A 72,089-nucleotide genomic window follows, 5' to 3' on the forward strand; every position below is an offset into this window, starting at 1 on the left:
TTTATGATTTTACATGTTTATGAAAACGTTTATGTTTAAAGTTTATACTTTATGATGAAAATGATATTTTAAGTACAAGTAATTTTCACCGTTGTATGTGACATGTATTACGTATTACTCGTTATCAAGGATATGATGTGTTCAGTCTTTAGACTCACCAGGTGTGATTGATGCAGGTGAGTATGATAATAATGTTGAGGGAGGCTTGGATGCCTAATCTGATTGGACTGGAGGTGCACATAACCCGAGGACCAGCGCTTCTATTTTCCGCATTTAAGTTTATGATTTTACGTCAAAAGATATTACGACTATTTATTTATGTTTTGAGAGATTTGTGAGAGGTTTAGTATGGGCTACACTTTTCATATTTATTGCTTTTTAGGTTTGGTAAAATGTTTTACGATCTCATGTTTCGACTATTTCCTTTGGATTTTCAAATAATAGTTGGATGTTTATTTTAAAATGGTGCAAATGTTTTTAATGTATATGTATATGTAATAGCCGAAATTATGAAGAGCTTTTGAAAAAAAAATTTCTAGTACTTTTTAAGAAAATGATTAAGCAGACGTTTTAGTTGGTATGAGAGCAATGGTTCTGTAAAAGGTTGTGCCACCGTCAGCGCCAGGAAGATCTGTCGTCAAGCCTCAAGTTGTAAGTTTTACATGCTTTATATGATTTAATATGATGTTGCCCGCATGATCACATGAATAATATGTTTACGTTACAAGTTCACTAGTTTTTTGAGTATATATATGATTTGCATGCTTAAATTGCTAAATGAGTTAGGATATGTCACATGATTCGAAAATTTAGATTTAAATGCATGTTGGTTACGTTAGAATTTGTAAAACATTCAGATAAAATGCCTCCTATACGCGCCCTTGTTATTGAGAATCAAGCCGAGAACAGTGTGAAACATCAAGGGAATGCACCACCCCCACCACCACCACCTCCTCCGGGGGATGCCGCTACTCGTGCGTTAGAGGGGATGACTCGTCTCTTTGAGCAACAGTAACAGCAACAACAATTACAGCAGCAGCAGTTACAGTAGATGCAGCAGGCACCTAGGCCATAGCATGATATATATGATCAGTTCCGGATGCTAGGGCCGAAGGAATTTTCTGGCACTACCGATCCTTTTGCTGCTGAGAGTTGGATTCGTTAACTCGAGATACACTTTCGCTATCTGGATATGGGAAATGCTGACCATGTGAGGTATACTACTTATCTGTTTAGGGATGACGCTTCTTTATGGTGGGAAGGAGCCGAGCATGGCGTTAACCTTACTACACTTACTTGGGCTCAATTCAAGACGATGTTCTATGAAAATTATTTTACTGTTGATGTTAGAAGCCGATTAAAGAGGGAATTTATGACTCTCCGTCAAGGAGACGCTACTGTTGTTGAATTTGTGAAGAAGTTCGATAGGGGTTTTTACTTTGTACCCCTTATTGCAAGGGATGCCGAAAAAAATCTTAGACATTTCATGGACGGTCTACGACCTACCATACGGAATAATGTTATGATGATGCGTCCTTTGGATTATGCTACTGCAGTTACTTATGCATTCCAGTCTGAGCAATCCATGAAAGACATCGAGTTTGAGTTACATCGCAAGAGGCATCAACATCAGAATAATTTCAGCCAAATAAGAAGCCATACACGGGTCCTTCTAGACCTCAAGGGCCTCCAAAGCCCCAGGGTCAAGTCAAGAAGTAAGGACAACAAAAGCCACCACCTACAGCACCAAAACCTGCTGATAAACAACCTTGCAAGGAGTGCAATCGCTTTCATTTTGGCAAGTGCATGTGGGGATCATATAAATGCTTCATCTGTAAGGAAGAATGGCATAAGGCTGCTGATTGCCCGAAGAAGAAAGCACCTACTGTTGGAAGGGCATATATGATGAATGTCGAGGAAGCTGAAGAGGAGGCAAACACTACACTCATCACGGGTAACCTAGTCATTTAACATTTTTATATTGCTCATTATTGCATGAAATGTTAAATTGGTTAATAGAATGGAATTGGGAACAAGATTTAACCTAGTGGAAATTAGGTTGCATGTTCTACCTTAGTTGGATTTGAGTTATGATTTTAGAAAACCATAGAATTTGGTATTGAATTTTTGTGCCTAATTTATGTGATGGATGTGATATTTAAAAAAAAAAAAAAAAAGTTTTAGGGCCAAAAATCTAAAGGAAATCATAATCAAGGGTTGTTAGGGGTTTAGAATTTTAGTAAGGGGTCATTATGCAATTTTCAAAATCTTGAGGACTAAAATGTAATTTTCGATAATCTAAGGACCTAAGTGCAATTTTCGAATTCTTAAGGGTCAAAAACAAAATTCTCAAAATTTAAGGGATTAAAATCAGACATTTCGAAATAATATAAGGATTAAATTGCAAATATCCAAAAATTTGGGAATAAAATGAAAATTTCAAAAAATATTGAAGGGCAAAAATGCAATTTTTCAAGAAATGCTTAAGTTCAACGAGTAATCTTCATCTAAATTTTGGAGAATTGACTATTGAAATTCTTTAAGCTTAACACGAAAATATTTAAAAGACGTTTTCGTCGCATGGAGGATTATCATTCAAGGTGTAGCTACCTATGCACTACTAGATTCGGGAGCTACAAATTCATTCATATCTGAAACTTTCATCAAAAGACTGAATATTACTCCTGAAGATATTGGTTTGGGTTTCAAAGTTTCTATTCCTTCCGGTGATCAAATGCTCACGTCTAAAATTGTCAAGGATCTGGAGCTTCTTTTATTGAAATATGTGGTTCGGGCAGATCTTATTGTGCTCCCAATGCCTGAATTTGATATTATACTTGGGATGGATTGGTTATAAACGAATGGAACTTCGATTAATTTTCATCAAAGATCAGTGTATATTCGACATCCTAGTGGTAAATCTTTTGTCTTTGAGGCGGCGAGAAACAAGCAAATGCCGCACATTATCTCTTGTCGACATGCGAGGAAGCTTATTAAACACGGATGCCAAGCTTTTCTAGCGTGTGTCACTACCACACATGCTCCTATCAGTCAGAAATTAGAAGATGTTGATATTGTCAGAGATTTTCCCAGCATCTTTCCCGAAGACGTTTCTAGCATTCCACTCGATCGTGAAGTTGAATTCTCTATTGATCTAATGTCGGGTACTGTTCCTATATCTTAAGCACCTTATCGTCTAGCACCCGCTGAAATGAAAGAATTAAAAGTTCAAATCCAGGAATTTCTAGACAAGGGTTTCATTCGTCCTAGTTATTCTCCATGGGGCGCACCGGTATTATTTGTAAAGAATAAATATGGTAGTATGCGTCTAGTCATTGATTATTGAGAGCTCAACAAAGTCACTATAAAAAATAAGTATCCACTGCCAAGAATTGAAGATTTATTTGATCAGTTGCAAGGAGCATCGATATTTTCTAAAATTTATCTCCAATCTGGGAACCATCAGTTGAAAGCGAAAGAGTCGGATGTTCACAAGACGACATTTCGTACTAGATATGGGCATTACGAGTTTATGGCCATGCCATTTGGTCTGACTAATGCGCCAGCGATCTTCATGGATCTCATGAATTGCGTATTTCAGCCGTATTTGGATCAGTTTATTATATTCTTCATTGATGATATATCGATCTATTCAAAAAATAAAGAGGAGCATAGTCGTCATTGGAGGACAGCAGTGCAAGTACTACATGACAGAAAACTTTATGCAAAATTCAGCAAGTGCGAGTTTTGGCTTGATAGAGTGGCTTTCTTAGGTCACATCATTTCTAGTGATGGCGTCGAAGTGGATCCAAGCAAAGTCGAGGCAGTGAAAAAGTGGCCAGTACCGAAGAGTGTTACCGAGATTCGCAGTTTCTTGGGACTACCTGGCTATTATCGCAAATTCATCAAGGGATTCTCATCCATTGCAGTACCATTGACATCCTTGACTAAGAAAAATGCGAAGTTTAATTGGGGATCTGGGTGTCAAGACAGTTTTGACAAGTTGAAACAAGCCTTGATTTCAACGCCAATGTTGTCTATGCCATCAAGGCAAGGGGAGTATGTTCTATATACTGACGCTTCTAAACTTGGTCTAGGCGCAGTTCTGATTCAAAATGAACGAGTTATAGCTTATGCGTCGATACAGTTGAAAATTCTCGAGAAAAAATTCTCGAGTAGAAAAGCAGCAGTTATCACTCAATTATCACTTCAAAGACCGTTGCAGTCTGAGATACAGCGGTTTGAGCTTACAGTCTATGCTAGGGGCGAGGCCCCTAATATTGCCACATAATCTGTACATTCGACTTTGAGATACAGAATTCGTGATGCACAGTCTACCAATGAGCAATTGCAAAAGTGGAGAGCCAGAGATAAAGCCAAGGGTCGGAAATTATATTAAGAGGTGGATGGTATAGTTTGTTATCAAGATCGGTTATGGGTTCCTAGTGACGATTCTTTGAGATATCTTATTATGAAAGAAGCTCATGACACACCTTATTCCATTCACTCGGGTAGCACGAAAATGTACAAAGATTCGCAGTTGTTATATTTGTGGTCAGGCATGAAGAGAGACATTCTGAAATTTGTATCCAAGTGTTTGACGTGTCAACAAGTTAAAGCAGAGTATCAAAGACCAGCGGGAAAACTTAAGCCACTTCCTATTCCCGAGTGGAAATTGGAAAATATTACGATGGACTTTGTTGTGGGATTGTCGAAAAATATTAAGGGTTTCAATGCTATATAGGTGATAGTGGACCGTCTTACGAATTCAGCGCATTTTCTACCTATCAAGACGACCTTCACCATGATTTAGTATGCAGAGTTATACATTCGAGAGATAGTTCGTCTGTATGGGATTCCGGTATCTATTGTTTCGGACAGAGATCTGAGATTTACGTCATATTTTTGGAAGAGTCTTCATGCCGCGATGGGGACCAAGTTATTATTCAGTGCAACATTTCATCCTCAAACCGATGGTCAGTCTGAGAGAGTTATACAGATTCTAGAAGATCTACTGTGAGCTTGTGTTATTGACTTCCAAGGCAGTTGGGAACCGAAATTACCTCTAGTGGAGTTTGCCTACAATAATAGCTTCCAATCATCTATTGGGATGGCTCCTTTTGAGGAATTTATGGAAAAAAATGTAGATCTCCTATTCATTGGGACGAGGTTGGTGAAAGAAGAGAGATTGGTCCAGATGCGATTGAAGAGACTACCGAGATTGTAGTCAAAATTCGTGATAGAATGAAGACGGTTTGACGGCGCAAAGCTGATAAAAGACGAAGGGAGTTAGAGTTTGCAGTGGGCGACCATGTTTTTGTGAAGATAGCACCTATGAAAGGTCCATTCGAGATTTTAGAGAGGATTGGGACACTATCTTATAAAGTGGCATTGCCACCAATGCTATCAGGAGTTCACAATGTGTTCCATATTTTGATGCTACGGAAGTACATGTCGAACCCGTCACATGTGCTAAATTATGAACCTCTACAATTGACTCCAAACATGACATGTATAGAAAGACCTGTCCCAATCTTGGCAAGGCAGGAAATTAGACTCCGAAACAAAGTCATTCCAATGGTCAAGGTCAAGTGGCTGAATCACTCGGAAGAAGAAGCTACTTGGGAAACCGAGAGAGACTTGAAGAGTCGCCATCCAGAATTATTCGGTAAGTTCTAATTGCGAGGACGAAATTTTATTTAAGGGGGGGAAGAATTGTAAGGTCCAAAAAATTAAGACGACGTAAACCAACTGCATGCAAATCTAAGAAATATGAAAAATAATAATTAATTGATTTAATTGCTTAATTGATAATGTGACATGCATGATTATATGTTAAATAGGATTTAATTGTCATTATGCATAAAATTGTATTTTTAAGGGATATTCAAGTTGTGATCGAGGAACAGAGACCGAAGGCTGAAAAAAGTAAAATGTTTTAATTATTTAAAATATGAGTGATGCTTTTTCTTATTTTTGAAAATATGTGGTTTTGAGGTGATTTTATACGTCGGGGCGTAATTTTTATCGGTGTAGGTTTTTCACAAAAATACAAACTTTTTGGCAACCCGGCTATTAAATTCACAAACTTATTTTAACAAAACTATTTTAATATTTTAATTAAAATCCTTATTAAGCACTAATGGGCCTAATTTTATGCTTAGTAGGCCTAAGTCTTGATTAGTGAATTAACTAGTATAAAATATGTTAAACCACCCCAAAACCTACACACAAAAACACACGCCACTTTCAGATTTTTGAACACACCAAATTCTCTCAAACTTTAAACGGCACACACGAGGGAGATTTCAGAGGAAAAAATTGAGAGTTGCAAGGAAAAATCAAGCCTAGGGTCTTGTCTCTGTTCTTCGCAAATCGTCAACGAATAATCGTGCGTTGAATACGTAAAGGAACGCATAATCTTTCCTTTCAAACATCATCACACCATATTATGATTTATTGCATGTGTTTGAATGAAAAATCAAGGGCCATGATAATTATTTTCGAAATTGCATGCACATGGGTTCTAAACTTGAGTTTTGTGCACCAAAAGCATGTATTTGTACTTTGTAAGGGGCTGCCATGATATAGGTATTGATCAAGCATTTTTATACATGAATTTAGATTCCTAGAACATCACCTAAACTCCACACACGATCATGAAAATAATCTGAACGCAAGTTCCTGTCATGCGAGAACAAAGGCTTCGGGTTTTGTCAAGAGGGCCTGGCTCGGTATTGGCTTGAGTCAGGGCTTAGCTAGAGTCTGTAAAGGGTCTAGGGTAGAGTCCTAGCCATACTAGGACTCGAGTTAGTGGGCTGGGAGGAGTCCTTGCCAACAAGGACTCCTACCCGAGAGACACAGGAGTTGCGCATCTTGTGTACGGGATGGGGCTCGGCCTAAGGTTCAAGGGCTGGGCTAGGGTGCGTCCTAAGGGTCCTAGGCGAGTACTGGAGAGGCTGGTTTTAGAGCCGAGTCGATGTTAGAGTCCTAGGCACCTAAACATGAGTCCTTGTCCACATGGGATTTCTCGGCCACTTCATGTGGAAGCTAATGTGGTTCGATTGTGGGGTTAGGGATGGTTTCCATGGGTTCCTAAGGTCCAGTAGGCTGTCTAAGCGTGTTGGCCATGGTTTGGTTCATTATGGCTTGAGGGTGGCTCGGGGGATTCGAGACATGGCTCGGTGCTAACTAATAAGGGTCAAGTTATGGTTTTTAATTGCTAATTTTATTGAAACACGGCTCACGGGGGTCGAGTCATGGTTCACGAGGGCTAAAATAATAAAAAAAAGGCTAAATTTTGAATTTAAGAATTTTATATTAAAGTTTGTGATTTTTCGGGATTAAAACGTCTTCGAAACGATTAATTACGAAATAATTAAAATGCCTAGTTTTTAAGCTACGTAAAATTATAAAAATTTTAATTTAGGCTTAAATAATTATTTGAGACTTGTTAGAGTAAAAGAAATTAAGAAAACGTCAAAAACATAAAATTATACGTCCAGGGGTAAAACGGTCTTTTTACACCTGAAATTTAATAAACGTCGTGGCAGTGTCCTAAATGTTATTTTATACGCTAATATTATTATTTTCATTGATTATGGATGTTTAAGAATTTTATATGTTAAATTATGATTTTTAAATGTTCATGGATTTATATGGTTTAATTATTGGACATTTAAAAGATATGTTGCATGCTTGGTTTCAAAAATAAAAACGATACGTATATGCATGATTTTTATTAAGTGGTGAAAACATGTTGAAGGATGTGAAAGTATTGTGACTAATACGATGATATGTTGGAGATATCATGAGGGTTATGGTCCCAGTGAGAGACCGACGATCATATTTCCTTGGATACAGATATGTATATGAACACGATGATATGTTAATACGTAAGGGTAAGGCCCAGTTGACCGGTGAGAGTGTCGCTGGTGTCCCCGTAGCTTAGTACTGTGGTTACATGCAGATGGATCCGTCGTTCAACACGTATATGAACAAGAAAGTCACAATCAACGATCTGAATTCAACAAAACACATATATGAACATGAATATGAATATGTACATGTTGAGGATGATATGTATATGCTTATGATGATACGAAAATGTTTATGAATTTACATGTTTAGGAAAATGTTTATGTTTAAAGTTTAAGCTTTATGATGAAAATGATATTTTAAATACAAGTAATTTTCACCGTTGTATGTGACATGTATTACGTATTACTCGTTATCAAGGATATGATGTGTTGAGTCTTTACACTCACTAGGTGTGATTGATGCAGGTGAGTATGATAATAATGTTGAGGGAGGCTTGGATGCCTAATCTGACTGGACTGGAGATGCACATAACCCGAGGACTAACGCTTCTATTTTCCGCATTTAAGTTTATGATTTTACGTCAAAAGATTTTACTACAATTTATTTATGTTTTGAGAGATTTGTGAGAGGTTTAGTATGGGCTACACTTTTCATATTTATTGCTTTTGAGGTTTGGTAAAATGTTTTACGATCTCATGTTTCGACTATTTCCTTTGGATTTTCAAATAATAGTGTGATGTTTATTTTAAAATGGTGTAGAAGTATTTTATGTATATGTATATGTAATGGCCGAAATTATGAAGAGCTTTTGAAAAAATAAAATTTTCTAGTACTTTTTAAGAAAACGATTAAGCAGACGTTTCATCTCGCTTCTGCTGCTCTACTCTGATTAATGAAGTGTTAAGTTGTCCTTATGTCTCTTCAATCCTAATTAAATTGCCTACCATGATCCTTGATTGCGAATCACAAATTAAAACGACTTAGGGTGACTTAGTTCCATTCTACTATGACCCCGAATTTTGAATTTTCTCGCAATTCCTCCTACTAGATTGGATGTCTAAACTTATCGCATCTTACTTTTCTTATACAATGCCCATAATGCTCATCAACCTATTACATTATCATTTATGAAATCTTAACACCAAAATTTACTGATCGACTTCTATCCTCGGTAATACACATAAAAGTTAAACCTTATCACAACCACATAACAATATTATCCTAAGATCTTTGAATTGAATCTTTATCTTACGACACCAAACTTACGTAACTTAACTATTTACAAGTATATCCCAAATATTAAATTTTTGCAAATCTTAAAATTCGAGTAGCGTTAATCTATAAAACCCAAATATACAATATTGATCTTCTACATATATAATAAAGCCCTTCAATCCTCAATTACATGCTTAAACTATTATCTTCCAAATTACAATAAAGTTGAGGCATAAGATCCTTGGACTTTCCTCCTTGAAACAAATGTCGCATTCTTACATATCATTAATGCTTAATTAGTACTAGCGTATAAAACTTAATAAGTTATCCCATTGTAGCCTTAGACTAAATCTAATAAATCGACTTCACTTATAACCATAGGGTTCTAGAATCCCCATATCAAGATTTTAGATTTCCTACTCGATAAAAATCTTAATATTCGTAATTGGCAACCTATGTTGAACACGACTAATTCCCTTAGTTACTCAACCCAAGTAGTAATAGATAGTATAATTCCAATACACATATCCGCTTAGTCCCAAGTTTCTTAATGACTTTAAAAAATTTCTCAAAACAAGGTGTCTACCTCAACCCTTACATGCGTCTATCAAATACCCTAACTATCAGTCATGCCCAACTTTATAGAAAAATTTAACCCTGGAGAAGATATAATTTTAACTCCTAAGATCAAGTTGGCTTTTCTCTTGTCTTCAGTTGTCCACTCATCTCTTGGCTTTTCAATACGTTGTGGTGCCCCTTCAGTTAGGGCAACAGCTGTATTAGCTATTAAAATTTTCATGGGTCTAACAGTGATACCGTACCACATGCCATCGTCTTGTGCAGATAAATGAGCCTGCATTCTGATTTTCCCATCATCGAAGTCTTCTCTGGAAAACATAGGAATTTTGTTGAATGAAGACATGGTAATCAGTTTAGTGTAAATAAAAATATTCAAGGACAAGATTCAACTGCTCTAATACAACTTGATAAGATCGGTTATGAGGTGAAAGAGTGTTTAGAAGGGGCGTTGAATTAACACTAAACGATTTTCACAGCTTTTTCAAATATTGAGTCGGTTTAGTGATAAACTGAAACTCGGGAATCTTTTCAGTCAATATCAGTCAGTTAACAAGTAATGTGCGGAAATAAACTGACTGAAAATTAGAATATAAACTGAAATAAGAACACAAATATTTTATGGATGTTCGGAGATTTCAATCACTCCTACGTCACCCTTTCTATCACAAGGATAGGATTTTTACAAAAAGACTTTGATCGATACAAACAATTGCAAAGACCCACTTCAGTCTTGGACTTAACACTGTCAAAATGAAACTCTTTGTAACGTACCGTATTTACTTGGATACAGATATGTATATGAACATGATGATATGTTAATACGTAAGGGTAAGGCCCAGTTGACCTGTGAGAGTGTAGCTGCAGTCCCCATAGCTTAGTACTGTGGTTACATGCAGATGGATCAATCGCCCAACACTTATATGAACAAGAAAGTCACAATCAACGATCTGAATTCAACAAAACGCATATATGAACATGAATATGAATATGTACATGTTGAGGATGATATGTATATGCTTACACTACAAGAATAAATGCTTATGGTGACATTCATAAATGTCATCATATTCAATATTTAGTGACATTTAAGTTTTAGTGACACCTCCAACAAATGTCCTCTATTCCAATGTCGTCTTAAAATTCCTGACATTTTTTAATGTCATTATAAGTTGTTAATGACAACTTCATACGTGTTACTAATTATTCATATAATGACAATTTTAAACGTCAGGAAAACTCATGTTTTAAATACATTTATACATGCCCTGTTATTATAGTAATAATGACAAATTTATATGTCAGTTAAAATCATTTATAATGACAACTAAAAGTGTCGTGTATGTTATTTATAGTGACAATAACAAATGTGGGAATATTTGTGTTGGATAAATATTGGAGGAGGGAAAAATAGATAAAATAAATGTGGGAATAAAAAAAACATATTAGATTATTTATCCTGACATCTTTAATTGATGTCATTTTTAATATGGAGGGAAACAATTATTTTCCCTCCTCCAATATTTATCCAACCCAAATGTTCTAACATTTATTTATAGTGACAAATTTTAGTTTTTAAATGATTTTTTACGATGTGGGAAAATTATTGTTTCCCTCCATACAAAAAATGACATTAATTAAAAATGTCAGGATAACTAATCTAATATGATTTTTTATTTTACACATTATTAATTTTTTACAAGTGTCATTATTAAATATTTGTAACAATATTTAATTAAAAGTGTCTACAAAAAAGTGTCACAATAGCCATTTATTGTTGTAGTGTTATGATGATACAAAAATGTTTATGATTTTACACGTTTATGAAAATGTTTATGTTTAAAGCTTATGCTTTATGATGAAAATGATATTTTAAGTACAAGTAATTTTCACCGTTGTATGTGACATGTATTACGTATTACTCATTATCAAGGATATGATGTGTTGAGTCTTTAGACTCACTAGGTGTGATTGATGCAGGTGAGTATGATAATAATGTTGAGGGAGGCTTGGATGCCTAATCTGACTAGACTGGAGATGCACATAACCCGAGGACCAGCGCTTCTATTTTCCGCATTTAAGTTTATGATTTTACGTCAAAAGATTTTACGACAATTTATTTATGTTTTGAGAGATTTGTGAGAGGTTTAGTATGGGCTACACTTTTCATATTTATTTCTTTTGAGGTTTGGTAAAATGTTTTACGATCTCATGTTTCGACTATTTCCTTTGGATTTTCAAATAGTAGTGTGATGTTTATTTTAAAATGGTGCAAAAGTATTTTATGTATATGTATATGTAATGGCCGAAATTATGAAGAGCTTTTGAAAAAATAAATTTTCTAGTACTTTTTAAGAAAACGATTAAGTAGACGTTTCATCTCGCTTCTGCTGCTCTACTCTGATTAATTAAGTGTTAAGTTGTCCTTATGTCTCTTCAATCCTAATTAAATTGCCTACCATGATCCTTGATTGCGAATCACAAATTAAAACGACTTAGGGTGACTTAGTTCCATTCTACTATGACCCCGAATTTTGAATTTTCTCGCAATTCCTCCTACTATATTGGATGTCTAAACTTATCGCATCTTACTTTTCTTATACTATGCCCATAATGTTCATCAACCTATTACATTATCATTTATGAAATCTTAACACCAAAATTTACTGATCGACTTCTATCCTCGGTAATACACATAAAAGTTAAACCTTATCACAACCACATAACAATATTATCCTAAGATCTTTGAATTGAATCTTTATCTTACGACACCAAACTTACGTAACTTAACTATTTACAAGTATATCCCAAATATTAAATTTTTGCATATCTTAAATTTCGAGTAGCGTTAATCTATAAAACCCAAATATACAATATCGATCTTCTACATATATAATATAGCCCTTCAATCCTCAATTACATGCTTAAACTATTATCTTCCCAATTACAATGTAATGCCCGAGAATTGAGTTTTTACTTGTTATATATTATGAATAAGGCAATGGAAGAACAGACGTGGAGAAGCGGCGTTGCAATTTGAGTGTTTTTGTTAAAGAAGACACCGCACCCGCGGTGCCAGACAGAGCGCAACCGCGGTGTTTGAGCGCAACCGCGGCAACAAAAGGCATCGCACCCGCGGTCGCTTATGATGGAATTTGGATGGGGCTGCCGAGGACTAAGCGCACCCGCGCTCATGTTTCTACCGCACCTGCGGTGGTTGAGCAGTAGGGTACATTGTGGGTACAGTAAAGTCACCGCACCCGCGGTCCAAGAAGCAGCGCACCCGCGGTCGATTATTCTGAATTTCTGATGGTGGTGCCGTGAGCTTACCGCACCCGCGGTCCAGAGGGAGCGTACCCGCGGTGCGACGTGTTTGATGAAGAATGAAACATGTGTTCCTTGCCATGCATAATTGATGTGTTGTCTCTTATTTCCCCTCCATTTTCAGCAGACAGCTCGAGAGGAATTCCCATGTCAAGTTCAAGGGTCTTTTCATCTTATAATTGAGCTTGTGCAAGATATATTCATCCAAACTTTAATCCAAACATAGATTCATGCTCCTATTGTTGTAAGCTTTCAAAAGATGTAAGTATTGTTACCTTTCAGCTTATTTTGAAGTTGAGATGTTGGGGAAAATCAGATTTGAGTTCTATGTGGTGTCCTTATGATTATGGTGAACGTATATTTAAAACCGGATCGAAGAAATGATATCGTATGCGAGTACTATGATTTTCAGCATGTATTGTGATTGAGAATATACAGATTTTGACAGTATGATGTATATATGGTGTTTGATTATTCATTGTTGAGAATTGATTCTTCTTATTTGAGTTGATCGGTATCGAAAGATTACACCGTTATGCCGTCAAGATGTACCGAGATTGAATAATGATTTGTACAAGGCTTGTTTTGAATTGTATCTTGATAGAATACATCTATACATTGCCATTTCAGATTTGGATTGTCAGATTGAATATGGACAGATTGAAATACGAGACTTCGTCTTCGTCAGACCGGGAAGATAAAGGTATAAAACGATGTGAACTGGGAGATCGACTTGAGTTAGATTTAACTCGAGTTTCCCTAAACCACATACTTGTATGACATTGTTGTTTTTATATACCTTTGTGTTTTTAAATGATTATGTTTATTTTGTTGAAATAGAAAATAGAAAGTAGATAGTTATTAAGTGAGAGTCACTGACAAAGGGGCTAGATTATGACATAATAGTCACTGGCCATTGCACATTGTCAGAGTAGGATTAACTAGTCTTTGGTAGATACGCCAAGACACTGGTCGTTTGGTATATCGATATGCTTCAGATACAGATAGCATCCTTATTACGGATTATTCGATAAAGACTAGACCAAAGGCCAGAATTAAGAACGTACCGCCACCGCGAACGGTAGTAGTAGGTGGGAGACTTGTTACGTTCTTATTCACCGAGATCCCTAGATTAGATGAAAGATAAGTTGAGTCTGAGATGCCGAGTCAAGAACTTGGTTTATAGACTTGTATTGATTTATGTTTCGTAGATTACGATTCATGTTTTATTTATAGTTCGATATCGATTCACATTGTCAGAATTTGATACATGTAATGATATCTGTTGCATGCTTATTATACCATTGCATGTATACATTGTTTATACTGGGATTTATTCTCACCAGAGTATCCGGCTGTTGTCTTGTTTGTATGTGTGCATGACAACAGGTGGGACAGGATCAGGGTCGAGAAAAAGATGAGAGATTGAGATTAGCGTGGTGATTCCGGACTTGGATGTGAATAGGTTTCAGCTCTTGACATGTAGTAGTTGAACCTTAGTTAGTTTGAATTCACGTTGTTGTATTAGATTTGTACTTGTATATTGATTTGTATATTAGATCAATTCCATTACGTTCCGCAATTAAAAAAAAAAAATTATGACCCTAATTACTTGACTAGTATATTGATCCTAATAACGATTAAGAAGATTATTAGCGTCCGGGTCCCCACATACAATAAAGTTGAGGCATAAGATCCTTGGACTTTCCTCCTTGAAACAAATGTCGCATTCTTACGTATCATTAATGCTTAATTAGTACTAGCGTATAAAACTTAATAAGTTATCCCATTGTAGCCTTAGACTAACTCTAATAAATCAACTTCACTTATAACCATAGGGTTCTAAAATCCCCATATCAAGATTTTAGATTTCCTACTCGATAAAAATCTTAATATTCGTTCATTGGCAACCAATGTTGAACACGACTAATTCCCTTAGTTACTCAACCCAAGTAGTAATAGATAGCATAATTCCAATACACATATTCGCTTAGTCACAAGTTTCTTAATGACTTTAAAAAATTTCTCAAAACAAGGTGTCTACCTCAACCCTTACATGCGTCTATCAAATACCCTAACCATCAGTCATGCCCAACTTTATAGAAAAATTTAACCTTGGTGAAGATATAATTTTAACTTCTAAGATCAAGTTGGCTTTTCTCTTGTCTTCAGTTGTCCACTCATCTCTTGGCTTTTCAATACGTTGTGGTGCCCCTTCAGTTAGGGCAACAGCTGTATTAGCTATTAAAATTTTCATGGGTCTAACACTGGACTCGAGTGGTTGAAGTAATTAAAAATGAACAAAATTCTTTTTATAAAAGTTTTTAAACCCTTCCTGAAGCTCTAGAATCAGCCAACTGTTTTATTGATCCAAATTACTTTATTGATTATCCAGTCAGAAAAGATATAAATACCCAAAAGAGTTATGGTAAATAAATAGCCAATGAAAATAGTTTTCCAAAAAAGAGTTTTTACAAAATTCCTAAAAAATATTTAAAAACTGATTTTCAATTTTGTAACCATTGCGACAAGATGGTAAAAAATTTTAAAAGACTAAATGATTCGAAATCATTAATGTCTGATAAAATTAAGAAGTTGACGGAAAAATTACAAGAAACAGAAGCAGCCCTTAAGGCAAACCTTATAAACTTGAACCTTCTTAAAAAGATTCAAGATTTTGAAATAGACAAACCCGGTTTATTAGACAGACCTAGTCTATTTAATTCTAGCAAAAAACTGAGCTCAACAAGATTTTTATTTAGACCACTTACAGAATTAAGCATATTACCTACCCAAATAAATGACATTATTTTCTCAAAAGCCAAAGAAAATTTCTACCAAAAATTTCAAATGGTCCAAGAAATTCTTTTCTTAAAACCCGATGGTATAAAAATTATTCCTTTAAAAGGAATAAATGAATATGCCTAACATAAAATTGATTGTCAAAAAGAAACTTTAGATATAGACAATTGTTCTTGTCAACTTCAATTCTACATCCTTTCTGCCCAAATAAACTTTTCATCCTTCAGAGATTTTTTCTTTCAGTTTAATAATTAGGAAGAAAGAATAAGTATAAATTCCTTATTAGATTTAGGATTAGTTTCAGAAATCATCATTATAGAATCTATTTTATTGATTTTGTTTGTATGATTTTGGAATTGTTCTAAAGCTTCACTAATATTTGAATCATGATTTAAGGTATTTATTCTAAGATTAAAGGTTTGTGTTTCAGGAGCAGTTTGATCTATGGGTTGATTTGAACTACTGACTGTTGTTACCATTTTACTTAATTTATCTTGTATTATTTTTATAAATTCAGAATTATTTTCTTTAATATTTTTAACACTATTTTCAGTTATTTGATATGGTTTAAAATTTGGGTTTTTAAGTTTACTATTTGTATTCGAAGTTTCTATTTTATTTGTGGGTTGTTTTTGTATTTGTTTTTCTATCCTATCTAATTTTTTTCATATGGTATTTAAATTTGTATTTGTGAAATTATTTTGTGTTATGATGTTTTTTATTTGTAGAAGTAAAGATTTTAAAAAAATTTATCATTTAGGGAGACTGAAAAATTTGGATAGCAATCAAAAGAAATTGGTCCCGTACACAGACTAGATTCAACAGAACTTAACAAGGAGTCTTCAAAGTTTGTGAATCCGGCATCTCTTAAAATAGCAAGGGTAGAGGTATTTAATCCTTCTTTTGTTAAAGGTTTTATTCCAACTTGGACTAATCCAATATGAAGGTATTTATAATTCTTATCTCTATGTTTTTGTAAAGAATTTTGGGAAAAAAAATTTATTGTTTCAAAAGGTTTTGTAAGTTGAATATCTCTTTTTTTGAAAAATTGATATCTTGAAGTTTTATAGATTTGAATAGTATTTGTCGTTGTCATGCTTGCATCATTTTGATGTCATTTTTCAATTTTTTTTTAATACGAATTTTACAATCAATATACAAAAATTAAAATTTACAATTATGTGTCTTAATTGTGCATTCTTTCTTCATCAAGTAAATCTTCAAGCATAATATCTTTTTCTGAGGAGTAGAAGATTTCTTTTATCTTCTGGTCTTCTAATTCTTCCAAGAATCTATTGTACATTCTAGTATAAACATAAAAAACTTTGGAAGCATCTGTATAAAAATCTGGAAAATGATCAACGCATGGAGATGAGCTATATATACAAGAATTTAACACATAAATAAAACACTCCTTGGAATCAAAATAAGAACTTCAATATGAATCTTCAAAGGATTTACAAATTCTTTAAGAACATAGAGCTTGAAGGATAAGAACACTTTGAATGTGAGTGGAGAAAGTAGAAAAAGAAAGAAAGAGAAGAGAGAAAGAGAAAGAGAGAGAGAGAATAAAACTTGGTATAAAACCTTGAGGGACTTGTCTTCTTTTTATAGATATCTTCAAGGAAATTTTCGGAATCTTGAATAGTATTTATCGTTGTCATGCTTGCATCATTTCGACGTCATTTTTCTGTTTTTTTTATTACACGAATTTTACAATCAATATACAAAAATTAAAATTTACAAATCATATTTACATTCCACTGTTTCCAAAAATAGGTCCATCATCATCATCATCCAAATGGATAAAGGGCTATGGAGATTCTGACCTGTTTGATAAGGCTGGTGTAAATTTCATCAATATCGCTTGCATTTCTTCAGGAGTTTTTGCTGTTGCAAGCATAGCTGCCATTTGAGATTTTTGTTTGTACCAAAAAGTCTGTCTGCTGTGGTATTTGGAATGTTTCTGTAGTCTTGACATTACAGTTTTTAATTCACTTTTTAATATTCATAATTGAAAGGCTTGGAGAACTTTTAAATTTATCCCACCATTTAACTTTGAATCTTCTTATGAGCAATGGATGTTTTTGATCAGAAAGATCTACTGTCCATGCAAGAACCCATAGAACATAGAATTTTGTACAAAAAAGGGCTAATGGTTGTAATGATTTTTCTTCATCTGTGGGTTTATACTGAGCTTTGAATAAATTGAACGAACTTTGGATTGGGGGTTTTAGAATTTCATATGATGATCCGAAAAATTCCCACCATGAATTCCACCAAAATTGAAATTGTTTGGTATCACATATTTTTGTGTTAAAATAGAAAATCCATGTGTGTTTATGTTTGTGGTTTTGGATCAAAAAAGAATTGTACCATGCTTGTTGATAATCCCAATAATTAAAAGGTATTTCAAAGAATTGTGTTTCTTTAAATTTTTCTGGAAAGACTAGGGATTTGGTTAAGTCATATCCCCAATCAGCTGGAGCAATGACTTTGAGAATCTTACAAGTAGAGTATGCCGGATCTTCATGTTTCTCTTCTAGGAAGAAATTTTTAAATATTACGGATTCTGTAAATTCAAGAATGGCTTGATAGAAATAAGGGGTTTTATTAATGTCATATGGTTTATAATATCTTTCTTTTCCAAAATATTTTTGAAGAATCTAGAATGGTTCAGAACTATCGAATCCTCTTTCAGTATTAATGTAAGGCCCTGTAATTAATTATCCAGTAATTTGATATAATTAGAATAATTATTGAGTTGCAAATTAAAATAATTATTTATGCCAAATAAATTCAAGAAGTGTGTTAAAAATATGTATTTTAGAATATCGGAAAATTTAACGATATAAAATACATATAGAGTTTAAATAACACACGAGTTCTTAAAATAAGTAAAATCCGGATAAATGGACTCAATTTATTAAATGTTGTGGTCAATTATTACACATATACACCACTTTATTAAATTAAAGAAAAGGGGAAAGAAGCAAACCCATTCCCGTAGCCTTTGTTTTCCTTTTTCTTCACAATCCCGTCACCCTCATCACCTTCAAATTGGAGAGGCCATAACTTTACCGTCCGGCGTCGAAATCTCAAACGGTTTGAGGGGTTTTCTTCCTTACTTCAGTAGCTTCGTTTTGAACCATGAATTGCCACTTTTGATGCTCGTTTCAGCCCAAATCGAGGCCTGTTCGTGGCAGCTGTTGTTGGCTCGGTTTAGGTGAGATTTAAGTTTAGTTTCTTGGAGTTTTGTTGTGTGTTGGAGTGGGTTTTAAGCCTTGTGATTTCTCTGTAACTCTAGCTCGTTTTCTGAATTTTTCCAGCTTATTTTCTGATTTTTTTTAGCTCGTGAACAGTAACTCCGACGAGTTTCCGGTGGGTTATCACCTCGAGACCGCTAGCGACTAGAGTAAGCTTCGACCTTGTGAGTTCGTAGTTCTAAATTTCAGCTTCTAAGCGTGATAGTAGGCTGCCGAAATTTGGATTTTTACCCGTTTCGATTTAAATTGTTTTCGTCATTCGAATAGCGTTTTATTGACATATTTATTGGATAATTGTTGTAGGTTCGGTCATTGGAAATCTTCGAGGTATAATTCGGCGAGCCTATTAATTATGTCGAATCGTTTTGTATTATATTGAAAGATATTATAGTATGGTTGTTATCGTTAGAATTAGTCTAAGGATTATCGAGTTGATATGGTTGGAATGTAAATAATGATGAGTTGTGGAATTATTCGGCTTATTTTGTTATTCTAGGCTGAGGGAGTTTAGTTGATCATTCTTGAAGATCGTTTTCATGATATATGTATGTTACAGCTCGGTAACATACGACTGTAAAACATAAATTATGTTTAATTGTCATTCTTTGTTACATGGATCGTTTTTATGACTTGTTGACTGTTGTAAATTGTTAAATGCCTTCGTTGTGGTCTATGTTTATTATTATGACATATTATTGGCATTTAGCATAGGGAATAAAGTTATGACATTCATGTTGAGCCCTATCATTCTTGTTAGCCATTGTTGATATCCGTTGTTATCTGGCACTGTTGTTTATCTCGGGATCATTGTGTGGCTGATAGGCCTATACACATGAGACCGTAGATGTGATTGAAAAATCTCGTGGTTAGTGCAGCCTTTTGAGGTGAGCGCTGAGATTGTGTCATCTGGTTCGTTCTGTTGTGCCATCCTGTCATATCGTATCAGCTATATGGAGGCCGAGTCAGGGGTGTTATTGCACAGCTTGGCATACCTCGCATACTTGGCAGGGCGGTTTAGCTGCATTACGATGTAGCTCCCCTGTGTTGTTGCTCGAGCATTATTCCAGTTGTTATCGTACCGTTTGTTGGCTCCTGTTATCCCGATTATTCGTTGAGTCTTTCATGCATTGCATATTACATTTTATTATATGATTATGCATGATTTATGATTATTGTTGTTATTGTTGAACTGTTTCATACCAGAATCCTAACCTCAGATGTTTACTAGGGGGCTACTGTGGTTGCTATTGGGCACCATGGTAGATCTCTCGAGTCGTTTTGCAGCATTAGGCCGGGGTTCCGCCAGTGGAGCTCGGGATTGAGGTTGGATTGCTTGGTTCTGTCAGTATAGTTTTCCAGTTAGTCTATATGTATGTCTTGAGTTTGATTCAGTCTTGTATTGTAGTTTATTTGCCGGGGAGATGCCCCGTGTATCTGTAGTGATATTTGGTTGTTTTTGTAATGTTCTGAGTCTACCCTATGATTCTTATGATCTGGTGAGTATTTGGTAAGTTTTAATTTCTGTTTAGTCCTGGCCAGTGCGGCTATAGGTTGTTGACATCGGTTTTTGTTTTTATGACCCTAGTTGGAGTATATTTTGATATAAACTGCTGCTTGAGTTTTTCGGGCTGTCCTACTTACGGGAGGGTCATGCCGAAATTTTTCTAGGCCCTGAGGTCCGTTTTAAAGTACTTTTAAACCATTTCCTCTGCAGTTTTAAATCAAACCATTATTGTTTGATCATTAATTGTCGTTAGAGTAAATGGGCCTCAAATCTTGGTATCAGAGCGTAAACTGAGATACGCTCGAACTAGAGTCTAGGGCACTCGAGTCTTGGCAATAAATGGTTGTTGCGCCTGTGTATGCTACTTGACAGCATGTTTATGTAATTATATGATTTGTTTGCTTCCATTCTAATTGTTTTGGTGTTTTATCGTATAGAATGGAGGGAGGTGGAGAAATTCCTGTTGATGAGATTCCTCTAGCTCGAGGTCGAGGTCGTGGACGTGGTAGACCTCGCGTCCATGTTGTTGATGATACTTTTGTTGAGCAAGCGGCTGATCATCTAGACCAGCTTAGGATGGATGAGTTAGTTGCGTGTTTCCATTCTATGCATCCACCTCGATTTAGTGGTTCTGAGGGAGCTGAGAAAGCAGAACTATGGATTTCTGAGATTGAGGAATTGTTTGATTTGATTGAGTATCCTTCAGAGCGTCGATTGAGATTAGCTGTGTATCAGTTGAAAGATCGTGCCAAAATGTGGTTGTCTACTACATTGATGACTTTAGATGCTCAGAGGATTGTTTCATCAGCGGATATATTCAAGCTGAAGTTTAAGGAAAGTTATTGTCCTCCATCATTTTACAGTTCTAAGGCTCCAGAGTTTCATAACCTGAAACAAGGCGATATGTCAGTTGTGGAGTATGCGGATACTTTTTATGCTATGCTGAGATATGCTCCTCATGTTGCTGGGAGTCAGGTTGCTGTCGTCGAAAGTTTCATTGAAGGATTGAACGATCATCTGCACCCTTTTGTTTCTACCGGTAAGCCACTGAATTATCTTGAAGCAGTGGAAATAGCAAAAAGGGCTGAAGCTAGTCTTAAGCGGAGTGGCAATCCAGTGACTACCCAACATCATCATCCGGGAAGGAAACAGTTCAATCAATCTGGTTCTGCATCTCTTCGTCCACGTGGGAAGCAGTTTAAGAAGCCTGGTTCAAGTTCTTCGAGTTCAGGGAGTTAAGGGAACCGTGGTGGATATCGTTATAGTGGACCTTACTGTGATCACTGTGGAGGCAAGCATTCTAGTACTCAATGTGTTGGAGTTCAAGGGGTTTGTAATAACTGTGGTCGGCCGGGTCATTTTGCTAGAGTTTGTCCCAGTAAGATGGGGAAATCAGCCCAGGCAGGTAGTGGAGCTCAAAGTAATAGAATTCCAGTAGCGTCCCAGTCTTCCCATCATCCTAGTCTCCCTTCGCATCAGAGTAGAGGGCAAGGTGGTCAACAGAATCAGTCATCTTGTAACGCCCCGAAAATTTAAAAGTCCACGCGAACAACATGCGCAAATTATTAATTTTCTTGTGTATTTTAATTAATTGTTTTAATTACATGAATTAATTATGTTGTGCATATTTGCATGTTTAAAATATATTTTTCTACATGGTTGCATTAAAATGTATTTTTAAAAGGATATTCGAGTTGCGATCGAGGAACGGAGACCGAGGGCTGAAAAATAGAAAATGTTTTTAATTATTTAAAATAAGGGAGATGCTTTTTCTTATTTTTGAAAATAAGGGGTTTCGAGGTGATTTTATACGCCGGGATATAAATTTTATCGGTGTTGGTTTTTCAACAAAAATATGAACTTTTTAGCAACCCGGCTATTTAATCTACAAACTATTTTACCAAAAACTATTTTAATTTTTTATTTAAATCCTAATTAGACTAATGGGCTTAATTTAATGGCTTGATAGGCCTAAGCCTAGTTAGCAAATTAATTAGCTATTTAAAAGTGTTAATCACCCAAAAACCCTTCACTTTTGCAATTGAAACTCACGGCCACCCACTTTTAAAATTCATAAACTCTCTCCCAAGACACCACACACACGGCACTACACATCCAAGCTTTGGGAAGAAAATTCGAAGGGGCTCAAGGAGAAGATAGCCTAGGTTCCGTCCCGTTCTTCGTCGTCAACAGTTTTTCGTGTGTTTAAAACGCAAAGGCACGCCATAATTCTTCCTTTACTCATCTATCACACCATAGTATTTAATTAATTGTGTTTTGCATGAAAATTAAGGGAACCTTGGTAATAATTTCGTTTTTGCATCAAGAAGGGTTTTTAAATCATGCATGTTGATCCAAAATCTATGTTTAACATGATCCTAAGGGGCTGCCATGATTAGGTAAGGTTTAAGGGTGGTTTCTACATGTTTTAAAGAGTCCTAATCACACAAATAAGCTGCACACAAGATTAGATCAAGCTGGAATCGTGGGCTGAAACCAGAAAGAAGGGCCGAGAGTTGTGTTGTCTTCATGGGTTCGATTTCCTTGCATGGGGCTTAGGGGCTCGACCTGGTCTTGAGGAGAGTTCGGTTGGGATGTGGTTAGGTCCTAGAAAGGTCCCTTGCATGGCCAGGGCTTGCGCTAAGGGGCTGGGGAAGAGTCCCCACGTGAAAGGGCTCTTCCGAGGCATACTTGAGGGTGACCGAGAGATTTGTGAGGGTGGCTCGAGAGAGGGCTGGACTAGGACGTCTAGGCTGTGGTTCAGGCTGTTCCAGAGGGGTAAGGAAGGTTGGGACTCGAGGGTGGCTCGAGCCATGGGCTGGGGAAGAGTCCACGTGATGCGGGACTCTCCCCCAAAATTGTGTGCGTGATCTGTGACAGCAGCCAGGGGGGGGTTGCTGCTGGGGCTAGGTGGCTCAGGGTAGGTTCATCAGGGTCCTAGGGTCATGATCAGGGGTTGGGCTAGGGCCTGGTGCGGCTGGCTTGCTGCTGGCTCGAAGAAAAAGGAGGGAACCGTGAGGAATCAAAGTGGACGCGAGGCTGCTGTCTTGTGCAGATGGGTTGGTGCTCGTGTCCAGGGCTTGGGGTTGGTCTGGGGTTGGTCTGGGCGTGGTCTAGGGAAGGTTAGGGTGTGATGGGGTCGGTAGTGGCTCAGCTGGTAGAGTCCTAGGATAACTAGGAGTCCTAGAGCAACTATGAAACTCACACACACATGTACAGATTTGGGTCAAGTTTCAGGAAGGTTTTGAGCGGGCCAGGGGTTGTTTTACGGGCTGGGCTTGCACAGTAGGGTCCCTAGGTGAGTTGGCTAGGTTTTGGTTCAAGGTGGCTTGGGCGTGGCTCGAGTAAATTAGGAGATGGCTCGGTGTGAACGTTAGGGTGTAAAAAACGAAAATTTAAGAAGGATAAATAGATCCAAGGGTCCACGGGGGTGGCTCATGACTTGGAAGGGTAGAATAAATTCTAAAAATGTTATATTAAAAATTTGGGATCAAAATAATGAGTTTTGGAATTTTCCGGGATTTAATCGCCGCACGGAACGCTAATTAACGAGTTAATTGAAACACCTAGTTTTAAGCTTTATAAAATTATGAAAAATTAGGTTTAAGCTTAAATAATTATTATAAGTCTAAGTTTTTAATTTGGGAATTTTATATTAAGGTTTGGTTTAATTCGGGATTAAAACGCATTAATACGTCACATTTAAAGATAAATTTAAAAGTCCTCGTTTTAGCCTAAATAAAAATATGAGAAAATTAATGTAGGCTTAAATAATTATTTGGGACATGTTAGAGTTAACGGAATTAAGAACATGTCAAAAACGTGAAATTTTACGTCTAGGGGTAAAACGGTCTTTTCACACCTAAAAATTAGTAAACGTCATGGCAGTGCCCTGAATGCTGTTTTATGTGCTAATATGATTATTTTCTATAGTTATGGATGCTTATGGAATTCTAAATGTTAAAATGATAGTTTAAACGTTTATGGGATTTTATAAGTTAAAATGATATTTTAAATGTTTAGGGAATTTTATATGTTTATGATTTAAAATGTCAAAATGTTATTTTAAATATTTTGAGGTTAAAATGATTATTTTTAAATGTTTATGAAATGTTCATGATTAAATTATGATTTTTAAATGTCTATAGGATTTTTATGATTTAAGGTTGACATTTAAAAGACATGTTGTATGCTTGGTTTCAAAAATAAAAATGATATTATATGGATGATTTTTATAAGTGATGAAAATGTAAAATGTTGAAGGAGGTGAAGTGATTGTGACTAATTCGTTAATAATGGCGATGTCGTGAGGGTGATGGTCCCAGTGGGAGCCCGACGATCGTGTTTCCATTATTGCGAATATGAGGTTATGAGGTTTGAGGAAGAATGGGAATATCGTGAGGGGAGAAGGCCCCAGAGGGAGCCCATTTATGGGAGAAGGCCCCAGAGGGAGCCCCGACGATCGTATTTCTATTCGATCATGTTAGGCCAAGGCTCAGTTGACCGGTGAGAGCGTCGCTGATGTCCCCGCCGCCCAGTACTGTGGTTATATTTAGATGGATCCATCGATCATGTCATGTGAGGAAAGTCACAATTAACGATCTGAATTCAACAAAGGAAAAGGAAAAGGAAAAATGTTTATGATCATGAAAAGGGTTTTATGTCATGTCATGTTGAGGAAAAGGAAAAAGTTAAGGTTTATGTTATGCATATCATGAAAACGTTTTAATTAAAGTTTATGCATCAAGAAAATGTTCATGTTTAAAGTTTATGCATCTTCATGAAAACGATATTTTAAGTACAAGTAATTTTCACTGTTGCATGTGGTTTTATATGTATTATTTGTTATAAAGATTATGGTGTGTTGAGTCTTTAGACTCACTAGGTGTGATGGATGCAGGTTATCATGATAATGCTAATGGAGGTCTTGATGGTTGATCCGACTGCACTGGAGGTGCACATGACCCGAGGACCGACGCTAGTTTCCGCATATATGTTATGATTTATGTTAAAAGATTTTATGACTTTTATCATGATTATGAGTGGTTTTTGAGAGGTTATAGTATGGGCTATACTTTTCAAATGTTATTTTTAGATTTAGAAAAAATGTTAGTTGGTTGTTTATTTTAAAATGATGTCAAAAATATTTTATGAAATTTTATGGTTCGGCCGAAGGCTATGTGAGGTTAAAAAAAAAATAAAAAAAAAAATTTCTAGTACGATTTAAGAAAAAGAAAGGCAGACGTTTTACATCTGTTCATGTATTTGCCTTGACTGAGGATGAGGCTCAGGCAACTCCAGGTACTATCATTACCGGTAACTGTACTTTATGTGGTTTCATAGCACGAGTGTTATTTGATACCGGAGCTTCTCATTCCTTTGTTTCCCATGCATTCGTTGTTTCGCATGATCTTTGCACCACTAGTATGAATTCCAATCTATATGTTGCTACTCCGATGGGCAAAATGATTATCACTGATAATGTGGTGTTCAATGCGGTTTTGTTTCACGATGAAAATGTTCTGTATCTGAATCTCACAGTCCTACCTATGCATGACTTTGATTGTATCGTTGGTATGGATGTTTTGACTGCAAATCGTGTCACTGTTGACTGTTATCGAGGAATAGTTCGTTTCAGGCCTAGCTTTGCTCCTAAATGGAATTTCTATGGCAGTGGTTCTCAAGCCAAGATTCCTCTAGTTTCTGCAATTGAAATGAATCGATTGTTAGATTCTGGTCATGAAGGTTTTCTGGTTTATGCTGTTGATCTATCGCAAGATGAGCCACATATTTCTAATATTCATGTAGTCCGTGAGTTTCCTAATGTGTTTCCAGAAGAGATTCCGGGTTTTCCACCAGAACGAGAAGTTGAGTTCAGTATCGAATTAATGTCAGGAACTGAACCCATATCTTGAGCACCATATCATTTAGCTCCTGTTGAGCTAAAAGAACTGAAATAACAATTACAAGATTTGTTGAGTAAAGGTTATATTTGTCCGAGTTCTTCACCGTGGGGTGCACCGATTCTATTTATCAAGAAAAAAGATGGTACGATGCGGATGTGTATTGATTATCGGCAACTTAATAAGTTTACTGTCAAGAATAAATATCCCCGCCCTAGGATTGATGACTTATTTGATCAGTTGCAAGGTACTTCAGTGTTTTCTAAGATTGATCTCCGTTCTGGGTATCATCAAGTGCGAGTCAGACAAGAAGATGTGCCGAAAACAGTTTTTCGCACGAGATACGGACACTTTGAATTTTTGGTTATGCCTTTTGGTTTGACCAATGCTCCTGCTGTGTTTATGGACTTGATGAATCGAGTATTTCGTAAATATCTCGATCGTTTTGTGATTGTATTCATCGATGATATTTTATTACAAGTCCGAAGAAGAGCATGCCAAACACTTGAGGATAGTTCTTCGAATTCTTCAAAAGAAGCAGTTGTACGCCAAGCTATCCAAGTGTGAGTTTCGGTTAGATAGAGTTGTGTTTCTGGGCCATGTCATATCTCAACATGGTATTTCTGTCGATCCAAATAAAGTGGAGGCAGTTCTGAACTGGGCACGACTGACCAATGTGCCAGATATTCATAGTTTCATGGGTTTAGCTAGTTATTACAGGAGATTTATCGAAAATTTTTCAAAGATTGCTAGACCTATCACTCAACTGACTCAGAAAAATCAGAGATTCATTTGGTCTGATGAATGTGAGTCAAGTTTTGTCGAGTTAAAGAAGAGATTGACTTCTGCACCAGTTCTTACCATTCCAAGTGGTTCTGGAGGATTCGTTGTTTGTACCGACGCATCAAATCGAGGACTAGGTTGTGTACTGATGCAGCATGGCAGAGTGTTGGCCTATGGTTCTCGTCAGTTGAAACCACATGAGTCTAAGTATCCTGTTCATGACTCTGAATTGGCTGCTATTGTTTTTGCTCTCAAGATTTGGAGGCATTATTTGTTTGGGTAGCAATTTGTAATCTATTATGATCACAAAAGTTTGAAGTATCTGTTCTCTCAGTCAGATCTGAATATGAGACATAGACGTTGGATGGATCTTTTGAAAGATTATGATTGTGAGTTCCAGTATCATCCGGGAAAAGTGAATGTCATTGCCGATGCTTTGAGTCGTAAGATGGTTGATGTTAATTTATTCTCGATTCATGTTTCTAAGTTACAAGAGGATATTTGCACTTCTGGGTTGGATTTTCAAATCCAAGGTAATGCTGTTTGTGTATCTCAGATTTCTGTTGAGCCAGAGTTGATTCAAATTGTAAAGTCAGCTCAGAAAACTGATGATCGAATTCTGAAATCTTATGAGTTAGTATCTCAAGGACACAAATCTGGTTTCTCAATTCACTCAGATGATTCTTTGTCCCAGATATTCCTAAATTGCGTACAACCATCCTTAAAGAAGCTCATTGTACTCGATATAGTATCCACCCAGGAGACAGGAAAATGTATCATATTCTACGGCCTCAGTTTTGGTGGAAGAATATGAAAAAGGATGTGGCTGAGTTTGTGTCTCGTTGTATAATCTGCCAGCAAGTCAAAGCGGAACGAATGAGACCGGGAGGATTACTGCATAGTCTTGAGGTTCCTCGGTGGAACTGGGAGCACGTAGCTATGGATTTTGTTACGCATTTGCCATGTACTTCTCGTCATTTTGATGCCATTTGGGTGATTGTCGACAGATTATCTAAATCAGCACACTTTATTCCGTATCAGAGGACGTATTCATACAAGAAGATGGCTCGTCTGTATATTGAAAATGCTGTGAGATTTCATGGAATTCCAGTTGCAATAGTCTCAGATCGTTACCCTAGATTCACATCAAAGTTTTGGACTAGTTTCCAAAAAGAAATGGGTACAGGACTTGCGATGAGTACTGCGTATCATCCTCAGACAGATGGTCAGACAGAACACACGATCCACACACTCGAGGATCTGCTTCGAGCTGTAGTCATGGATTTTAAAGACAGTTGGCAGGAAGCTTTACCACTGGTAGAATTTTCATATAACAACAGCTTCCTGGTGACTATTGGTATGGCTCCTTTTGAAGCTTTGTACGGCAGACGGTGTCGATCACCTCTTTGTTGGGATGAATTTGGTGAGAAGCAGTTTACTGGACCTGATATTGTTCAGGAAATGCATGATAAAGTCTAGTTGATTCGTCAGAGAATGAAAGCTGCCCAAGATCGGCAAGCTAGTTATGCTAACAGACGTCGTCGACCTCTAGAATTTCAAGTTGGAGATTTTGTGTTTCTAAAAATCTCTCCGTTTAGAAATGTTATTCGTTTTGGTATGAGAGGTAAGTTGTCACCTTGTTTCGTTGGCCCCTACGAGATTGTTGAGCTTATTGGGACTTGCGCTTATCGTTTGGATTTGCCCCAATCATTGTCTGGCATCCACGATGTTTTCCATGTTTCTATGTTGCGTAAGTATGAGCACGATCCATCTCATCTGATTCAGCCTAATGAGGTTGAACTTGATCATTCTCTATCGTATACTGAGTATCCTGTTTGTATCTTGGATCGTAAAGATAAAGTCTTACGCAATAAAGTTATACCACTTGTACGTGTTCAGTAGTCGAGGCATGGTGTAGAAGAATCAACGTGGGAAATAGAAGAGAAGATGAGAGCATCTTATCCATATCTGTTTGATTCTTAATATTGTATTGTTGGTTTCGTATCGTGTGTAAGATGTATGTGTATAAACTGAAATTTCGAGGACGAAATTTGTTTTAAAGGGTGGAGAAGTGTAAGGCCCTGTAATTAATTATCCGGTAATTTGGTATAATTAGAATAATTATTGAATTGCAAATTAAAATAATTATTTATGCCAAATAAATTCAAGAAGTGTGTTAAAAATATGTATTTTAGAATATCGAAAAATTTAACGATATAAAATACATATAGAGTTTAAATAACACACGAGTTCTTATAATAAGTAAAATCCGGATAAATGGACTCAATTTATTAAATGTTGTGGTCAATTATTACACATATACACCACTTTATTAAATTAAAGAAAAGGGGAAAGAAGCAAACCCATTCCCGTAGCCTTTGTTTTCTTTTTTCTTCACAATCCCGTCACCCTCATCACCTTCGAATTGGAGAGGCCATAACTTTACCGTCCGGCGTCGAAATCTCAAACAGTTTGAGGGGTTTTCTTCCTTATTTCAGTAGCTTCGTTTTGAACCATGAATCGTCACTTTTGATGCTCGTTTCAGCCCAAATCGAGGCCTGTTCGTGGCTGCTACTGTTGGCTCGGTTTAGGTGAGATTTAAGTTTAGTTTCTTGGAGTTTTGTTGTGTGTTGGAGTGGGTTTTAAGCCTTGTGATTTCTCTGTAACTCCAGCTCGTTTTCTGAATTTTTCCAGCTTGTTTTTTGATTTTTTTTTAGCTCATGAACAGTAACTCCGACAAGTTTCCGGTTGGTTATCACCTCGAGACCGCTAGCGAATAGACTAAGCTTCGACCTTGTGAGTTCGTAGTTCTAAATTTCAGCTTCTAATCGTGATAGTAGGCTGCCGAAATTTGGATTTTTACCCGTTTCGATTTAAATTGTTTTCGTCGTTCGAATAGCGTTTTATTGACATATTTATTGGATAATTGTTGTAGGTTCGGTCATTGGAAATCTTCGAGGTATAATTCGGCGAGCCTATTAATTATGTCGAATCGTTTTGTATTATATTGAAAGATATTATAGTATGGTTGTTATCGTTAGAATTAGTCTAAGGATTATCGAGTTGATATGGTTGGAATGTAAATAATGATGAGTTGTGGAATTATTCGGCTTATTTTGTTATTCTAGGCTGAGGGAGTTTAGTTGATCATTCTTGAAGATCGTTTTCATGATATAGGTATGTTACAGCCCGGTAACATACGACGGTAAAACATAAATTATGTTTAATTGTCATTCTCTGTTACATGGATCGTTTTTATGACTTGTTGACTGTTGTAAATTTTTAAATGCGTTCGTTGTGGTCTATGTTTATTATTATGACATATTATTGGCATTTATCATAGGGAATAAAGTTATGAAATTCATGTTGAGCCCTATCATTCTTGTTAGCCATTGTTGATATCCGTTGTTATCTGGCACTGTTGTTTATCTCGGGATCATTGTGTGGCTGATAGGCCTATACACATGAGACCGTAGATGTGATTGAAAAATCTCGTGGTTAGTGCAGCCTTTTGAGGTGAGCGCTGAGATTGTGTCATCTGGTTCGTTCTGTTGTGCCATCCTGTCATATCGTATCAGCTGTATGGAGGCCGAGTCAGGGGTGTTATTCAGCACAGCTTGGCATACCTCGCATACTTGGTAGGGCGGTTTAGTTGCATGACGATGTAGCTCCCTTGTGTTGTTGCTCGAGCATTATTCCAGTTGTTATCGTACCGTTTGTTGGCTCCTGTTATCCCGATTATTCGTTGAGCCTTTCATGCATTGCATATTACATTTTATTATATGATTATTGTTGTTATTGTTGAACTGTTTCATACCAGAATCCTAACCTCAGTTGTTTATTGGGGGGGGGCTACTGTGGTTGCTATTGGGCACCATGGTAGATCTCTCGAGTCGTTTTGCAGCATTAGGCCTGGGTTCTGCCAGTGGAGCTCGGGATTGAGGTTGGTTTGCTTGGTTCTGTCAGTGGAGTTTCCCAGTTAGTCTATATGTATGTCTTGAGTTTGTTTCAGTCTTGTATTGTAGTTTATTTGCTAGGGAGATGCCCCGTGTATCTGTAGTGATATTTGGTTGTTTTTGTAATGTTCTGAGTCTACCCTATTATTCTTATAATCTGGTGAGTATTTGATGAGTTTTAATTTCTGTTTAGTCCTGGCCAGTGCGGCTATAGGTTGTTAACTTCGGTTTTTGTTTTTATGATTCTAGTTGGAGTATATTTTGATATAAACTGCTGCTTGAGTTTTTCGGGATGTCCTGCTTACGGGAGGGTCATGCCGAAATTTTGCTAGGCCCTGAGGTCCGTTTTAAAGTACTTTTAAACCATTTCATATGCAGTTTTAAATCAAACCATTATTTTTTTTATCATTAATTGTCGTTAGAGTAAATGGGCCTCACAATTAATAATATTTTGCCACATAAGTTTTTCAAAAAATTCTGAAGAGGATTTTAAATAAGGTTGGGTCAAAGAAAGCTGAGGATTTATAGATTGTTTTTGTGAAGATGTTGTAGGGGAATCATCTGAATTTGACAATACCTGGAAAGTATTTGAAACTTGGATTTTTGGGGATTTTACTTTGGAATATTCTTTTTCTAGAGCTTCTTTGTCCTTTGATGCTTCAAGAAGAGCTTCAAGAATTTAAAGTCTGGTTTCAATATCACAGTTTTCTTTCTTTGGAATTTGGAGTTTGGATTGGGCAGTGTTGAGCTCTTCTTCTTTTGTAACAATTTCATACCAATTTTTTGGTTTTACTGGATCAACAGAGGTTTGGATAGGCTTTTTTTCTTTATCTTTTTTCGGCGGCATTGACTCTGTCTTGAAGAAATTCTCGGGTAAGGAAGTCTGGTAGAGAATTTGTATCTCCTTTGATAAATCCAATATTAAAATCAAAAGTACTTAATATAGCCTGCCATCATGAAAAAATTTGTTTTGATGCAAGATTTTGAACATCGTTTTGTAAAATTTCTTTCGCACTTTTTCAATCTATTCTTAGTGTGGGGCCCCGGGTCCGACATCTAATGTTAATAATTATAAATGTAACAAACCAAACGATTTAGTAAAATACATAATCTGTGGTTCACAAACCAATATAAACATCGTCAAAATAATTTAAAGGTCTCAAATATTTGAAATATAATTTTTAACATGTCAAATAAAACTAGTGAACCAAAGAAATTCAAACGTCATCAAGTAGCTCCTAAGACCCGAGAATCCCACTCTAACTCGTATCTCCTCGCCTGGAGCTGGACTCTGGCATCCCAAGCCTCGCCTCACCTACCGTCAAGCACATGAAAACAAGAGGTAGCCGACGTGCCGGTGAGTATAAACCCATTATGATACAATCAATAACATATGAGATTTAAAATGACAAATAATTCATATAATTTCATAAAGATGCAATATAATGCAATACATGATAAGAAGCTGTGGGCTATCAATAAATCTCAAGATCAAGTGAATCATCTGGTCATAGGGTACTCAAGGGAAGAGAATCCCCCAGCAACATCCACCGACTCATCCGCTCGAGGTGGGTTGCTGTGTTCTACAATCCCAGGACTATGGTGCGCCTATAGAGAGTGTTCAGGTCATAGCAGCGACCTCCGCATACACTATGCCAACTCAACTATGGCCCCATACGTCCAACAATCAATAAATCAAGGCGACCTCCGCCATATCAAATCTGAATCGAAAGTGGCTCAATATGCAATGTAATGATGCAATTCAATATCATAATCTCGATATCATAATACTCATCTCAAGACAACAATCATCATCAAGTCACAAATAATTCATCGAGCCATAGAATTTTCAAATTAAAATAAAAATGATACTTTTACCTCGTATGTTACCGACCGTAACATACCTTTCAAATATTACCAAAAGAAGATCGAAATGTGTAGGTGAGAAGTCTTGAACCTCTGAATTCTACTATAACTCAAGAACTTTGATCATCTATCAAAACAGAGTAATTTCTGTTCAAAATTCATAATTAATCCAATACTGCTTCAAATCAAGATCCATAAATTTCTTAACCGTAATATGGCATAAAAATATTTATTGAATCATTTTATCAAACACATGACATGCATGCTAAAGAGTTAGCTCCTTTACTTTGCCCTTGTCTTCAATTCCATTTCTTTTCAAAATATCAATACATACAATAATAATACCATCAATCATTATATTAACAAATTTACCTCAACACTTAAACCAAACAACACATTGTTTTCTCTTCAATTACTAACTCAAGGAAATAAGCTTTCTTACCTTGCTTCTAAACTCTTGAGGAGAAGAACTTCAAATCTCCAAGCAAAGATTAAGGCTTCAATCAAAGATTAATGTCTTGGAAGAAATTGGATTGAAGGAGAAATGAAGAACCCTAGCTTCCAAACCGATAGAGAGAAGAGAAGGAGAAGGAAAATGAGTAAAAAGATGATCCCATTCGATTTTATGCCTTCCCAAACACCAAAACACGTTTTCTTAACTTGCTGGGCGCTCGGGCGGACATCTTTTTCCGCTAGGGCGCGGAACTCTCGGCCATAAATCCAAAATTTTCGAACAAGGCCCGCCCGGGCGGACATCTTTTTCCGCTCGGGCGCGCTCTGCGCACAGCTACGTCAAAGATTGCTTCCGAAACGCCTCTTTCTCTCAGAATTAGTAAAAGTGGTAAACAGGAAAGTTGTAGCCCTATGTCTTGGCTTGCATCTACAATTAGCCTCATGTCATTTGGAGGTCTGAGTAAAAAGGTATGTTCAATCTCCCAACATGTATCATTGTAGGAACGACGATATGCACGACACACTTCGGGGCGCTTTTGGCTCGTCTTCCCTAATGATTTGAACAAAACTCAAAACATGAAAGTTATAGCCTTATGTCTTATCTTTCTAATGAAAGTGGCCTCACATCAATTGGATCAATATACAAAACATTATGCTAAAAACCACAACTACTGCCACATTTTTCATACCGTTTCTGCACTTTCATTATCTATTTAGCTCAAATTCCACCTTTGATTCTACCCATCTATTATCTATTCCATTCTATAACATTCATATCATAACGTAAAGCCAGAAACCATCACAACTACTGCCACAATTTTATTTTATTTTATTTTTTTTTCCAAAATTCGGGCATTACAATTCCTCCTCTCTAAAAATAGATTTCATCCTCGAAATCAATCATCTCTTACAAGTCTAACATGTAATGATCAATATTGAAATTAAAACCGAGAATTGAAGCGTACTTCATTTGAATAACTCTGGATATTTTTGTCTCATTTTGTCTTCTAATTCCCAAGTTGCCTACTCGACACCATGTCTGTTCCACTGCACTTTAATCAACGGTATCAATTTATTTCTGAGTTGCTTATCTTTTCTGTATAGAATCTTAATCGGTCTCTCAATATAGCTCAAAGTCTGCTCTAACTCAACCTCGTCGATTGGCAGTACATGAGAAGGATCTGGATGATATTTCCTCAACATAGACACATGAAAAACATCATGAACACCTGATAATACAGGAGGAAGAGCTAATCTATAAGCCAAATCACCAACACGTTCTAAAATCTCATACGGACCTATGAACCTCGGTGATAATTTACCCTTCTTTCTAAATCTAACTGTACCATGGAAAGGAGAAACTTTCAGAAAAACTCTGTCAGCTTTCTCAAAAATCAATGGTAGTCTCCTGATGTTCGCATACTTAGCCTGTCTATCTTGAGCAGCTCTCATACGACTCTGAATCAATTTCACCTTCTCTGTCATATCTCTTATCATATCATTTCCTACAATTGGTGCTTCAGATAAATCGTCCCAACACAGAGGAGATCGACAATTCCTGCCATATAATGCTTCAAATGGTGACATTCCAATGCTCACTTGATAACTGTTGTTATAAGAAAAATCGACAAGTGGTAACGAATCCTGCCAACCAATACCGAAATCCATCACTACAGCTCTTAGCATATCCTCTAATGTCTGAATAGTACATTCTGACTGTCCGTCTGTCTGAGGATGATATGCTGTACTCAAATGCAAACGAGTACCAATGGCCTCTTGTAAAATCTGCCAAAAATGAGAAGAAAATATGGGTTCACGATCTGATACAATGGATTGAGGCACACAATGCAATCTCAAAACTTCTCTGATGTACAATCTGGCCATCTGATCATGCCTATATGTCATCTGATAAGGAATGAAACACGAAGACTTGGTTAATCTATCAACGATAACCCAAATTGCATCGCAACCCCTCGACGACCTCGGCAATTTCGTGACAAAGTCCATGGTGATATAGTTCCACTTCCATTCTGGAACCTTAAGGCTATGAAGAAGACCTCCTGATCGCTTTCTTTCTGCTTTCACTTGTTGACAATTCAAACATCGAGATACAAATTCTGTTATGTCAGATTTCATTCTTTTCCACCAAAATTGTTTCTTCAAATCATTGTACATCTTTTTACTTCAAGGGTGTACACTGAATTTACTGCAATGAGCATCACACAAAATTTGCATCCTCAACTCTGAAATATTAGGAACTACAATACGATCATTCACAAAAAAAATACCCTCATTATTGACCTGAAATTTTGATTGATGTCCTAATTTGACGAGTTCAACTGATTTCTGAATGCTTTGATCCAACCTTTGGGCCTCCTTAATTTTTACAAACAACTCGGGCTCTGCCTGAATCATAAATACTCTTATAGATTGAGTATCTACCACAAAATCCAAACCAGAAAGACAACATTCTTCTACTAGATCAGATACACTGCTAGTTATCAAAGACATATTACATACTTTTCTGCTCAAAGCATCGGCTGCTGCATTAGACTTTCCTGGATAATATTTTATTTCACAATCATAGTCTTTCAACAAGTATAACCAACGTCTTTGTCTCATGTTCAGCTCCGCTTGTGAAAAGAGGTATTTCAAACTCTTATGATCAGTGAATATCTCAAATTTCTCCCCACACAAGTAGTGACGCCAAATCTTTAAGGTAAAAACCACTGCTGCTAGTTCTAAGTCATGCACTGGGTATCTAGACTCATGTGGCTTCATCTGTCGTGAAGCATAGGCAACTACATGGCCATGCTGCATTAATACACAACCCAGTCCTTGATGTGAAGCATCAGTGTGCACTGTAAATCCTCCTACACCTGATGGAATAGTCAGAACTGGAGCACTAGTCAATCTCTGCTTAAGTTCAACAAAACTATCCTCACATGCTTGTGACCAAATAAATGGTGCAATCTTTTGTGTCAGCTGGGTAATTGGCCTCGAAATCTGTGGGAATCCTTTAATAAATCTGCAATAATATCCTGCCAAACCCATAAAACTACGCACCTCAGGAACTGATGTCGGACTAGACCAATTAATGACTGCCCCAACTTTACTCGGATCAACTGATATACCAGCACTTGAAATCACATGTCCAAGGAAATCCTCTCTATCCAACCAAAACTCGCATTTGGATAATTTAGCATAAAACTCTTCAGTTCTCAAAATCTGCAAAACAGCTCTCAAATGCTCGGCATGCTCAAATTCAGATTTTAAATAGATAAAAATATCATCAATGAAAATCACAACAAATTTATCTATATACCGTTGAAACACACGGTTCATCAAATCCATAAATACCGCAGGTGCATTGGTCAACCCAAAAGGCATTACCAAAAATTCAAAATGCCCATACCTCGTACGAAAAGCAGTCTTAGGCACATTTGCCTCTCTAACTCTTAACTGATGATATCCGGATCTTAAATCAATCTTAGAATATACTGAAGAACCATGCAACTGGTTAAAAAGATCATCAATCCTTGGCAAAGGATACTTATTCTTTACTGTGGCTTTATTTAACTGTCTATAATCGACACAAAGCCTCATAGATCCGTCTTTCTTCTTCACAAATAAAACCGGAGCATCCCAAGGTGAAACACTAGGTCTTATATATCCTTTAGCCAATAGATCCTCAAGTTGTTCCTTTAGTTCCTTTAGTTCAATTGGCGCCATCCTATAAGGAGCTCTAGAAATAGGTTGTGTACCTGGCATCAACTCAATGTTGAAATCAATCTCTCGGACTGGAGGAATTCCTGGAATCTCATCTAGAAATACATCTGAAAATTCACTAACAATTGTAATATCTGCCAATTTAGGTACTGACCTTGAAATATCAATTGCATAAACCAAGAAACATTCTGCTCCTTTCTGCAACAAAAGAGTCATGGACAAAACAGATATCAAAGGAATCTTAGCTCGAGAACCATTACCATAGAACGTCCAATGATCTGTCATATCAGGACTAAACTTAACAATCTTCTGAAAACAATCTATAGAAGCCCTGTATCTTGTCAGCATGTCAATGCCAACTATGCAGTCAAAATCAGACATCTTCAACACAATACAATCAAGTTCAATGACAATATCCTCATAACGAAATTCACAACCATTTATCATTTCAGCTGACTTCATCACTTTGCCCAGTGGAGTAGAAATAGATAATGTAGATGATAATGGCATAGAATGCAATGAATGCAACGAGACAAAGTGCTCAACTATGAAAGTATGTGATGCACTGGTATCCATTAAAACATAAGCAAGATAACCTGAGAGAAGACAATTACCTGCAATGACATTATCTGGAGCATTATGTGCCTCATCCTCAGTGAGTGCAAAAACTCGAGCCTGCTGTCTTGGTGGCTGTCCTACCCTGTGGCTACCAATCTGTTTGTTCTGATCTGTCCGGTTCGATTGTTGATAAGAATGAACTGTAGGGGTCTGACGATTCTGGTGAGGTGTCTGTCTCGATGATCCCCCACTCTGAGATATTTCACTGCCACGGTTAGGACACACTCGAGCATAGTGTCCCACCTGGTTACACAAGTGGTAAGCCCCCGAGACTCCTCTACACTGATCGGTATAATGTCTACCACCACACTGACCACAAGTTGGAACTGAATAACCAGTGCTCTAAACTGAACCAGATTGTCTCGATCCACTAGAACTCGAAAAATTACTGCCATGCCACTTAAATTGCTTGCCTCTAGCCTTGAACTGCTCTTTTATGTTTCCACTGTTACCGCCACTATTACCCTGTCTAAACTGCTGTCGGAACTGTGGCTGTTGGGATCGTTGTGAATACTGAAGACCTCTCTGCCTGATGATTCCGGTTTCAGCTCCCTTGGCTCGATCAAGAGCCTCAACAAAAGTGTTAGGCCTTCCGGTATTAACCAAGGTAAAGATATCAGGGTTAAGACCATTTATGAAGTTATCGGCCTTAGCTTCTTCATCGGATGCTACATGAGGAGCAAATCTCAGTAAATTCGAGAACTTAGCAACATAGTCCTCAATATTCAGATTTCCCTGTTTTAAATTTGCAAATTCGGCTCCCCTATCTTTCCTGTAAGAGGTAGGAAAGAAACGTTGATAAAATTCAGATTTAAAGATATCCCAGGTAACAATCGTACCTCGACCCTCTAAAGCTTTCTTTGTCATGATCCACCAACTCTTAGCAACATCTAATAACTGATGAACAACTAATTTGATTCTACGATCATCTGGATACTCAAGAGATTCAAATAACTGATCCATATTCTCCAACCAGTTCTCACACTCTAATGCATTCTCGGTACCTTTCAACATCGGTGGGTGCAAAGACTGAAATCTGGCTAACAGTATCTCCATCGGAGTCGGAGTTATATCCATCTGAGTATGAGTAGCACTACCCTGATCTTGTGCCACTGGTATGTTCTGTCTAGGTCTAAAACGACCTCTACCTCGAGTAGCCATGTCTGATATACAATAGATCAAACATAGATAAAATCACAATATCATAATCATCTCTGGCTCTCGAGACTCAATAAATCTCAAAATCTCGAATAAAACTCAACGATATAATATCTCAACTATAATCAGGTATTTCACATTATGGCACAATGAAAATGCTAGGAAATATATCACATGATCAAGCAATTCGAACTGACTCGATCTACCCTGTTCCCAAATATTTTATGCTCTGATACCATCTAATGTGGGGCCCCGGGTCCGACATCTAATATTAATAATTATAAATGTAACAAACCAAACGATTTAGTAAAATACATAATCTGTGGTTCACAAACCAATATAAACAACGTCAAAATAATTTAAAGGTCTCAAATATTTGAAATATAATTTTTAACATGTCAAATAAAACTAGTGAACCAAAGAAATTCAAACGTCATCAAGTAGCTCCTAAGACCCGAGAATCCCACTCTAACTCGTATCTCCTCGCCTGGAGCTGGACTCTTGCATCCCAAGCCTCGCCTCACCTACCGTCAAGCACATGAAAACAAGAGGTAGCTGACGTGCCGGTGAGTATAAACCCAGTATAATACAATCAATAACATATGAGATTTAAAATGACAAATAATTCATATAATTTTATAAAGATGCAATATAATGCAATGCATGATCAGAAGCTATGGGCTATCAATAAATCTCAAGATCAAGTGAATCATCTGGTCATAGGGTACTCAAGGGAAGAGAATCCCCCAGCAACATCCACCGACTCATCCGCTCGAGGTGGGTTGCTGTGTTCTACAATCCCAGGACTATGGTGCGCCTATAGAGAGTGTTCAGGCCATAGCAGCAACCTCCGCATACACTATGCCAACTCAACTATAGCCCCATACGTCCAACAATCAATAAATCAAGGCGACCTCCGCCATATCAAATCTGAATCGAAAGTGGCTCAATATGCAATGTAATGATGCAATTCAATATCATAATCTCGATATCATAATACTCATCTCAAGACAACAATCATCATCAAGTCACAAATAATTCATCGAGCCATAGAATTTTCAAATTAAAATAAAAATGATACTTTTATCTCGTATGTTACTGACCGTAACATACCTTTCAAATATTACCAAAAGAAGATCGAAATGTGCAGGTGAGAAGTCTTGAACCTCTGAATTCTACTGTAACTCAAGAACTTTGATCATCTATCAAAACAGAGTAATTTCTGTTCAAAATTCATAATTAATCCAATACTGCTTCAAATCAAGATCCGTAAATTTCTTAACCGTAATATGCCATAAAAACATTTATTGAATCATTTTATCAAACACATGACATGCGTGCTAAAGAGATAGCTCCTTTACTTTGCCCTTGTCTTCAATTCCATTTCTTTTCAAAATATCAATACATACAATAATAATACCATCAATCATTATATTAACAACTTTACCTCAACACTTAAACCAAACAACACATTGTTTTCTCTTCAATTACTAACTCAAGGAAATAAGCTTTCTTACCTTGCTTCTAAACTCTTGAGGAGAAGAACTTCAAATCTCCAAGCAAAGATTAAGGCTTCAATCAAAGATTAATATCTTGGAAGAAATTGGATTGAAGGAGAAATGAAGAACCCTAGCTTCCAAACCGATAGAGAGAAGAGAAGGAGAAGGAAAATGAGTAAAAAGATGATCCCATTCGATTTTATGCCTTCCCAAACACCAAACACGTTTTCTTAAATTGCTGGACGCTCGGGCGGACATCTTTTTCCGCTAGGGCACAGAACTCTCGGCCATAAATCAAAAATTTTCGAACAAGGCCCCCCCGGGCGGACATCTTTTTCCGCTCGGGTGCGCTCTGCGCACAGCTACGTCAAAGATTGCTTCCGAAACGCCTCTTCCCTTCAGAATTAGGAAAAGTGATAAACAAGAAAGTTGTAGCCCTATGTCTTGGCTTGCATCTCCAATTAGCCTCATGTCATTTGGAGGTCTGAGTAAAAAGTTATGTTCAATCTCCCAACATGTGTCATTGTAGGAACGATGATACGCATGACACACTTCGGGACGCTTTTGGCTCGTCTTCCCTAATGATTTGAACAAAACTCAAAACATGAAAGTTATAGCCTTATTCTTATCTTTTTAATGAAAGTGGCCTCACATCAATTGGATCAATATACAAAACATTATGCTAAAAACCACAACTACTGCCACATTTTTCATACCGTTTCTGCACATTCATTATCTATTTAGCTCAAATTCCACCTTTGATTCTACCCATCTATTATCTATTCCATTCTATAATATTCATTACCATTCATACCATAACGTAAACTCATAAACCATCACAACTACTGCCACAATTTTATTTTATTTTTTCCAAAATTCGGGCATTACACTTAGTAAAAAAAAATGATTTAATAAGTCACTTTGAAATTTTTGTATGCATAAAACAACGCCCAAAATTTCCTTTTTTTATAGTAGAATAATTCTTTTGGGTGTCGTTCCAATGGGCGGATGTATACTGAACTATACACTCTCTATCTCCTTGTTTTTGTTTTAAAATACCTCCATATCCTAGATCTGAGACATCTGTTTCAACTATTTTCGGTAGGCTAGGATCTGCAATATGTAAACATGGGATTTCTAATACTTGTTTTTTGATTATCTAAACTAACTTTGTATGTTTTTTTGTCCATGAAACTTGGTTTTTCTTAAGCCTATCATGTAAAGGTTTTGCTATTCTATTACTGTTAGGACAGAAATCTAGAACATAATTTAAACTTCTTAAAAATCTTTGTAATTGATTTTTATCAAGTATTTTATCAGGGAATTTATTTGCAAATTGCAAGGATCTTTTAATAGGTGTAATAGTACCTTGTGATATGTAGTGTCCTAAAAATCTGATTTTAGTTTGAAATAGGCACATTTTTTATTTGGATACTACCAAACCATTTTGTTTTGTAATATAAAGGAATGTTTTTAGGTGTTTTATATGATTATCTATGTTGTTCGAAAAGACTAAGACATCATCGATATAAACTATGCAATATTTTGAATAATCATTGAAAATTTCATTCATAATTCTTTGGAATTCAGAACGGGCATTTTTTAACCCAAAATGCATTACATTCCATTCATATTGTCCAAAAGGGACTGTAAAAGCAGTTTTGTACCTGTCCTTTTGAGAAATTTGTATTTTCCAAAATCCGGATTTCATATCAAATTTAGAAAATATAGAAGCATTATGAAGTTTTTGTAATAGATCTTTTTTATTTGGAATAGGGTATCTGATCCATTTTAATGGTTTAAAATTTATTACTAATCTGGGAGTCCCTCTTTCGATTTCAGAATTTTTATTAACATAAAAAGCAGCACAACTCCAAGGAGATCTATATTTGGAAATTAGACCTTTCTTTTCCAAATCTTGTATTTCTTTTTTACAATGTTCTTCTAGATCAAAATTCATTTGTATTGGTCTAGCTTTCGTTGGGATTTGTTTATCATTAAAATCTTGTTCATAAGGGAGATCTACAATATGTTGTTTTCTATTCCAAAAAGCATTTGGAATTTCTGAAAAAATTTCTATTTCTAATAGTTTTTGGAGTTTTGAAATTTTATTTTGAAATTCTTGTGTTTTTAACTGTTTTATTATCCTTTTTTGGGAAATATCTTTTTTGAGATTTTCTAGGTGAAATTTTTTCCTTGGATTAGCACATTAATACTATTTTCGTATATAGAATATGTTTTTATTAAATTGAGATTTCTTGTACGGGGTTTTTCTAAGAATTCAAATTCTAATTTTTTGTAATTAAATTTAAAAGAGATAGAATTATTATTTACTTTATATGGAGTAATTAATCCTATAAAAGGTGTTCCTAGAATTACAGTATGATGTATATCATTAACTAAAATGAATGTAGTTTTAATAAAAAAAAAATCCATTGTTTAATATTGATGCTTCTGTTTTTGAATTAACATTTAATTTAGAATTTTTAGCAGCCGAAAGTTTTTCATTAGTTTTTTCTTGAAAATTTTTAGGTACTATCCCCGATTTTATACAATTTAAATCAGCACAAGTATCAAAAAAAGGCAATTGTATTAATTTTAAAATTTTCTGAAAATACTAGATTTATTTTTAGTATGTATTTTCTAGAGGTTATTTCTCTTAATACAAAAAGAAAGTCTTCTGGAATTTTCTCAAGGTTTTGAATGTTAACAATTTCATTATCTTCCGATTCTTCGGAATTTTAAATATTAATATTATCTAATATTCCTTTGAATATTTCAGAATCTAGTTTTTCTTTTAATTTTTTTAGTTCTAGTTTTATTTCTTTTATATCTTTTTGTAAATTTTGGATTGTTAACTCTTTATTTTTTATTTTCTTTCTTTTTTCTAAAATATTTGTTAAGTCGTAAGTATTTGGTAAAGTAGTATATTTTATTTAAGTTTTTTCTTCTTTATTTTCTTTGAGAGATTTTAAAATTTTATCAAGATATTCTTTTTGAATATTGGGATCATTTATTTTTTTAAAATATCAAGAAGGAAGTGTTGATCTTTTGAAAGCATGTTAATTTGTTTTTCAGATTCGTTACTAGATGTAATTAATTCATTTATTTGTAAAGATTCTTTTTCATCTTTGGATTTAGAAGAAAAATTTTCTAATTCTGACTCAGAAGAATCAATTAAAAGATTAGAAATTTTATTTAATATTTCTTCATTTAATTTTAATTCATTTAAATGTTTATTCAATCCACAATAATTAGCAGTATGTCCTTTTTTATGACAATTATAACATTCAATATCTTTAAAGGATGTTTTAGGATATTGTTTGAAATTTTTAATTTTCTTATAAGGTTTCTTATAAAATTCTTCTTCTGATTTATAATTTTTCTTATTGTATTTAAAATTTTTTCTATATGATTTTTCGTAAGATTCACTACCATTTCCTAGGCATTTAGAAGGAAAAGGTTTATTAGGATTTATATCGAATTGTTGACAGAAAGTTCCTAATTCTTGTTTTGTTCTTTTCATTTCCCATTTTAAATGTTTTTGTAATTTTAGATCTTGACATATTTTTAAACCTTTTTTTTTAGTTAGACTAATTAATTGACCATAAGTAAATTCGTTATAAGGAATTATTTGTTTTCCACATGATTCTCTAATTTTATTTCCAACCTTTTCTCCTAAAAGAGTTGGTAATCCTGCTAGAAATTTTTCTTTCCAAAATGGTTGATTAGAGTTTTCCCTAAGCATGACTCTGGTTAGAAATGTATTTTTATACCATTGAAAAACACTTAATTTTTTACATTTAAGATTTGATAATAATTCAGCATTTTTATCTTTTAAATGTGAAGGATCACCTATAAAGTGTAAAGAGATTGTTAGGATTAAAGTAGCTACAACATCTTGTTGGGGATTTTCATCTTCATCTAAAATTGGTATCCCATCTTCATCAATTTTTATAGAATTTAGAATATATTCTTGTTGTTGATTTGTAAGATAATAGTCCCACCAACCCTTAATTTGGCAAAAAAACCAGCTATAAGGAGTTCGGCTATGGTTCTATCTTGTGTATTTTTTTGAGTTTTATAGGCATTTGTTGCCATAGTCATCTATTGTAAAATACTAAGAATATTATATTCAGTCAGTCCATCTATGTTCCAATCATAAACGGAAAAAGCATTAAAACGAGATTGTGTTATAGGTTTTATTATTCCTAAATCTGGAGCAGGAATAATTTGTAACTTTTGAGAAGATTGATTCCAATCTATTTTATTGATTTTGTTTGTAGGATTTTGGAATTGTTCTAAAGCTTCACTAATATCTGAATCATGATTTAAGGTATTTATTCTAAGATTAGAGGTTGGTGTTTCAGGAGCAGTTTGATCTATGGGTTGGTTTGAACTACTGGCTGTTGTTTCCATTTTACTTAATTTATCTTGTATTATTTTTATAAATTCAGAATTATTTTCTATAATATTTTTAACACTATTTTCAGTTATTTGATATGGTTTAAAAATTGGGTTTTTGATTTTACTATCTGTATTCAAAGTTTCTATTTTATTTGTGGGTTGTTTTTGTATTTGTTTTTCTATCCTATCTAATTTTTTTCATATGGTATTTAAATTTGTATTTGTGAAATTATTTTGTGTTATGATGTTTTTCATATTAATTTTATCATTATCTCCTAGATTTTTTATAGGGATTGCTTCAATTTGTTGATTTTGTACCAGTATTTTAATTACTTGTAAAGGAGGATGATTTGATTGAATTTTTCTAGAATCAGTAATGGTTTCCCATTCTGGTGATTTATTTCTCATTGTAATAGGATTTACATAGTTTGAAAATGGGTATTCTAAGGAATTTTGAGAGAAGTATATTTCAAACCAATCGAAGAATAAAATGTGAATTTTATATTTATTTATAAATTCATAGACTTTTTCTTGAATATATTTTCTGTTATTCATAAAATTTTCAAAAAACCATAATCTTTTTTCTTTATTATGTATATCATAAAAATCCTTATGAAGAAAGTTTTTATCTATTTTGAATTCTTTTTCTATAACATTTAGTTCATTAATTATATTTTATGTTATTAAGGAAAAAGTTGGACTAGTTGGATCTTGTTCCGATTCAAATTGTTGTTCTGGAATATTTAATTTTCTTCATATCCTATTTTTAGTATATATAGGTCTAGGTATTTATGAGGTATAATCTACATTTCTTATTACAGAATTGGGTATATCTGAAGTAGAATATCTAGGTTGGGATTTATAAAGAGAGTTGATTTGTGATATTCTTCCTAGATCTATAGTATCTGAAGTTGAAGAATCATCAGATCTGCTATTATGACTACTTGTTTTATCAAAAGAAAGTATAACTCTTCCATCTAAATATTGAGTTATTTCTTTTAATTGGTTTTTGGGTTCTTCTTGATCTATAAATTATGTTTTGACAATACCTTCTAAAATCCATTCTTCTGGAAGTGTTATATCTTTCCATTGAATAGGTTTAGGAATTACTGTATTAGATTTTCTTATATCTGTTTGTAATAAAAGAGTTTCTCTTTTTTGCTATGAAATTTTACTTTTGTCGCAAAAGCAGAAATCATGGCTTTATAATGTGCTTTAAAGATTAAGGCTACGGGAATTGAACCTTGAAGCATATTACAATTATGAGTTTTTATTTGTAGAACTAAAGATTTTAAAATATTTTTATCATTTAGGGAGACTGAAAAATTTCGATAGCATTCAAAAGAAATTGGTCCCGTACACAGACTAGATTCAACAGAACTTAACAAGGAGTCTTCAAAGTTTGTGAATCTAGCATCTCTTAAAATAGCAAGGATAGAGGTATTTAATCCATCTTTTTTTAAAGGTTTTATTCCAACTTGGACTAATCCAATATGAAGGTATTTATAATTCTTATCTCTATGTTTTTGTAAATAATTTTGGGAAAAAAATTTATTGTTTCAAAAGGTTTTGAAAGTTGAATATCTCTTTTTTCTGTTTTGATTGTAAAATCATATTTGAAAATTTGATATCTTGAAGTTTTATAGATTTGATCTTTATTTACTTTAAGAATTTCTCAGTTATCAATTGATTTATCAAAATCTTCTATGACTATTTCTTCAGTATTTATTATCTTTCTATTTTCATAAGAAGTTGAAGTAGCAGAGTTAAGAGAAGTAGATCTACAAAAAATTGAATTCATTTTATTAAAATTTTTGTTTCGATTTTTAGATTCTCTCTACAATCCTAAGAAATTCTATGGTTTTACAGCATTTACTTAAGGACTTACTCCCCAGACCTTCTTAGGCAAAAACACTCAAGAGAAACTAAAATTCTTAAACTCAAATTTTAATATCATAAAAACAATTCTTATAACTCTACCCCCTCGGGCTCTGATTCCAAAGACTACCCAGTGATACTTAGGGGGATAATTGGACACCAATAGAGATATTCATAAAAAATAATAATAATGAGCAATTAATAAAAAAAATGCAGCAACAATAAATAAAGTAGGCGGTTTAGCCAGCCATATAATATGTATTATACATATTATATGGCTGGCTAAACCGCCTACTTTATTTATTCTTGCAGCATTTTNCACCATAACATGTATAATATCGAGAATATTTTCGTAAAAGACTCAATTCCATATTCTTTCAGGTCAAAATATTTAATGGATAGCTGATTTACACTCATGGAGTTGGAATGAATATTAACTCTCATTGAAAAAGACTAATTATTAAAGTAGACAATTAAATAAACTAATATTAAAAACAAAATAGGAAAATTTACAAAGAATAAAATCCTTTTTTTTTCTTTTTTTTTTAACGTAACTGCAAAGTTTTACAATAACATAAATCAGATACCTCCGACTACCTTTGAAACTTATCCAACACAAACAAATATTTTTGTTTTTGTTTTTTTTATATATTTTTTATTGAACACATTGATTGATTTTTTTTAGAACACATCGATAGTACATCAATCAAATCTAGAAAAAAAATAACAATGAATAAAGTACTTTACAGTCCGTTATTTATTTACTTTTTTTTTAGGGGAGTTAGATTCTAGTAATTAATTATTTTTTAATAATCAATAAAAGTTTATTAATTGTTTTCTTATTTCTCACCATTTACTCACAAAAGATGTGTGAATATATATTATACTTTTACAAAAAGAATTTTTTCAATTATACATGTTAACAATCATACAAACCATATCTTTTAACTATATTTTCATAAAAATTTTAGAAATTATTTTATTTGAAAACACACACAATTATATATCTATATAAATAAATAAACACATCTATTATATATTTTATATTATTTGATCAAAAATATATATATATAAATTGGTACATATGAAAAACTAATTTTTCTTGTAATATGTAATTTGAATATAATGAATATTAAAATCTAACGTATTGTGATTTTCCAATAATTATTAACTAATGCGTCTCAGGTGCATTTTACTGACACCTTACTCAACATTGAACTAAAAAATATTATTACTATATATATGTATATATTTTTATTTTCATATAATAAAAAAAACTAAGACAAGAAGAAGATGAGATTATTCATACCTTAAAAAAACATTAAAACATACCGTTGAATCACAAGTTTAGCATCACATGAATTTTCTTCTCTTACTCTTGGATGTTGGCCAATTAAGTTGTGATAAGAATGGATCTGGTTCATGACTAAATCCTTGCAGTAAATCAATGAGTTCACCTTTACTTGTAGCAGAAACTAACATCCTTCGTGAAGCTAATGAAATAAATCCCTGTTCCACAATATCATCAAGAAACGATAACAGTTTATCATAATAATTGTTAATATTTAACCAACCAATTGGCTTATTGTGGATATATAATTGTGCCCAACAAACAGTATGAAATATTTCCTCCAAAGTACCAAAACCTCTTGGCAAAAGCAATGAAAGCATCTGAATGTTCAATCATTTGAGTAATTCGTTCCTACATGTTGTCCACTTTCATTTATTCTCCTATTGTTGGTCCTGTAAGATTGGCTAAGGTAATCGGAATAATGCCTAAGACTTCACTTCCACATGTATGCGCAGCTTTTGCAACTTTTCCCATGAGGCCAACTTCACCACCATCATATACCAAATGATTCTTTTTTTTAACAAGTGTTATTCCAAGCTTTTCTGCTACTTCTTCATAAATTGAATATTTTCCTGCACTAGATCCACAAAATACATAAATATTTTTTATTTTACTTACCGTGGACGTTGACATGTTGAGAAATATGTTTTCGGTAATTGTTAGATCACAACATATGAATTTATAAGCGTAACATGCCAAAAGTCAATATTTGAATAAGAAATTATTATTATTAAAATAAAATAAAAATGACAAAATTAAAACATTTATATAAAACGTAATTGTGATTGTGGCTCACATCTTCCTCTGATTTTACGTTCAGTAACGGCTTCAACGCCTTCTATGAGTCGAGGATATGCTTCCCATCCAGTTTTCTTATAAATTGGCAAACAGGGTCTTTTAACGTCAGATTCCCAAGACAAAATAGTATATATNCATAGTTTAAGAAGTTCATTTTGCACGTATCCACTAGAATTCGTATAAAAAATCTCTAGAAAATTATCCAAAGGCGCTTTACTCAGACTATTCTTAATGAATAAAATTTTATCTTCTCTATTCGTTGATGTCATTCCAACATTTTTGCATTTCCCTTTACAAGTCCACCTTGCACATTTATGACATCCACCTATACGTTTAGCTTTTCGCTTTTTGGCATATGTGCTTTTACCAAATCTTGGCATATGTCTTATTATTAATTCACTTGCTTCCCCAACATATCGGACTTTTGCTTCAATTATCAAACGGACATCATTCGGTATGCCATATAACATCATCAACCTTAGTCGCTCACATCTAACTTTATAAATTTTTTTCATCGCATTATCAGGTAAACAAGCAAAATATTTATGAAGATTCACAATATAAGCATCCATATTATTAATTATATTTCAATTATTATGGGGAAACTGAAGAGACCGACTTAAATAGTCACGGAGTACCGTTATCTGCCACTTAACTGGGAAATGAACTAGAATCTGCAAAAACAAAATGAAAATATCAAACTATTATTGTGGATCATATAAAGGCATAAACTCATCATTAAGAATTTCATTTTCTATAAAAGGCTTAAGTCTTTGCCCATTAACTTTAAGCACGTCATTATTTTTAGGATTTTCAATATCAACAGCTCCATGAGGATAAACAAATTTAACTATAAATGGTCCTGACCATCTGGATCTTAGTTTTCCTGGAAATAAATGCAAACGAGAATTATAAATTAAAACTTTTTTTCCAATTTCAAATGACTTTCTCATAATATTTTTATCATGATAGGGTTTAGTTTTAACTTTATAAATCTTTGAATTTTCGTATGCATCATTTTTTAATTCTTCAAGTTCATTTAATTGCAATTTTCTTAATTTAGATGCATCGTCTAAATTAATATTAAATGTTTTAATTGCCGAATAAGCTTTATGTTCAAGTTCAACTGTTAAATGGCAATGCTTATAAAAAACTAACCTATATGGTGACATTCCTAATGATGTTTTAAATGCAGTTCTATATGCCCATAATGCATCAGTTAATCTTAAAGACCAATCTTTTCGATTTGGATTAACTGTTTTTTCTAAAATTTGTTTTATTTCTCTATTTGCAAGTTCAACTTGACCATTACTTTTAGGATGATATGGAGTAGAAATTTTATGTGTAATGTCATATTTTCTTAACAAAGAAGAAAATGATTTATTTATAAAATGACTTCCCTCGTCACTAATTATTGCTCTAGGTATTCCAAATCGGGTAAAAATATTTTCTTTTAAAAATTTTATAACAAATTTATGATCATTAGTTCTACATGCAATTGCTTCAATCCATTTTGAAACATAATCAACAGCGACTAAAATGTACGTATATCCAAAAGATAATGGAAATCGACCCATAAAATCTATCCCCCAACTATCAAATATTTCAATAATTATGATTGGATTTAAAGGCATCATGTTTCTTTTTGAAATTGATCCCATCTTCTAACATTTTTCACAAGATTTGCAAAATAAATGTGTATCTTTGAATAAAGACGGCCAATAAAATCCACATTGTAAGATTTTTGTAGCTGTTTTTGTAGAGGCCTCTAAATTCGTAATTAAAAATTTGCGGAAAAATTTTAAAATTTTTTTTCCATTAATTAAATTGCCTCATTCATAAATAAACTGATAAAATTAAGTTTGATGTTCAAAATAGCAGCGGAAGTAAATGTTTGTTCGCAAAATAATAATTAAAAATAATTCAACAAGGATGAAATGTTTGAGCCAAAACAGTAAATGCTAAAAATAACGAGGTCGTCGGGTTCAACTACTGCCGACCCAAGCTAGCTCACTGGTCCCCGCCCTCGGCCCCGACATCATCCGTTCCTAAAACAATCAAGTCTAGTGAGTCTAAAGACTCAGCATGCATATATCGTAAATAACAAGTAAATAGATAATAATAAAATTGCATGCGAAATGAAAATATCATGTCATGAGGAATCATTGTACTTGCATAACTGAACTGTAAATATCTTATCATGGATAATTATAAATACGTGCATAACTGAACTGAAAATCGTAAGTGAACTGTTAGCTCAATAGAGCTCTGTAATAAAATAGCCTGGATGATAATTTTTTTGAGATTATGTTCTACGCAAGTGGCCCCATGAATTTCACTGAACTGAACGGAACTGAACTGACCGGTAACTGACGACCGGGACCGGTAACTGACAACCGAGTGAAATACTAATCGTCTGATCAGACTAATGCCACAGTATACTGGGTGGTACAAACTGAACTGACCGGTAACTGACGACTGGGTGAAGGAATAATCCCATGATAGTACAATGGCCACAAGCAATATCACATAAATCTCAAAAATGAATAATTTCTATTTTTATGCACGTAATATAATTAAATAACGTAATTAAATGTCCTGTATTAATTTTACCAAATGAGTTGGATTGTTCCCAGGCTCGCAGCGACTTAAATCTAACATGAAAAATATGCAATTGATTTTTCTTGACCAAACTTTGTAATTGAATCCAAAAACGAGACAATTACGCCCACTGACTTAGTATTTAATCATGAATCCGAGCCTACCCGAACCCACACCGAACCAACGTTTAGTCATGATTAAAAAACTCTTAAAAATGATGAAACAATGCTCCTAAATTTACAGTACTCGAAATTTAGTGAATGGAGGCCAAAAACGTGAAACGCTCTTTCGAGAGTCATTTTGGCACATTGCACCGTAAATTCTCGTACGACCTCTAAAATTATCCGAATCACAAACAGCCAAAAAAGTGACCTTCCTAACATGATGAGGTATTGTCCACCCAAGGCCATAGGCTAAAAGAACACAAAGAACCCAAACGAGCCTCTTAACCGAAGCACCAACTTGCTGTCCAAAAATACACCAGCAGCGCTTTCATTTCCTTGCGTCGTTTTCGAGGCTACCGGCCATTGGGGCTTGAACCACCGACCAGAACCTCTTTCCAACATCCTAAGAAAAGGTTGGAACCATGGCTAAGGGCCCAAGGCCATCCACAATTCGAACCATCCCCTTAACCAACCAAACGTCCACCAGAGTCCACCCTTGCGTGCATGGGGTGTGTTTTGTTTCCTTTGCTGTCCCGCGTCATTCCAGTGGCCATTTGCTTGACCATGGCACGCTTTAGACATCAAGGGGTATGGCATGAACCGTGGCTAAGGGCCAGAGGCCAACCAAGATACACACCATGCCGCCAAACTCGAAAGACACATGCAGAATTTTTTTAAAGGGGTCGAAGGGGAGGGGCTGTTCCTTCTTTTTGATTCAAAAACCGATTCCGCCATGGACCAAGCCTCAAAGGGGCGAGTTGGTCACGTCTTAGACATGATAGGGGAGTGTTCTAACCATGGCTATAGGCCCCTAGGGCAGCCAAGATCAAGAACATCACCCTTGATAGCAACACAGAATTTTAGATACTCAATATGACACTATGGAAGTGTTGCTGTCATTTCTGAATTTCCAGCGGGTATGGGGCTTGAACGAAGGGACCAATATGATCCTAACATGTCCTAGTACATGTCTAGATGCCGCCTTGGGGGCCTGGACACGAGCCAACCACCTGAAACACCAAAAGCAAGTGAACCGTGAGAGCACAAGGGGAGGGCCGAAAATTGTGCATCCTTTTCTTTGAAAGTTGTTGTCTAAATTTCGGTTTTTACCTTCTAAATCATGCACGTGAAATGTTTTAAAATATTAATATGACTTGATTGAAGAGTAAATAAAAATAAAAGCATGCCTGGAAATCGTTTGAAAGGAAAACGAATTAACACGACGTTACGGCGCGATGGAGACGGAGTTGCTTTGCTCCTTTTCTTTCTTGCTTTCTTTTCTCTCTTCTTTTCTCCCTAGCTTCTCACGTTTTTCTCTCTATTTTTGCCACTGAATTTTTTGAAAATATGGAGAAGAGGTATGGCTAGGAGACTAAATGGAAATTTGCAAGATCAAGGAGAAGAATAAATCTTTCTATCTTTTTAATTTGTAAGATAAGGAAATGGTTTGATATCAAAGATTTTGAGGAATAATTAGGAGGGTGCATTGGGTTGAATTTGAGTCTAGGTACAAGGGAGAAAATAGCTTAATTAATTATTTGATAGAGATTTAAAAGTGGGGAGAATATCTTCCTAGGAAAAATTGAGGGGAAGAATAATAAAGAATGAGTTGTTAAACAAAATTAAATCTTTTAAAATAGGGGTATTCGATTTTTAACTAAAAAAAATAAGGAAGAATATTGCTTAATTGTTTAATTATTGAGGATTAAAGTTGAGGGATTATCTACCAAAATTTTGGATAAGGAGATCAAAGTTGTGAGTTGACCAATTTTTTATTTAAATCTCCTAGGTGGCCGAAATTTTTAAGTAGAATGGAGGTAAAAATATTGCTTAAATATTAATTATTGATGATTTAGTGTGATGGAATTATCTCTCAAAAATAATAGATAAGGAAAGGTACTTAAAGAATAATTTTCCCCACTAATTAAAATCTTTTTTAAAAAAAAATAAAGAGGAGGGCCAAAACTTTTAAAAAAGGAGGGGGAAATATTTCTTAAATCTTGTATTTTAATTCTTTAGAGTTTGATCTACCCATTAAATATTTTAGTGAATAAATAAATTAATTAAAGAATACCATTATCTTACATGCATGGATAATTCTTTGAATTTTAAAGATAAATTTACTATCATGTTAAATTATAATTTCTTAATTAAAATAAGTCTAGATTAACTTATCTCAATTGGTCACATATTTTATTTTAGGCTTTTAATTAAATTATTGAACCTAAAAGAATTTATTTACTACTTATCTTTAATTAATTAATTAATTTCCTAAACTTTCTTTTACAATAAATTAACTTATTATTTATCTTAAATAAATTCTAGGAATATTTTTTTAATATTAAAATTTTATCTCTTACTCCAACTTCGGTCCGGTCTCACTTATTTAACTGGAAAAAGGTAGCAACTAAACTGATGCATGAAATAAATATATTTAAAGAAGAGAATTTAAATACCCATGCAATAAAATCATTTTAATTTAAATACTAGGAATTATGCATGACTTATACGTAGTCTAATTTACGGGTTCTACAATCCTACCCCCCTTAAAAGAAATTTCGTCCTCGAAATTAAACTCACCAAATAACTCGGGGTACCGACTCCTCATCTCTGGCTCAGACTCCCACGTAGCTTCCTCCTTTGAATGGTTAAGCCACTGGACTTTAACTCACTTAATCAGTTTGTTCCGAAGCTTCTTTTCCTGTCTGTCTAGGATCTGCACTGGTCTCTCATCATAAGACAGGTTCGGAGTAAGCTGCAACGGCTCAAAGTTCAGGACATGCGAAGGATTTGCCATATACTTCCTCAGCATAGAGACGTGGAACACATAATGTACTCCGGCCAGATTCGGCGGAAGAGCAACATGATAAGCTAGCGTCCCAACTCTGTCAAGGATCTCAAACGGTACAATGAATCTCGGACTGAGCTTCCCTTTCTTCCCAAATCGCATGACACCCTTCATAGGTGTCACTTTCACAAAGACATGGTCGGCCACGACAAACTCTAAATCTCTCCTTCGCTGGTCCGCATAACTCTTCTGTCGACTCTGAGCAGTCCTCATCCTGTCACGGATCTGGGCTACTATATCGACAGTCTGCTGATTAACCTCTGGACCCAACTCGGCTCTCTCTCCTACCTCATCCCAATGAACAGGAGATCTACACTTGCGACCATATAATGCTTCATACGGAGCCATTCCTATAGACGACTGAAAGCTGTTGTTATAGCTGAACTCCACTAATGGCAAGTTTGACTCCCAACTCCTGGAGAAATCGATAACACAAGCACGGAGAAGATCCTCCAAAATCTGAATGACTCGCTCCGACTGCCCATCTGTCTGAGGGTGGAAAGCTGTGCTGAACAGCAACTTCGTACCCATCGTCAAATGCAAACTCTTCCAAAATGAGGAAATGAATCTGGGGTCTCTGTCAGATACGATAGAAACTGGAATACCATGAAGTCGGACTATCTCCCAGATATACAACTCTGCATACTGAACCATGATGAAAGTCGTCTTAATAGACAAGAAGTGCGCTGATTTGGTAAGACGATCAACAATCACCCAGATAGCATTTGATCCTCTGACTGACTTCGGTAAACCAGTCACGAAGTCCATGGTAACATTCTCCCACTTCCACTCGGGAATAGGAAGAGGCTTGAGCAAACCTGCTGGCCTCTGATGCTCTACCTTCACTAACTGACAAGTCAGACACTCGGATACAAACCGTCTGATGTCCTTCTTCATTCCTGGCCACCAATATAATAACTGCAGATCTTTGTACATCTTCGTACTCCCAGGGTGAATAGAGTACGGTGACATATGGGCCTCTGATAGAATATCCACTCGAATGGAATCACTGCTAGGAACCCATATCCTATCTCGGTATCTCACAATACCGCCACTATCTGAATACGAGCCACTGCCCTTGGCCTCATCTCTCTGCTTCCATTTTGCCAACTGCTCATCTACTGACTGACCACTGCGAATACGATCTAGGAGAGAGGACTGAATAGTCAAGGTAGATAGACGGGGAACTCTACCTCGAGGATATGCCTCTAGATCAAACCTCTGCATTTCAGACTGAAGAGGTCTCTGAATCGTCAAATGGGCCATCACTGCAACTTTCCTGCTCAGTGCATCCGCAACTACATTAGCTTTACCCGTGTGGTAGCTAATGTCACAATCATAGTCTTTCACAAGCTCCAACCAACGCCTCTAACGCATATTCAGCTCTCTCTGCGTAAAGAAGTACTTGAGTCTCTTATGGTCGGTAAAGATCTGGCACTTCTCTCCGTACAAATAATGCCTCCAGATCTTCAAGACAAAAACAACGGCTGCCAACTCTAGATCATGGGTAGGGTAATTCTTCTCATGAGTCTTCAACTGACGAGAAGCATATGCTATCACCTTCCCATGCTGCATCAATACTGCGCCTAGGCCGAGCTTCGAAGCATCGGTATATAGAACAAACACACCGAGCCCTGATGGCATGGCCAAAACTGGTGTTGAGATAAGAGCTTGCTTCAAAGTATCAAAGCTCTTCTGACAAGCATCGCTCCACACAAATTTCACATTCTTCTTGGTCAAAGCTGTAAGTGGGACTGCGATAGATGAGAATCCCTGAATAAACTTCCGGTAATATCCTTCTAAGCCAATAAAACTGGGAATCTCAGATGCATTCTGTGGTACAACCCAATCTCTGACTGCTGCAACTTTTGCTGGGTCTACTTCTATACCACTGCTAGAAACAATGTGGCCTAAGAACGCCACCTTCTCCAACCAGAATTCGCACTTACTGAACTTTGCGAATAACTTGTGCTTCTGCAAGGTCTGCAACACTGTGGTCAGATGTCTGCCGTGATCCTCTTGATTCTTCGAAAAGACGAGAATGTCGTCTATGAACACTATCACAAACTGATCAAGATACGGCTGAAATACGCGATTCATGAGATCCATGAAGATCGCTGGCGCATTCGTCAAACCGAACGGCATCACAAGGAACTCGTAGTGGCCATAACGAGTCCTGAAGGCAGTCTTGGAAACATCAGCGTCTTTCACCCTCAACTGGTGATAACCGGAACGCAGATCAATCTTGGAGAATACCGAAGCTCCCTGCAACTGGTCAAATAGATCTTTGATCCTTGGGAGTGGGTATTTGTTCTTCATTGTAACCCTGTTCAACTCCCGGTAATCAATACAAAGTCTCATGGATCCATCCTTCTTCTTCACAAACAAGACTGGCACCCCCCATGGTGAGAAACTCGGTCGAATGAATTCCTTGTCGAGAAGTTCCTGAATCTGCTTCTTGAGCTCTGCCATCTCTGTCGGCGCTAGTCGGTACGGTGTTTTTGAGATCGGTACAGTACCTGGCATAAGTTCAATAGAAAACTCGACCTCTCTCTCGGGTGGCATACCAGAGACGTCCTCAGGAAAAACGTCTAAGAAAACTCTAACAATCGGAACATCTGCGGCTAACTGATTGAGTGTCTCGGGGACAGATATAAAAGTTGCTAAAAACGCTCGACACCCTCTATGCATGAGCTTCCTAGCCTGGACATAAGGAATAATGCGCGGTAAGGGAAAGTACCTGTCCGGCTCAAATAAGAACTGTGTCATCCCAGGCAGTCGGACTGGAACAGATCTCCGCTGGAAGTCTATCAACACTCTGTTCTGCAATAGCCAATCCATGCCTAATATGATGTCGAACTCTGGCATCTGCAAGACAATCAGATCCGCATAAACAAGGTTACCATGAAGCTCCAGATCTATGTCTCGGATCACATTGGTAGCTGCCATCTCCTCTCCCGACGGCAGTACCACTGAGTAGGCTACATCTAGCCCAACGGTCTTAACTTTGAGAAAATTCGCAAAGACCTCAGAAATAAATGAGTGAGTAGCCCCTGAATCTATCAGGGCTTTTGTAGCTGAGCCACCTATGAAAATTCTCCCTGAAAGGTTAGAACATTAAGCTGAACCCAATAATCACAAAACTAACTTATAGACATGCAAAGGCCAAATTTCTTCTAACTTAAATTCCCCAAAAAATAATATTAAGTAGAGCATGCAATCCTATCGCAATACTAGGTTCAAAACCTCACCCAAAACATTAAATCTCAAATATAAATTTAAAGCTTAAAGGTACCTGTCATAAACATGGTATCGGGGTTCGTCTCCGCTGCATGGAGAGCAAATACCCTGCCTTGGGTAGGCAGATTCCTCTGAGGACACTGCGGTGGCACGTGGTCTGGGCTACCGCACTTGTAACATTTCCCAGAGCTATACATACATACTCCAGGATGGCGGCGTGAGCATTTAGGACAGATCGGATGCTCAATAGGCTTAGGGACTGCGCGTCACCGCTGCTGCTGCTGCTGCTGGTGGACTCTGTTTCTGGGCGGGCAATGGAAAGGCCTCTTATTCTGCTGCTGATGCTGCTAAGGAGGAGGGCGGTGTGGTACCTGGACTGGGCGCTTGCTCTGACGGTCTCTCTCGATATCCCGCTGATCCTGCTCTGCGGCTAGAGCTCTGGATACAACAACCTCATAAGTAGTAGGGTCAGATACCCTAACATCACGGCGCATGATCGGCCGTAGACTCACCAAGAAATGCATCAATTTTGCTTTAGCATCATTCGCGATCAAGGCACAAAATGACAACCCCTCTCAAACTTACAGATGAACTCCGTAACAGTCAAATCTCCTTGCCTCAGACTCATGAATTCCGTGGTCAACCTGGTTCGCACTTCCTCAGTTAAATATTTGGAGTAGAATACCTCCGTGAAATGCGCCCAACTCAGTGTAGCCAAGTTCAGGGCTACTGATGCTCCTTCCCACCATAAGCGGGCATCTCCTCCGAATAAATATGTGGCACATCAAACTCTGTCTGCATCTCCAAGCTCCATAAACTCGAAGATAATCTCAAGGGACTTGATCCAGCCCTCGGCAAACATGGGTCCGTCGTCCCTGAAAACTCCTTAGGACGCATCTTCACGAATCTCTCGTAGACAGCCTCAGGCCCTGTCGGCCTGGTCGCCACAGCATTATTCACCGCAAACTGTGCGAAGAACTGTGTCATCCCAGCTAGCATTTGGGCATTCATATCTGGTGGAGGGGGTGGAGGTCCGTTCCCCTCCTGTCTATGCTCCTCCCTGTCCTCAAGACGAGGCTCATCATCACCTCTCGGGCGTCCAACTTGGCGTCTAGGAGACATACTTTTCCATACATATAACCCATACGTAACCAACATGCATAATTCCATAATTTATTTAAATTTAAATAAATAATGAGCAATTTAAAATCGGAGCGTAAAAATTTAATTCATGGGAACTTGCAGTTAAAACAATTCATGTTTAAATAGAATGCAATAATGTAAAACTTACAGACCGAAGACTTGAATTGGTGAGCTTCTCGAGGTCAGTAGAAGTACAACCCTTTACAGAACCATTGCTCTGATACCACCTGTAGAGGCCTCTAAATTCGTACTTGAAAATTTGAGGAAAAATTTAAAAATTTTCTTTTTCATTAATTAAATTGCCTCATTCATAAATAAACTGATAAAATAAAGTTTGATGTTCAAAATAGCAGCGGAAGTAAATGTTTGTTCGCAAAATAATAATTAAAAATAATTCAACAAAGATGAAATGTTTGAGACAAAACAGTAAATGCTAAAAAAAATGAGGTCCTCGGGTTCCACTACTGCCGACCCAAGCTAGCTCACTGGTCCCCGCCCTCGACCCCGACATCATCGGTACCTACAACACTCAAGTCTGGTGAGTCTAAAGACTCAGCATGCATATATCGTAAATAACAAGAAAATAGATAATAATAAAATTGCATGCGAAATGAAAATATCATGTCATGAGGAATCATATTACTTGCATAACTTAACTGTAAATATCTTATCATGGATAATTATAAATACGTGCATAACTGAACTGAAAATCGTAAGCGAATTGTTAGCTCAATAGAGCTCTGTAATAAAATAGCCTGGATGATAATTTTGTTGAGATTATGTTCTACGCAAGTGGCCCCATGAACTGCACTGAACTGAATTGAACTGAACTGACCGGTAACTGACGACCGGGTGAAGTAATAATCCCATGATAGTACAATGGCCACAAGCAATATCACATAAATCTCAAAAATGAATAATTTCTATTTTTTTATGCACGTAGTATAATTAAATAATGTAATTAAATGTCCTGTATTAATTTTACCAAACGGGTTGGATCGTTCCCAGGCTCGCTGCGACTTAAATCTAACATAAAAAATATGCAATTGCTTTTTCTTGACCAAAATTTATAATTGAATCCAAAAACGAGACAATTACGCCCACTGACTTAGTATTTAATCATGACTCCGAGCCAACCTGAACCCACACCGAACCAACGTTTAGTCATGATTAAAAAACTCTTAAAAATGATGAAATAATTCTCCTAAATTTACAGTACTCGAAATTTAGTGAATGGAGGCCATAAACGTGAAACGCTCTTTCGAGAGTAATTTTGGCACATTGCACCGTAAATTCTCGTACGACCTCTAAAATGATCCGAATCACAAACGGCCAAAAACTTGACCTTCCTAACATGATGAGGTACTGTCCAGTCCAAGGTTATAGGCTAAAAGCCCACCAAGAACCCAAACGAGCCTCTGAACCGAAGCACCAACTTTCTGTCCAAAAATACAGCAGCAGCGCTTTCGTTTCCTTGCGTCATTTTCGAGGCTACCGGCCATTGGGGCTTGAACCACCAACCATAACTTCTTGCCAACATCCTAAGGAAAGGTTGGAACCATGGCTAAGGGCCCAAGACCAGCCACAATTCAAACCATCCCCTTAACCAACCGAACGTCCACCCGAGTGCACCCTTGCGGGCGTGGGGTGTGCTTTGTTTCCTTTGCTGTCCCGCGTCGTTCCAGTGGCCATTTTCTTGACCATGGCACAATCTAGACATCAAGGGGTATGGCATGAACCGTGGCTAAGGGCCAGAGGCCAACCAAGATCCACACCATGCCGCCAAACTCGAAAGACACATGCAGAATTTTTTTAAAGCGGTCGAAGGGGAGGGGGTGTTCCTTCTTTTTGATTTAAAAACCGATTCCGCCATGGACCAAGCCTCAAAGAGGCAACTTGGTCACGTCTTAGACATGATAGGGGAGTGTTCTAACCATGGCTATAGGCCTCTAGGGCAGCCAAGATCAAGAACATCACCCTTGATAGCAACACAGAATTTTAGAGACTCAATATGACACTATGGAAGTGTTGCTGTCATTTCTGAATTTCCAGCGGGTATGGGGCTTGAACAAAGGGACCAATATGATCCTAACATGTCTTAGTACATGTCTAGATGCCGCCTTGGGAGCCTGGACATGAGCCAACCACCTGAAACACCAAAAGCAAGTGAACCGTGAGAGCACAAGGGGAGGGCCGAAAATTGTGCATCCTTTTCTTTGAAAGTTGTTGTCTAAATTTCGGTTTTTGCCTTCTAAATCATGCTCGTGAAATGTTTTAAAATATTAATATGACTTGATTGAAGAGTAAATAAAGATATAAGCATGCCTGGAAATCGTTTGAAAGGAAAACGAAATAACACGACGTTACGGCGCGACGGAGACGGAGTTGCTTTGCTCCTTTTCTTTCTTGCTTTCTTTTCTCTCTTCTTTTCTCCCTAGCTTCTCACGTTTTTCTCTCTATTTTTGCCACTGAATTTTTCGAAAATATGGAGAGGAGGTATGGCTAGGAGACTAAATGGAAATTTGCAAGATCAACGAGAAGAATAAATCTTTCTATCTTTTTAATTTGTGAGATAAGGAAAGGGCTTGATATCAAAGATTTTGAGGGGTAATTAGGAGGGTGCATTGGGTTGAATTTGAGTCTAGGTACAAGAGAGAAAATAGCTTAATTAATTATTTGCTAGGGATTTAAAAGTGGGGAGAATATCTTCCTAGGAAAAATTAAGGGGAAGAATAATAAAGCATGAGTGGTTAAACAAAATTAAATCTTTTAAAATAGAGGTGGTCGATTTTTAGCTAAAAAAATAAGGAAGAATATTGCTTAATTGTTTAATTATTGAGGATTAAAGATGAGGGATTATCTACCAAAATTTTGGATAAGGAGATCAAAGTTGTGAGTTGACCAATTTTTTATTTAAATCTCCTAGGTGGCCGAAATTTTTAAGTAGAATGGAGGTAAAAATATTGCTTAAATATTAATTATTGATGATTTAGTGTGATGGAATTATCTCTCAAGAATAATATATAAGGAAATGTACTTAAAGAATAATTTGCCCCACTAATTAAAATCTTTTTTTTAAAAAAATAAAGAGGAGGGCCGAAACTTTTAAAAAAGGAGGGTAAAATATTTCTTAAATCTTGTATTTTAATTCTTTAGAGTTTGATCTACCCATTAAATATTTTAGTGAATAAATAAATTAATTAAGGAATACCATTATCTTGCATGCATGGATAATTCTTTGAATTTTAAAGATAAATTTACTATCATGTTAAATTATAATTTCTTAATTAAAATAAGTCTAGATTAACTTATCTCAATTGGTCACATTTTTTTAGGCTTTTAATTAAATTATTGAACCTAAAAGAATTTATTTACTGCTTATCTTTAATTAATTAATTAATTCCCTAAACTTTCTTTTACAATAAATTAACTTATTATTTATCTTAAATAAATTCTAGGAATATTTTTTTAATATTAAAATTTATCTCTTTACTCCAACTCCGGTCTGGCCTCACTTATTTAACTGGAAAAAGGTAGCAACTAAACTGCTGCATGAAATAAATATATTTAAAGAAAAGAATTTAAATACTCATGAAATAAAATCATTTTAATTTAAATACTAGGAATTATGCATGGCTTATACGTAGTCTAATTTACGGGTTCTACAGTTTTATTGGATGAAAAATGACCTCCACACGCTTCAGAATGACAAAATTTAATTCCAATGAGAAGGCATTTTATTTGTCACAAGAAAATTTATAAATGTTACCAAACCATGGCATAATAGTAGCACAAAACAACTGATCATCTAGAAAATTTTCATTTATTCGTATTTCATTATGAGATGATTAAGTCATTATTCTAGATAAATGATCGGCTACGACATTTTTTTTTCTTTTTTATACTTAATTATAATATCAAATTCTTGTAACAATAAAATCCACAGTATTAATCTTGGTTTAGCATCTTGTTTATTTGATAAATATTTTATTGTAGGTTGATCAGTGTAAACAATAGTAGTAGAACCAATTAAATAAGATCGAAACTTATCTAATGCAAATACTACTGAAAGTAATTCTTTTTCAGTAGTTGAATAATTTATTTGGGCACTATTTAAGGTTCTACTAGCATGATAGATTGCATAAGGTTTTTCTTCTTTTCTTTGTCCTAACACAGCTCTTATAGCATAATCACTTGCATCACACATTAATTCAAATGGTAAAGACCAATCTGGAGGTTGTAAAATAGGTGATGTAATTAAAAGTTTAATAATTTTTTTGGAATCATTTTCACATTTTTGAGTCCATTCAAATTGTGTATCTTTTATTAAAATATTTGAAATTGGTTTAGATATTATGCTGAAATTTTTTATAAACCTTCTATAAAAACATGCATGACCCAAGAATGATCGAACTTCTTTGACTGTTTTTGGTGATGTTAAATTAGCAATAACATCAACTTGGGCTTTATCAACTTCAATTCATTTTTCAGATATCATATGTCCTAAAACAATCCCAGATTTAACCATATAATGACATTTTTCCCAATTTAAAACAAGATTTTTTTCTTCACATCTTTTTAATACTTCTTCTAGGTTTTTAAGACAATTTTCAAATGAGTTTCCAAAAACAGTTATATCATCCATAAAAACTTCTACAAATTTTTCAATCATATCACTGAAAATACTTAACATGCATCTTTGAAAAGTAGCCGGAGCATTACATAAACCAAATGACATTCTTTTAAATGCAAAAGTTCCTAAAGGACAAGTGAAAGTAGTTTTTTCTTGATCTTCTAATGATATAGGTATTTGATAATACCCCGAATATCCATCAAGAAAACAGTAATAAGAATTTCCTGCTACTTTTTCTAGAATTTGATCTTAAAATGGTAGTGGGAAATGATCTTTTCTAGTTGCATCAATTAATTTTCTATAATCAATACTCATACACAACATAGATGGAATCCTAGCTTGTAATAACTCTCCCTTTTCATTTTATATAACAGTGATGCCTGACTTTTTATGTACTACTTGTGTTGGACTTATCCATTTACTATCTCAGATTGGATAGATAATTCCAGCGTCTAATAGTTTTAATACTTCATTCTTAACAACTTCTTTCATATGTGGATTTAACCTTCTTTGTGGTTGTTGAAATACTTCAATAATAATGTTTTATTCTTGTAATATATCATATTCTATTATCTTATTAAAGAAGATAGTAGCTCTACCCAAGAGAAATCCTTAAGTCGGGTTCCGTAAAAGCCTGTAAAGCCAAAGGGTAAGGTAAGGGTAAATCCTTGACAGTATCTACTTAATTTTTGAATGGATAAAATAATACGATCTTTTACAAAGAATAAATCTTCAAATAGTAATACTAAATGTAAGGTCAAAAAATTAAGACGACGTAATCCAACTGCATGTGAATCTAGGAAATAGGAAAAATGAGTAATTAATTATTTTAATTGCTTAATTAATTATGTGTCATGCATGCTTATATGCTAATTATGATTTTATTATCATCATGTATAAAAATGTAATTTTTAAGGATTATTCAAATGACGATCGATGAACGGGGACCGAAGGCTGAAAAACGTAAAATGTTTTTATTAAATAATTGTTTTTAATTCTTTAAAATATGAGTGTTGCTTTTTAGTATTTTTGAAAATATGGGGTTTTGAGGTGATTTTATACGCCGGGACGTAAATTTTATCGGTATTGGTTTTCAAATAAAATACGAGCTTTTTAGCAATCCGGCTAATAAATTCACGAATTTATTTTTACCAAAACCTTGTTAATATTTATTTAAAACCTAATTAGACTAATGGGCTTAATTTAATTGGCTTAATAGGCCAAAGCCTAGTTAGTAGTTATTCAAGCGTATATAACGCAAAGGCACGACATACATCTCCTTTTCTCATCCATCATATCATATTAATGTTTTAATTATTGGATGCATGAAGAACATGATTTATTTTTCAGTATTTTCGAAATATTGCATGCACACATGAGGAAACATGATTTTTGAATCCAAAAACTTGTATATTAATTGGTTAAGGGGCTGCCATGACCTAAGGTAAGATCAAGAGAGGCTTTTCAATGTTTTAAAGTCACACATACACGCCTAAACCACCACAAAGTCGAAGGAAATAAGCCATGCGAAATCTGTAAGTTGCTGTCAAGGGTTTGGGGTGATCGGGTTCAATGGATAAGGGGTTGGCTTGGTCTTGGCTTGGGTCAGGGCTCAGCTAGGGTCAGTCATAGGTCAGGGGGAGAGTCCTATCCAAGCTAGGACTCGAGTTATGGGCTGGGAAAAGAGTCCTAGCCATGCTAGGACTCTACCGAGAATCTTGGCAGATTGTGTGCAGGGGTGCGCAGCTTGCTGGGAGGGAAGGGCTCGGTCCAAGGCTCAAGGGCTGGGCTAGGACGAGTCCTTAGGGTCCTAGGTAGGTGTAATTTATGTGGGTTTAGGATCTGGAGCGCCGGCTAGGGCCACAAGCACCGAAACTTAGAGTCTATGCACAGCTGGACTCTCGGCCAGCTTATGGGTAAAGGAAAGGGGCTCACGTTTTGGGTTTTGGCATGAGTTCTTAGTGGTTTAAGGGTCCAGTAGGGTACTTTAGGATGTTAGTCAAGTTTTGGATCAACATGGTTCGGGGGCAACTCGTGAAAATCGAATGTTGGCTCGGGGTCGAAGTTTAGGTGTCAAAATCGGGTTTTTAACTAACAAAAAAATTGGAAAACAGCTCACGGGGGTCGAGTCATGGTCAATAAGGGCTAAAATAATATAAAAAGACTAAATTTAGAATTTAGAAATTTTATATTAAAGTTTGGGATTTTTTCGGGATTAAAACACCGTCAAAACAATTAATTAATGATAAATAAAAAAGTCTAATATTTAAGCTAAATAAAATTATGAGAAATTTAATTTAGGCTTAAATAATTATTTGGGACATGTTAGAGTCAATGAATTAAAAAAAAAGTCAAATTCGAGGAATTTTACGTCTAGGGGTAAAACGGTCTTTTTACACCTAGAAATTAGTAAACGTCATGGCAGTGGCCTAAATGCTGTTTTTATGGTATTATGAATATTTTTAATTGTTTATGAAATGTTCAGGATTAAGTTAGGATTTTTTTTAAATGTCCAATGAATTTTTATGATTTAAAGTTGACATTTAAAAGACATGTTACATGTTTGGTTTCACAAATGAAAATGTTATGTTATGGATGATTTTATAAAGTGATGAAAATGTAAAACGTTGAAGGAAGTGAAGTAATTGTGACTAATTCGTTAATGATGGCGATGTCGTGAGGGTGATGGTCCCAGTGGGAGCCCGACGATCGTGTTTACATTATTGCGAATATGAGGTTATGAGGATATGAGGTTTGAGGTAAGGATGGGAATATCGTGAGTTGAGAAGGCCCCAGAGGGAGCCCATTTATGGGAGATGGCCCGAGAGGGAGCCCCGACGATCGTATTTCTATTCGATCATGATAGGCCAGGGCCCCGTTGACCGGTGAGAGTGTCGCTGGTGTCCCCCGCCACCCAGTACTGTGGTTTCATGTAGATGGATCCATCGACTTTTGTAGTTTGAGGAAAGTTACAATTAACGATCTGAATTCAACAAAGGAAAAGGAAAAGGAAAAGGAAAAGGAAAATGTTCATGATCATGTGATAGGTTTTATGTCATGTTGAGGAAAAAAGAAAGTTAAAGTTCATGTTGCATGTCATGAAATGTTATTTTTACGTAAAAATATTTTCACTGTTGCATGTGGTTTTATACGTATTATTTGTTATAAAGATTATGGTGTGTTGAGTCTTTGCACTCACTAGGTGTGATGGATGCAGGTGAGGTTGAGGGAGGTCTTGATGGGTGATTGGACTGGACTGAAGACGCACACAACCCGAGGACCAGCGCTTCTATTTTTCCGCACTTATGTTTTTGATTTATGATTTACGTTAAAGATTTTAAGACTATTTACTTATGTTTTTGAGAGGTCTAGTATGGGCTACACTTTTCAAACTTATTGCTTTTTAGGTTTGGTAAAACAAATGATGATTGCATATTTATGACTATTTCACTTGATTTTAAAAATGCTAGTTGGATGATGTGTTATTTTTAAAGAAGAAAATATTTTACAAAAATATTTTTATGTTGGTAAAGGTATATGACCGAAATTTGAGTGTTTAAAAAAAAAATTTTTAGTACTTTTAAAGCAATAAAAAGGGAGGACGTTTAAGTTGGTATCAGAGCAAAGGTCCTGTAAAGAGTTGTACTACCATCAGCGCCGGGAAGATCAGTCGTCAAGCCTCAAAGTTGTAAGTTTTGCATGCTTTATGTGATTCAGTATGATGCTACCTGCATGACGTTATGAATATTATGTTTATGCTACATGTTTATTAGCTTTTTGAGTATTATTGTTTTTCATGCTTAAAATGCTAATTAAGTTAGGACTTGTCACATGATTAGAGAACTTATATTTAAATGCATGTTGGTTACGTTAGAATTTGAAAAACATTCAGATATAATGCCTCCTAGACGTGCACCCGTTATTGAGAATCAGGAAGAGAACAGTGTTAATCGCCTAGGGAATACTCAAGGAAATGCACCACAACCCCCACCGGGGGATCCTGCTACTCGTGCATTAGAGGGTATGGCTCGTCTCTTCGAGCAACAGTTACAGCAGCAGCAGTTACAATAGCAGCAGTTACAACTGTAGTTACAGCAGATGCAGCAACATCAGCTACAACAGCCACCTAGGCCACATCAGGATGTTTATGAGCAGTTCCGGAAGCTAGTGCCGAAGGAATTTTCTGGCACCACCGATCCATTTGCTGCTGAGGGTTGGATCCGTTCACTCGAGGTACATTTTCGCTATCTGGACATGGGAGATGCTGACCGGGTGAGGTGTACTACTTATCTGCTGAGGGACGACGCTTCTTTATGGTGGGAAGGAGCCGAGCATGGTTTTGACCTTACTACACTCACTTGGACACAGTTCAAGACAAAATTCTATGAAAAATACTTTACTGCTGATGTCAGAGGCCGGATAAGGAGGGAATTTATGACTCTCCGTCAGGGAGACATACCTGTTGCTGATTTTGTGAAGAAGTTTGATAGGGGTTGCCACTTTGTACCCCTTATTGCCGGGGATGCGGAAGAAAAGCTTAGGCATTTCATGGATGGCCTACGACCTACCATTCAGGATAAAGTGATGATGATGCGTCATGTGGATCATGCTACAACAGTTACCTATGCATATCAGGCTGAGCAATCCTTGAAGGACATCGACTTTGAGCTACAGCGCAAGAGGCAACTACACCACAGTAATAATTAGCCTAACAAGAAGCCATACATGGGTCCTCCTAGACCTCAAGGGCCCCAAAAGCCCCAAGGTCACGTCAAGAAGCCAGCGCCACCAAAGCCACAAAATCCTGGAGCACCAAAGCCGGCTGAGAGGCAACTATGCAAACAGTGCAACCGCCCACATCTGGGCAAGTGTGAATGGGGATCATTTAAAAGCTTCTACTGCAAGGAGGATGGACACAAAGCCAATGACTGCCCAAAGAGGAAAGCAGCTACTACGGCCCGAGCTTATGTTATGAATGCCGAGGAAGCTGAGGAAGAGGCAGACTCTACACTCATCACGGGGAGGATTATGTTTCAAAACGTAGCAATCACTACAAGAAAAATCATTTTTAACAACACATCAAAGACAACGATTTTTATTAAAACCGTTGTCTTTTTACTTTTAACAACGGTTTTAACAAAAACCGTTGTCGTAGCCAAAAAAAATCCGCTTAAAGACAACTGTTTCTTTAAAACCGTTGTCTTTGATATATCTACGACAACGGGTTTTAAAAACCGTTGTCTATGAGCGTTTTTTTTGGGCTACGACAACGGTTTTTAAACTGTTGTCTATTAGTGTTTTTCTTCAAGCTACGACAACGGTTTGTAAAAAATCGTTGTCTTTCAACTGGTTTTTCTATAAAATTGTTGTCAATATTACATTTTGCGACCGTTTAAGTTAAATCTGTCGCTAAAATTAGCGAGAGTTATACTATACTGTCACTAATTTAAATCTTGCGACGGTTAAAGTTGACAAGGCCCATATTTCGTATTCATATTTTTACGGAATTATTAAAATTTTTCTAAATAAATAAATAACTTGCTTCAAAATAAACATGTAAATAATTTCAACTTTAAAATAACAGCGGGAGGAAATATTGTTTCAAATACCAACTTAAAAATAATTCAACATTTTAAAACTGAGTTTAAACATAATATTAAAACTAAGTTTAAACATAATAAAAATGCATAAACTAAAACATGAGGTCCTCGGGTATACTACTGCTGCCCCAAGATAGCTCACTGATCTACGCCCTCCGTCTCGACCTCATCCGTACCTACAACAATCAAGTCTAGTGAGTCTAAAGACTCAACATGTATATATCGTGAATAACAAGTAAATATACAATAAAATCGCATGCAACGTAAAAATATGATATCGTAAAGCGTATGGTGAAAATCGTATCATGAGTAATTATATCTACGTGCATATCTGAAAATCATACGTAAAAGCTTTGCTCCATAGAGCTCTGTCATATCATATCATAATTTTCTGGTAGAGTTAATGTTCTAAGCAAGTGGCCCATAACATAACGTGAGCGCCTGATCAGACTAAACCACAGTATACTGGGCGGTAGAGATCAATCACAGCCCTTGGACTGGATGTCCGTACCCATACATAATCATAAACCGGTCGTAAGTCACCGGGCGGAGAGGTCCTCGGTTGCGCCTACCGACTTCCAAACCCATAACATAAGGTGGCCACAAGACATATCGCATATATCTCAAAAATAAACATTTTATATTTTTATGCACGTAATATAATTAAAACCTTATTTTTACCGGATGAGTTGGATCGCTTCCAGGCTTGCTGCGACTTAACTATAATATGTGACACATGAAAATAATATTATCTTGATTTAAACTTGACAACCGGATCAAAAACGAGACGATTAGGACCAACAACCTAATTTTTTTTTTCAATCATGGCTTCGTACCAAATCGAACCAATCATTAAACCGACCTTTAACCATGATTAAAAATACCCCAAACATATTGAAAAATATGCATAATAACTGTAAAACATGAAAATGGGCGAAAGGAATCCAAAAACATAAAACACTCTTTTGAGAGTCATTTTGGCACCTTTCACCGTAAAATCTCGTTCGACCTCTAAACTCGACCAAATCACAAACGGCCAAAAACATGACTTTCCTAACTCATTAAGGTAGTGTCCAGTCCAAGGCCATGGGCTAAAAGCCAACCAAGAACTCAGAAAAACCTCCTGAACCGAAATGAAAGTTGCTGTCAAAATACAGCAGTAGCATTTTGTGTGTTTGTAGTGTAAATCCTGACATTTATGACTATGGGCTTGAACCACTGCCCAAGGACTCTTACCAACATCCTAAGGTATTGATTGAACCATGGCTAAGGGCTAAAAGCCAGCCACAACTTGAACAAACACCTAGGACAACAGAAAGTACCAACCGAGAGCACCTAAATCTATGTATTGTGATGTATTGCATTGTTTTGCTGTCCTGTGTCGTTCCAATGGCCATTTCATCAACAATTCATCCAACATCTCCAAAAACCGAAAGTTACTCACACCAAAAATCAGATTTTGAAAACCGAAGAGCTCTTGTCATGTTTCTGTAAAAATCTGAGGGATCTATGAAACAAGCTTTGAAAAGATGATTTGGTCACGTCCTAGACATGATAAGGAAGGGCTCTAACCATGGCTACAGTCCCTAGGACAGCCAAGATTCGAACACCCCTTTAAACAATCCAATGACAGAAACTGTGAACCCAAAATTCTGTGCTCATAAAATGTTGATGTCATATCTTTGTTTGTGCGTGTATGGATGTAAACCAATGGACCAATAACACCCTAACACACTCTAAAACATTCCTAGAAGCAGCCATGGAAGCCTGGAACCGAGCAACATTTTGAAATCAACAAAACTTAGCAAACCCGTGAAGTTGAAAACAAAGAAGTTTAGGAAAATCTGTACAGATTTTGCTTGGCAACTTGCTGTCAATTTCGTGTTTTAGCTTGAATCATGGTTATATAATGGTTTAAAAATATCTATAGGACTTGATTGAAGAGCAAAGAAACAACATATACATGCATGGAATTTGTTTTGAACAAAACAAATCACTACGACGAATACGTGCGGCGGAGTCGGTTTTGGATTTCCTTTCTTATTTCTGTGCTGTTTTCCCGTTTTCAACAGCTGGTTCTTTCTGATATTTTGAATGTAAGGGTGGGGGAAGGCTAGGTAGGGAAGGTGAATGATATAAGAGGTGTTAAATAAGTCTTGAATTGTATTTAGTTGAGAGTTACAAGTGAGAATTTGAATGGGAGTTGAATTGTTTCTTCACCTTGCTGTAGCTGCTATTATTCTTTTATTCCAGCTACTAACTCACGAATCTAAGCTGCTATTTTATGATATTTTTCAAGGGTGAGTGTGTGGGTTTGTTAGACAATGAAGGTGAGTGTTAAAAGGTGTCATTATATGCATTAAGGTGGGAGTTACAAGTGTAGGCTTTGAATGCAATTTGAAATGATTCTCATTCCTCTTGCTAGCCGATACATTTTCTCCTTCTTGCTGTCTATTAACGTTTATTTGCAAGCAATATGGGCTGAGGAGCTTCAAGGAGAATTATGGAACATGTATTACCCATAACTATGGAGGTTAAAAGTGAGAAATGATTACACTATGAAAAACATTTAGTGGTGACTTGAATGGTGTTTATTACATTTTTTTTTTTGAATTGTCTTGACCGAGAATCATTACTCATTTGCATGGTATATTTTTATTTAAACTTTGCATTTTAATTGTTTAAGATTTTAAATACCCATTATACATTTTAGTGAATTTACACCTTAATTTAAAATGAACTCTTGCATGGCATTGCATGGTTTACAATTTAAGTATTTAAATGCTATATTTAATTTCATGAATATATTATACTTAGATTATTTCATCCCCCATTTGTTTACATATTTTAATTTAAGCTTTAATTAAATATTGAACCTAATAAAATTTATTTAATAAATTGACTCCAATTAATTTAATAAATCCTAAAACATTCTTTTTCTTTAAATTAAATT

At 35.7% G+C, this 72,089-nt stretch overlaps 2 protein-coding genes across 17 annotated transcripts; one reads left to right on the forward strand and one right to left on the reverse strand.

Moving 5' to 3' along the window:
- The first annotated feature begins 18,484 nt into the window (after positions 1–18,484).
- LOC140973519 (uncharacterized) lies at positions 18,485–22,061 on the forward strand. Of its 16 annotated transcripts, XM_073436385.1 has the most exons (6): positions 18,496–18,964; positions 19,090–19,168; positions 19,308–19,331; positions 19,501–19,549; positions 20,268–20,327; positions 20,946–22,061. In XM_073436385.1, the coding sequence occupies exon 6, from the start codon at positions 20,947–20,949 to the stop codon at positions 21,745–21,747; it is 801 nt and encodes a 266-aa protein (XP_073292486.1). In that variant the 5' UTR covers positions 18,496–18,964; positions 19,090–19,168; positions 19,308–19,331; positions 19,501–19,549; positions 20,268–20,327; position 20,946; the 3' UTR covers positions 21,748–22,061. The 16 variants fall into 16 exon arrangements, with proteins under 16 accessions (XP_073292500.1, XP_073292498.1, XP_073292501.1 ...); XM_073436399.1 differs by lacking the exon at positions 19,501–19,549 and having other exon boundaries at positions 18,485–18,964; positions 19,068–19,153; positions 20,233–20,327; XM_073436397.1 differs by lacking the exon at positions 19,501–19,549 and having other exon boundaries at positions 18,487–18,964; positions 19,101–19,168; positions 20,233–20,327.
- A 10,174-nt stretch (positions 22,062–32,235) lies between these two features.
- On the reverse strand, positions 32,236–40,153 carry LOC140972180 (uncharacterized). The gene is made up of 3 exons (XM_073434644.1): positions 40,088–40,153; positions 37,813–38,979; positions 32,236–32,465 (listed from the first exon to the last, which is right to left on the reverse strand). The coding sequence occupies exon 2, from the start codon at positions 38,975–38,977 to the stop codon at positions 38,159–38,161; it is 819 nt and encodes a 272-aa protein (XP_073290745.1). The 5' UTR covers positions 38,978–38,979; positions 40,088–40,153; the 3' UTR covers positions 32,236–32,465; positions 37,813–38,158.
- Positions 40,154–72,089: the final 31,936 nt, after the last annotated feature.

This window comes from Primulina huaijiensis, chromosome 3 (genome assembly GCF_012295235.1).
Source record: "Primulina huaijiensis isolate GDHJ02 chromosome 3, ASM1229523v2, whole genome shotgun sequence".
NCBI classification, from domain to species: Eukaryota; Viridiplantae; Streptophyta; class Magnoliopsida; order Lamiales; family Gesneriaceae; genus Primulina; species Primulina huaijiensis.

What these genes read in the sequence shown, in the direction of transcription:
- LOC140972180 (XM_073434644.1), bottom strand. Translation starts at nt 38,977, where the DNA reads ATGGCTACTCGAGGTAGAGGTCGTTTTAGACCTAGACAGAACATACCA.
- LOC140973519 (XM_073436399.1), top strand. Translation starts at nt 20,947, where the DNA reads ATGGAGGGAGGTGGAGAAATTCCTGTTGATGAGATTCCTCTAGCTCGA.